The following is a 72,089-nucleotide window of genomic DNA, read 5'->3' as shown; positions in this document are numbered from 1 at the left end:
TATTCCAGCCACTTCTTTAAAACCCTAATTAACTCCTAGTTTAGTTTCTGCTGTGTCAAGACTAAACCTGTCTCCTGGCTTGCCCAACTCCGCTGGCTAAATCCACAACCCGTATCTGGACTTCCTAACCAATCTTTGTTTTAGAATATCACCGATTTGCTGACCATCCAGAAAGATCCGTCTGTCTTCCTAATGACAAAAATCCTCCAAGAGGAGGCAAGTGGTTTCAGAAAATCCATATAAAATCCCAATGAGACACATTTCCTATGAAGTGGAGAAGGTTGCCTATAATTTTAAAACCAGCCTATGTTATTCCCAAACAACCACCTCTTTACCTTCCACACAGACAAACGGGGATATTCCACAGACTCCAAACTGCCCAAAACAACGAATGAGAAAAAAGTCGGGAAATGAAGACATAGGGGCAGAAACCACCGGATCAGCCTCCGAGCTCCATCTGTGTGTTTACTTCACTATTTCCTCTCAAAAGTTTTAGGGGCTGCTATCCATAAGTTACAGTTGTCTACAGGTGTGTACAAAGTCCACATTTATCCATCCAGCGTGTTTGGAGAGAGAGAGAGGATGGATAAGGATACAGATATAATGTATGTAGTGTACCTTTCACTTCTCTTTTATGCCTCTGGGAATTAGAAATCATATTTCAAGTGACCTAATACTCATAAATCGACAGAGAAGGGTGAGAAACAAAGGCTTAGACAGGGTTTGCTAGACGACACAAGATCCGAAAAAGGATTCCTGTGCAACTGTCATCAATTTGAACAAGCTTCTACTTCTATTAGCCTTGTAACACTTGAAAAAGTTAAAAACATCTGCTGGTGTATAAGCTCTGTATGGTCTCGTATTTATTTCTGCCTGTTCTCTTGTGTCACCTGCTCTGAAGAGGCAAACTCAAATCCTCAGGACAAAACAAACAAACAAACAAATCCTCAAGACAGAGCAACCAGAAAAGGAAATACAGTTAACTTCCTGTTCCCTTTCCTATCTTGTGTGGATTTTTCTCCCAATATTAGGGCTACTGTAGAATAAGTTAGGTCCAGATCCTTTTCACAAAATGATTATAAGGAAACTTAAATATCACACACCCTAACATGGCCATTTGATGGAAGAGGAAATTGAGGCACAGAAGGTTCAGACCATATGAAAGGAGTCAGGCTTTAAAGTGAAGCTTTGAAAGAAAGGCATTTTCCATTCAACCTTCCAAAGTGACTTAGTGCTACAGGTACTAGAGAATGAAAACCCAATGACAGTGTGAGTAAAGAAACATGTGCACAGCGAAAATAGTTGTGAGAGTTACATCTCTCCCGACTGGTCAATGATCTTTTCTCATCACAGCTTTTAGAATTGAAGCCAGACAAATAGCAAGTGTCCTCAGAGCAACGATGGACAGATATGTGGCACAGGCGGTCTCAAGAAAATCCAGTGCATATGTTGGCTGTATTTCAGCTGTCATAAAATCTCCTTTGCTCATATTTCCAAATCACCCATATCTGAAATTCATACTTTATACAACTCAACACACATAGATAGATACATAGCTAGATATAAATTTGTATTTTTGAATCACCATGTAAGAGATTGTTCAGTCACTCTGGAAAGACATAGTTATGTTTTGTTCATTTCCTCTTTTATTTCTTCCATTTATCAACAAGCAGTTGGACTTTGGCTCCTGCTATAATAAAAATGAGACTTCTGCCAGGCCCTTTATGGAAAGAGCTCACTTCTCTAGTCTTAGGGCAATAGCTGTGAATATAGACACCTTAAGGGAGGAGTGGGCACTGTGGTCATAGAGGTAGTTACATAGAATCTCTTTTCAGGAGTAGCTGTCAAACAGAAGCCTCATGATTGTTAGACAGTGGAGATATCAATCGTATCCTTCCTGGGACTGATAACCTGAAATCTCTTCTTTAGATGGGAGATGCTAAGACCCCTAAGAACACATGACAGAAGATGAGTAGGTAGGGAAAGGGAGAAGAAAAAGGGATTCTCAACGTCTAAAGGGGAAACATATACAGAAACTAGACATAGCTAGAGAATTAACAATGGTCCACTTCCATGACTTCAAAATTTAACCTAGGCATGCCCGACACTTTATACAACAGTTTGTATGGAAAAGAGTGCCCATGTCCACCAAAAGAGCAGGATTCTTACTGTTTGCCTTCAGCAGTGGTACCTTCTGATGGTCTGAAAATCTCACTTAGTCTTGTCTTTTTAATTCACTTGTCACTCAAGATAAACCTGGTAATTAATACTTCTAGCATCTAAAACTGTAGACACCTTCACTGGCTTTCTTTTTTTATTTCTGTCCTAAAACCACACCTGGAAATCATGGATTTTGCCATCATTACAAGAAGGGGCACCACAAGACGATGTTTAATTCATGACTGAGGAGATGCAGGTCCCCTGAGCAGACAGTGTGTGTTTGTTAAATAACACCGTGAAACCCAGACATTTTCCTGTTTCGTCCTGCTTGGAAATTTTCAAAAATGATTTTTCCAGGCTTTGCCCATCCATTACTTTTAATAATGACTTTATTGGGATACCATTATTTTCTTTGGGCCAGAGGAGAAGTGTTAAGCCATATTTCTCCTGTAATTTAAGAATTCTTTTTATGGATTATAAGCATGTTATTCTATACATAAGGTGAAATCTGAAAAACTGCAGTGGAGAGTTGAGAATGCTGTTCTGCGAGAAGCAGAGAAGGTCTTCACCATTTGTTTCCTGCAAAGAAGGAGTCAAACAGAATGGTGGACTCTGCAATGTTGATTTCAACGTTGAGAGAGTTCCGTTTTGTAGTGCTTCCATGAAAATGGCAAGAGATGCTTTGGAGAAGACAAACATGTACTTAAGACCTGACGGGTGCTGAAAATAGGTCCTCTCACCTTTACAATTCCAGGTTGATCTTATCCCAGTAGGTTGGAGGATCGCTGTTCATTTCAGTCATCTCTGCTAGCCAATGCTTGCAGCCTCCTCCTTCCCACACCCACTGACTCAGACTATTTTAAATATACCCGAAAGAGTTTGGGAATCTCAAGGAATTTTTAGCTCAAAAGTGGCTACAGGAGAACTTTTGAATAGTTAGTGTTGATGTCTGCCTGGTAGTATGATGCTGGGGACCATGACAAGACTTGTGTCCACCCAGATCTGTCTCTACATCTATTCTCTGATGCCTGCTACTCCAGCAGGGGTTGTATAAGCCATTTATTTCATGTAAGCACCTGTTGAATTCACAGAAAATACCCATGGGGTATTTTATATAGAAGAATGTTTGCACTAGGATAAAAAGGATTGAAGCCTGCCCTTTTTAAAGATATTGTTTTGAGTTGAAAGAGGAAAGGTGAGACAAGGTGAGACAGAAGAGGGGAGAAAATATAAGAATTGGGGGAGGGAGAGAGGAGAAAATACAGTAAAGACCAGAGAGAAGGGAGACCGGAGAAAGAGGAGAGAAGCTGGAGGAGAAGAAAGGAAGAATGAGGAGACAGGAAGGACTGATGGAGAGGAGGAAGGCGGGTGGGACATCTCAATGCAGAGTGAAAATGTTCAGTACAGGCCAACCTCAGATGGTTAAAGAAAAGGTTTAGCTGGGGCATAACAGGCTGCCATGACCATCCATGTTTTAAACAACCAGTGAAATATGTTCATGGGGCCCAGAAGATCCGCTCTCTAGGAGGGAAAACATTAATGAGTAGCTTCACTGCATAGGTGGTTCCCAAGGCTGCTCTCTCATTGCATCTTCTAGGTGGGGGCTTCAAAGGGACTGTGTTGCGGGTCATATTAGTTTGCCAGAGCTGCTACAACAAAGTAACACAGTGGCTAGAACAACAGCATTGTAGTTTCTCACAGTTCTGGAGGCTGGAAGTCCAAGGTCAAGGTGCCAGCAGAGTTGGCTGGGCCATAAGGGAGGGATCTGTTCCAGGCTTCTCTGCTGGCTCACAGCCGGCCACCCTCTTGGTGTCACTTCCCCCTGGTGGTGCCTCTGTACACACCCACCCCAGTGCTCCTTCGTCTTATAAAGACACCAGTGCTACTGGGTGTGGGCCCACCCTAAAGGCCTCATTTTAACTTTAATCACCTCTTTCAAGAGCGTATCTCCAAAGATGGTTACATTCTGAGATAGTGGGGGTTGGGATTTTAACCCACGAATGTGGGGAGCACACAGTTAATGGAAGGAGACGGGGGATCAGAATCATCGAGAGAGAATGTCTGGCTACATTTGCTCAGTCTCAATTTTTCTCCCAGTTAGATCTCAGAAAGCAGTCCTGCAGGTCTCAGGCAAGACATATAATTTACCCCACGCCCCCAAAAGTCTTCAAAGAGAGCAGAGTACCAGCTGCAAAAGGGTAGATTTGGGTCTTGGATCCACTATTCTGTGTGCCCTTATATTATTTAACTTCTCAGTCTGAGCCTCGGCTTCTCCCTGGGTAAAATAAGGCTAGTAATTACCTGCTGCAAAACAGGGTCGGGCTAGGCTAAGTCTTAAATGAGAAAACATCCCTGATAAGATCTGAAAATGCCCTGGAAAGCCTTTATATACTGTCGGGCTTTGAACAAATGGAAGGGATTATTATAATCATCAGTGTATTTGATTTTAAGTGATTGCCCACTTAAAACACTTGGAGATTTAAGTAAAGTCAACTTTAAACTAGTCATCATTCATAACAGACTAAATTCTTTGTGCATATGTGTTTTTTCCATGGGGAGGCTCATTAACCTTTGGTTCAATATCCATTAGCACATACGTTTAGATTAACTTCTGTCAGTCACATGTCTTGCTAGGGCCATATAACTGACGATAATATCAGCCTTTAGCAAAATATTAAAGAATAAGACAGACTTAATAAGGACCTCAGTGTTGGTTTTTGTGTGTGTGCATGAGAGCCATATAGAAGCCGGAAGCAGGAAGAATTTGTCTCTATCTTCCTGTCCTTGTGTTTTTGGTGCCTTTAAACCCTAAATAACTGAAAATCATCACTAAGCCATCAGGGAATGACGCTAGTAATGAGACTCACAAAAGGCACCCCCACAGAAGGGAAATTATTGCGAAGAAGGCTACATCTTACGAGGAGACCAACCAGTTATTGAATTAGTAAGGCTGGAAGAGTGGATCCCAGGCACCAGGCTGGGGAGGTAGGGGAGTTAGAGCAGCAAGATTGGGAAGCCTTGTGGAAGCCTGTGGACGACCCCTACGAGGCTGACACCGTTTTCTTCAATGAGCGCCTTGAGAATAGTATCAAATTTTTAAGGCCTTTGTAATTAATATACTGCCTTAGAGGTGAAAGGTATTGTTAACGATTGCTCCTGATTTAAGACATGCATTTAAGGAAAAGCACTGACTCTTTTCAGAGGAGATTGAGATGTGAAACACGAAGCAAGTCAAGTGACTATTTAAAAATGGTAAATAACATAGTATTACATATAATAAGTGATAATGATATACATTATATATTATATGTAAGTATAGCTCTTATATAGTTTACCTTGTCAACAATTTTCCTATATTAATATTAATTGTATATATAAATATTTTAATGTATTTTATGTGCACCTTGCCTACAGGTGCTTACCTTTAAAATGACTTTGCATAAATCAACATGAATATAATTAAAGTATTATTTTAATGTAGTTATATATTAAGTAATATTGTATGTTTTTAAAATTTTACATATAATACATATAATGGATATTTGATATATTACATATAAACATATTATATGTACTATATTAGTACACGTTTTATTTATTATAATATATAATATATTCCCTTAGAAATAAATAATTAAAATATTGTATATGCCTTATGTGTAGATATTTTACTTTTAAAAAATGATGTGGATATGTGGATATCACATATAATACGTGGATATGTGGGTATCAATATAAATGTAATTAATATAGCCAACTGTAATCATAATATAGTAATACAGTACTTTATATAGACAGATTATACTCTTTTTATTCTTTAAATGATGTCGCATGTATTATATCCCAGAAATTTTCTTTTTTTTTTAATTATAAGACTCTAGATCTCATTTGTTTATTTTTTAACAATTTACTTTATTTTTTGTTGGGGGGAGGAGGTAATTAGGTGTATGTATGTATTTAAATGGAGGTGCTGGGGATTGAACCCAGGACCTCGTGCATGCTAAGCACACAGGTTACCTCTGAGTTGCATCCTCCCCCTCCCAGAAGCTCTCTGACTGAGAACTGCTCTGGTTGAGTGGCTGTCTGTGTGCCAGCACTCTTCTACTACTCCTCACAGGAAACACAGGAAGGGTAGGTGCTTGCCCAACATCTCATAAATAATAACCAACAGAGCTATTCGCATTTCATTCTCAGCAGCCTCCACTCCAGAAATAGCAGATCTAAAGTACCATCTGCAGGGCAGTGAGAGATTTTAGGCAAACGCCTGCTCCATTCTACTCGCTTGGCGAGGCTACCACCACTCAGCTTCTGAGACCCACTGATTATAACCTAGTCAATTTCTTCAGAGTTGGAGAGGAATGGTCTGGCGAGGACTGGGGAAGGGGCTGGGGCTAGGATGGATAGGAAAGGGAGGGGCGGGTTCTGATCAGCGGTACTGACAAGAAGACAAGACGGAACTCTCTGGGAACTGGATGACCCTCACGGGAGAGAGGCCCTAGGGCAGAATAATAAGCATGGAGGATTACTGTTTAAATCAATGAGAGCAATGGTTTTCAAACGTGGTCCCAAACCAACAGCACCCATGACCCAGTAACTTGCAGGAATGCAAATTTCCAAGCACCAGACCAGACACACTGCATCAGAAACTCTGGGCATGAGGTCCAGCACTCTGTGCTCGAACAAGCCTTCCAGGTGATCCTGATTCACTCTTACGTTTGAGAACCACTGAATTAGAGAAAGAAAGGAGACACAAGGTGGTGAGTCTTTGTATTGTTCTTTGTATTGTTCTGCCGGGTAGAGATAAGCTCTGTTTCCACCCGTGGCCCATTGCGTCAGAGCAGGGCTAACGGGCCAGATGTTGTGATGTCACCCGACTGACCAGTGGCCCTAAGACATTCCCGTGCTCCCTAAAAGCCCTTTCCAAGCATAGATCCCTTTCTTCTCCCCCATCAGACTGCCACCTTGTAAGGTGTGACGGTCAACAAGGGTAATATGTAATGTGGCCAGGAATCAGGCCCAAGGAGAAGTTAAAAACCATCTTTTCCCATAAAGTCATTACTCACTTGCCTCATTTCCTGCTGACTGACTTCCTCTAGGGAATCGGAACCAGGAACTCTCCGAGGCAGGTGCAGTTACAACAGATGTCCCCAAGCTTGAGACAGCGCACTGCTTCCCCTGTTTGTTGTTACTTGAATAATTCCTTAGCAGACATCACCTCGGTTCCTCCCCGAGAAACGTCTCTTTCCTACCGAGTAAGACAGAGTATTTCTCCGGGGAACTGTACTTTCTGCTGGTGTCCAGACCACCTCTTCGGTTGACCACGGGCTGTCAGGGAACCTTAATATTTGTTTTGCGTTTACTTCCACCTCTTAGAAACTGACCTTGACGAGGTCCTCTCTTACCTCACCCATGTAAAATTCAGTTGTCTGGAAACACAGTGTCTCTTGTAAAAACCATCCGCTAACCAGATGTTTTTCCTTTCGGCTCTGTAACATAAAGAAGAGGAAACATTTTCTGGAATGGAATTTTTTGGAAGGCATGATAAGAGCTGCTATGCAGAAGCAAAGAAGGCAGAATAGAGGTATTGTTCACATGGGTTCCGGAGCCAGCCTGACTCAGTTACCTAACGGCTGTGTAGCTTGGCCAAGTTACTTAACCTCTCTTTTTGCATTAGATGCGGGTTGTTGGAAAGATTAAATTGTTAAATTACAAAAAACTCTTACAAAAGTATCTGGGAAGTAAGTATTAAGCCTCCTGTAAGTGGCTGCTACCACATTCTTATTGTCATTTACTTAATACACACAAGAAACTATATCAAAAGAATAACCCTATTTCATGCATCATCTTGTGTTTACTAGGGCAGGAAAATAGGCTGGTCTAGAGAATGAGATGCTAAGCTTTAAACGATCTCCTTTGGGGGCAAGAAATAACCTCCCCCCGCTGCCTAATTAACGCTCCTGTTAATTACATTTTTATACACGCTTGCCTTAACTCCCCACCTGGATTCGCTGATCCTTCAGAGCAGGTGCTCTGCCTGGGTCCTCTTTTTACAAACCGGAACGCTAAGCTCAGCGACTTTCAGATCGCCGTAGATTTAATTTTCAGAAAGACATCTTCCAGTCGGCCAGAAAGGATAATTACCCCAAATCCTCCCTCATCCTGGCATACTGAGGGTTTGCTTTTGATTCCACTGCTTCTCAGGACACGCCCTTCCTTGGTGCTGAGAGTGGTCCTTGCTGTCTGAGTGCTTACTTAAGTCTTGAGATCGGCAGAGTGACTTCTAGGTCAAACGACCAGGTCATAAAATACTTAAGGGGGCACCGTGGGAAATTCTAAATGAGTCCACGACCCCGTGCCTACCTGCCTTCCCCCAAATGTTATTGGACTACCAGACTTAAACATGATGAAGACATTTTTGGAACAGTAAAGTAGACAGTCCAGTGGGGAGGGCTGTGGTCACTCGGAAATGCTGTCACAAAAGACTTCATGAAATATTTGGGAACTGAACTGGATTTTCTACGCTAAGAAGCCTGAAGTTCCCCTACTTGTCTGATGGGCATAATTTCACATCATATAACACAGCCGTCTCGTGTCCAGGCTGGTTTCAATGGACGCTCTAACAGAAAAAATGAATACAGAAAATATTTTGTGTGACAATGACTGATAGAAGTGTGCCCCATAGTGCTAAATGCTGTGACCAGTTCTTAATTAAACCCAGTACAAAGTAAGCACAAAGAGCTCTAATGTCGTCTTCTCAGCAAACCATGAGGCCTCAACAGTGCCTATAAAAGGGAATTCGCTATGAGCTCATCTACAAAGCAGAAACAGACCCACAGACTTAATAAACAATCTCACGGTTACCGGGGAAAGGGGATGGGAAGGCATAAATCTGAGAGCTTGAGATTTACAAATGTTAGCCACTATATATAAAAATGGACTAAAAAAAAGTTTCTTTTGTTTAGTACAGGGAACTATGCTCAATGTCTTGTGATGACCTTTAATGAAAAAAATATGAAAACAAATATATGTATGCATCTGCAGAACTGGGACATTGTGCTATACACCAGAGACTGACACATTGTAACTGACTGTACTTCAATTTGAAAAAGGCGGGGGTGGGGGGGGAGATTCTCCTTTATATTGAAGCTTTATATGGAGACTGCTAGGTTTAAAAATGTAGAGTTTTTTTCCTTTTTTTTTTTTTTTAAATATTATAAACTCTGAAACCAGATTTTCTTGTCTCTGACATTTTGCATTTAAAGCTCTATGCTAATCAGTTTATCACAGGGAACTGAAAGGCCTGTTGGAAAGTGTCAGGATTCTCTACTGTTAATTTAAGCACCTGGAGGGTTTCTTGACCACTTTCCACCAGCCCTGCCACACCAAGCACTTCATACACTTCATTCACTTCAAAGTGAATGAATTCATTTATATTCAGTTTAATGTACTCTTGTGTATTTGATTGAATTCTGTTTTTAAAAGCTAGTAGATCACATATAATATTGGGGGTTTTACTTATTCCTTGGGCTACCAACTACAAAAGGTAACATTCAGTAACAGCCATCTCTATTTGATAGTAAAACTCAAGGCTAGCCAGCCGGAACGGTAATGATGATCATGATTATTATTATAATTCTATCAGCTTGTAGCTCAGACTGTAACTTGAAAAATGCCAGAGCACTTTGTCTCCTGTACCAGGATCCCCAGCGGCAAGCTCAGATGCCCTTTGGCATCTTTAATTACTTCCGATACTATTTTTTCCTCCATTTGCAATATAAGTCTATTAGAAACACAGAACTGGGGACCATCATTGTGTCTCTGTTATAGTTGTGTATGGGTGCGGGTGCGGGTGTGTGTTCCATCTTGAAATGATAATCCAGTGGTTTCCAAACCTGACTTATCATGCTTAGAGTATGAAAATTACAGCTATTTGGGCCCCTATCCACCTACGACCGATTTAGAAACTTTAATGGTTAAAGCTGAAAGGGAAAAATACAAGACGCCCGGTTAAATTTGAATTTCAGATAAAAAAAAAGATTAATTTTTCAGTATAAATATATCCCAAATATGGCATGGGGCAAACTTGGACTACAAAATGATTCACTGCCTATCTGAAATTCAGAGTTAACTGGCGTCTCAGCTCCAGTTTTCTGTTTGTTTTGTTTTTGTGTTATTAGTAGTTCCCAAGCTAATTCTTTTAAAACTGGGCCTTACATTTTGTCCCCCAAGTTTTCTTCTTTGTTTATTCTTCTTTTTCAAATCCACATTCCAGACTTAAACCAAAGAGCTATTACATAAGGTGCATATATTTCAAAGTTGAAGAGTTGACTATTTATTTGAGTAACATTACCTTGTTTATTCATGATTCAGGAAGGGCATTTTAAATTTTTTTAATAAAATATCTATTTCAAGTGTCTTATTATTTAGGTGTCCCTTAACTTACGTATACCTGACATAGGTTGTATCCATCATTTTATTTATTTTTTTTTCAAAAACGCTTCTGCACTACATTTGTTGTTGTATGAGAGCCATGGCCATCCAGTTAGGTTTTTTGTTTTTTTTTTTTAACCTAATATTAAGCCTAAGCTAAGAAAACAGAATGAAAAAACAGGCAAAGCTGTCTTTTCCACCAAGATGAAGTTCTGCCTTTTCTCCAGGGGAAAGTAGCCGAATTCTGAAAGTTTTGTCGTGTGGATTTAGAACGACGAAAAGTGATAAACTCGTGCTCCTTTGAAAATTACCCTAAAGGGGGGCAAGAGCAGAGAACAAACGGCCTATTAAGGAGAGTGCAGTCAGGTCTCAGGGGAGGAATCCCTTAATCCCTGTAGCTTGTAGTAGGGAGTTAGGACCCAGAGTGTGAAAATGTCAGAGCAGCACCATGAAATCCTAGAAAGACTCAGTAGGTGGAGACAATCAAGGGTGCACACCAGCAGTTGCTGGGAACCCGGGGTCTGGGAAACACGGTGCATTCCAGCACAAATCCCCAAGCCCAGGTACCATGGGAACAGCTGATCCTCCACAAACATGTGTTGATACGTGGGGATGAGATGGGTCCTGACATGCTGTCTGGATATTAAGAGCAAGGTGAAGGGTAACCAAGGGGACCAGACCAACAGCGCGAAGCTGCATAAATCCCAGCTGTGAATTCAAAAGGGAGGCCCGGGCTTGAATATTCCTTTTGCCCCCAGCTAATGTGTGTGCTGACCTCTGCTAAGGAGCTTGGAAATATTTCTAAGTAATTTGGTTCCCATAAATAGCATGTCCTCTTCAGGTGTTATGTGAGGAGGAACTAAAAATAATTAGTGCAAATGATTCCTCAGACCTTGTACCACCTAAAAGGGCTGAGAGAGAGAGAGAGAGAGAGAGGTGAAAAGGACTAAACTTGGATTTTTTTTTCATTGAAGTGTAGTCAGTTTACAATGTTGTGTCAATTACTGGTGTACAGCATAAAAAAGGTGTTCTTTTCTGGGAGAAGCTGGTAGGAAGTTTTCCTGGAAAAGTTTCCAATAAATTGGACCATTCAGGCACATTCCTCATTGCTCATTAAAAAAATGTAAAACATAATTATTAAGCTCACTTAGTATGGTCTCCAAGAGGTCGCTTGAGGAAACGTATTACAATTTATTTTATACACCTGGGTCTGAATACGATGAAGCATCCATTTAAAAAAGATAGATACATTCTGTAACATTTAAAATGCATGCTTCCAAGCCTTTCTGGCTACAGAATTCAGTATCAAACTGAAATTCTACCTGGGGCAAATTTCATTGAAATTTGGCAAAAGCCAGCCTTGTTTCAGGCAAAAGGGAAAAAGTATAAACAAGTAATAAAATCAGACTTCCTGGAGTGTCGAGTTGTGAAACTTTTGATTTTGAAAAATAGTGGGTATTTACTGGGTGTTTCCCTAATGCTTTCTAAGTGCTCTGTGAAGCACAAACAGGTAAAGAAATGGGAATCTTATGGAGAAAGGAAAGTTAAAAAACAAAAGCAAAAACTGAAGTCTCCTTCGTTTTTCCCTCTTTCAGGAATAACCAGTAAGCTAGCGAGGGCTCCTGGCTAAGAGAAAGAAAACCCCACAAAACCAAAAAAACAAGTGTCACCGTGGATGTGAAAAACCTGAACCTTTGTACATTGTTGGCAGTTCTTCAAAAAAATCAAACCTACAACTACCGTTTATTCAGCAAATTCCACTTCTGGGTATATACACAAAAGAACTGACAGCAGGGACTCAAACTATTTGTACACCAATGTGCAGAGCGTTATTCAGTAAACCCCAAAGTGGAAATTACCCTGATGCCCATCAGTGAATGGATGGATGAACCAAATGTGCTACAATAATAAACAAATCTCTTCTGTAGAGTACAGGGAACTATATTCAATATCTTATAATGACCTCTAATGAAAAATATACGTATGTATATATGCAAAATGTGTTATATACATACAATGGAATCTTATTGAACCTTGAAAAGGAAGGAAATCCTGATACAATATGGATGAACCTTATAGGCATTATGCTGAGTAAAATAAGCCAGACACAAAAGGACAAAAATGTCCTATGATTCCACTTACATGAGGTACCTAAAGTATTCAAACTCATAGAGACAGAAGGTATAATAGAGGCTACCAGGGGCTGGAGGGAGAGGGGGTGAAGAGTTATTGGATGGTGGGCACAGAGGCTCAGACTGGGAAGATGCAAGATTCTGAAGGTGGATGGCGAGGATCATTGTACAACAGTGTGAAGGTACTTAACGTCCCTGAATTGTACACTCAAACATGGTTAAAATGATCAATTTTATGTTATGTATATTTTACTACAATTTAAAAAATCCTATAAAACAGTGGGTAGATTATAGATTATCTTCTGACATAGGAGCCACAGTAATGCAGGTAGACAGCAGACACACACTCATCTAATTGTGATGGTAGAAAATTGAACCAAAAAAAAAAAAAAAAAAAAACCTTTGCACATAAGGAAGCAATGAAAGAATGCAAGAATTGTGGGACCTGGGGAGGAACTGGGAGGAAACTGGGAAAGAATGCCCAGGATGGGGGGAGGGTATAGCTCAAGACGTAGAGCACATGCTTAGCATGCATGAGGTCCTGGGGTCATTCCCCAGTGTCTCCTCTAAGAATAAATAAATAAATAAATCTAATTACCTCCCCCCACCAAAAAAAAGAAAAAAAAAAAAAAAAAGAAAAAGAAAAAGGAAAAAGAAAGCCCAGGGGGAAATAAAGTTAGAAAATAACTTTACTTGGCTTTGGGGCCAGCTTCTGAGAAGCCTTGAATGCCACTCTAAGAATTTTGGGCTTTATCCTTCAGGCAATAAAATGCTGCCTGGTCCTTTAGCAGAAGAATGGTTTGACCAGAAAAATAACAGGAATAAAACTTTTATGAAAACATGTAGCATGGAGCTAAGCTGAATGCAGGAAACCAATTATGCAGTGAGGGAAAGGGAAGTATAAATTTATGAGTGAGCAATTAAATGTATTTATGGAAATTGATTTTCTCAAAATAACTCTAGTGAGTTAAATCTTTCCTCTCTGATATATATATATCAGATATATATAGATATATATGTATATATATATATTTTTTAAAACATGAAGAAACTACCCACAAGTCTGAGGTTTAGACTTTCAGCATAATCTCCATTCATTATAGTCACTCACAAGGGCATGGCTATTCCTAGCTTAAAATATGACCAATAAAGCTGTGATTTCACTCCAGTACAGCCCACCTGGATCTGAAGAGATCAAGAAAGAAAACAAAGCTATCTGCTCTTACCCTAAATGAAAGGCAGGCTTATAATAATCTTTGATTTCATGCCAACAAATCATAAAAAGAAAAAAATGAAAATATACAAACATGTATACACATATAACATTCAAAATATGTCCCTGAATCCTTTTGCAAAACACAATCTCGAATCTGTGATAATTAGATTAAAGGGGAAACGAGATGCTCAAGAAAAGATCAGGTTTAAGGCTCCTGAAATATTCTTGCTGATCCTTTTTATTTTTACTTCTTGAGATCACAGGTTAAGTTTCTCAGCTGTTGCTTATCCTGGATTTTCCCTGCTCAATCTGGAGAGACTTGATTTTCTTGATATGATGTCCTGACACAATATAACAGGACGCTTTAGGGGTTAGAGCGTTGTGTGAAGACATTGGTTGGTCTATGATGTCAGAAGTAACCTCTAGCTGCCAAGGGCAGCCCTTGGATTACATGATGCTGGTTGACAGCCATCCACTTCTGCGGCCCTTCCCTGCCACACGCCGTCTCTTAGCAGGGAGGAGCGGCTCCTAGCCATCCTTCACAGCCCAGAGTAGGAGCTTGGCAACGTCCATCACCTTCCCTAAGATCTGAGCCAGTCCTGGCTGGGGACAAATGACAGCTTATCTGGTTTGGGAAGGGCGCGTGCTACTGCTGTGCTCAAGAGGAAACCAGACCATCGTCAGACCCTGAGTTCTTCTAGACTCAATGCGGTCACATCATCAGATCACAGTTTTGCCACGTGGATCCTTTCTCCCTCAGTCATTTTCCATGTCTTCTTTATATGTACTAAGTGGAGTTACCTAGAAAGGGATACGAATAATACTAATGAGATGTTACAAAATGAAAAACTGTTCTGATACGTAAGCATTCTGATATTACGGGAGCGCTGTAGGAATTCAAAGTAAGAGCAACAACAGAACGTTAAAAACAAATGTGATTTATTAGCAAATATGTACAACATCTTGTGGTAGCTCACAGTGAAAAAGAATGTGAAAATGAATATATATATATGTTCATATATAACTGAAAAATTGTGCTCTACACTGGAAATTGACACAACATTGTAAACTGACTATAACTCAATTGGAAAAAAAAAAAAAAAGCAGACACAGAGCAGGAGGTAGAAGGAGGGACAAGGAGAGGGGCGGGGAGGAGGTGTGAGTTCCTCTGGGAGGGCAGACTCCAAAGCAGGAGCCCCACCCCTGGGAGAGTTGGGAGCACCTCTATCTAAAACTCATGGTATTGTCTGGATCTCAAAAACCCTTTGTTGGATGAAAGAAACCTCATTTATATGACATTCTTGAATGAATCTCTGATGAAAAAAAATCAGAAGAATGATTGCTCTTAGAGAACTTCCCCGCTTGTTTTACCGTCTCTATCCTGACGGAGGTTTGGGTTACATGGTGGCTTGTATTTTTCAAAATTAAGCAACAAAATAGACTTATGATTGCATTGCATTGCATTGCATTGCGTGTAAATTTGATCTAGAAACAAATATTGAAGTCTAGCTAATGATAGGCTTGCTAAAGTGTTTAGGGGAAATTATCCTGATATCTGCATGAAACCATTTCCTTTGAAGTGCACAAACAAATAATATGGATTGATTGAAGAATCGAGAAAGAAAGAAATGTACAGATACATGAGAAAGCAACATAACAAAATGACATTGGTAAAATCTAGGTGGTAGGTATACAGGTGTTGGCTATAAAATTTATTCAACTTAGCATATACCTGGAAATATATAAATGTTGGAGAAAAAGCTATTGTCATTCATTTTGCTGCTTAACAAACAGATCCATCTGTGTTAATAACCATCCTCTTCTTGGGATGCTAGTGCTCCTGGGAAAGTTAAGGGCATCAAAATCATTGATACATTTATATTGATTTCTTCTATGTGTTTTCTCCTAATAAGTAGTTTTGAATAGAACAGGAGAGTTTAATTGCTATTGTTGGTGTCAGTGGTGGTGGTGGGAAAGATGGTGGCAGTGATGACAGGTGGTGGACCACTGTGTTCAGATGACATGGATCTTAGGGAAAGGTCAAAAAAGGGTAAGTCAGCACTAGAAATCAGGGGGTGCATAAAGCAAGATGGAAAGATACCAAAAATCAATTTCACCCCTTTTAAAATTTGCCTTAGGTTCGTCCTCATCATGGAAATAGGGAAGAAAGAAAGAGAGTGAGGAGACTCAGTTAAGGTTGCAAATGAAAGAAGGAAAGAATTATGGCACTGACTGTAAGTTTCGAGGGAAAAAAATTAGTAGAAATTCAATAAATATTTTATATCGTCCAAGAATCAATAGAGGACTGGATGATGGATGGATCCAAGACAGTGAAAACAGGTGATACCTATTCAAACTCTGGATTTTCAGAATAAAACCATCAATCAAAATCAACCCTATTCTGTTCTCACAAAACAGAATCTCTCATTGGTCAAGTTAAACTCGCCACGCATGCCCTTAAGAGGGGCAAACCTTAATGCCTCCACGAAGCCTTTTGGTTAAGTTGTGTGAGCTGCAGACCTGTTGAAAACGAGAGCTGACATATATACACAGAACAAAAGCACTGATGGTGATGGTCCAGGACCCTCGCTATTTCCCCCTCGGTGGAGAACATGTGCTTCACAACTTCCCCCTCATGTCCTCGAGTGCTCACTCTTCATGTGTTGACCCTTTCCAAGAAATCTATCCTCATCTAGGTTATCTTCAGGCAAGAATTAAAAAAAAAAAAAAAAAAAACTCAATTCTTTGCCCTGTAAGCGTCTGAAAAAAAGTAGCTCACATTTTATGCTCCTACAGCCTCACCATCCACTCTCTCCTAACTACTCAGAAGCGGACTTCTAGTCCCACGTCTCCACCTCCACTTTCTCACCGTTGGCTGAATCAGAGCCATCCATCCAATCCAACAGCTGGAAACCAAAGGGAGCTATGAGCACTTCACACGTGGTTCATTCCAACTGAGATGCGCGGTGAGTACAGAATACAGGCTGGATTTCAAAGACTTAGTACAAAATCGAGAATGTAAAATGTAAGTTTGTGCATTGATTCTATGCTAAAGGATAATATATTTAATATATTGGGTTAATTAAAATACATTTTTTAACTTAACTTTACCTGCTTCTTTTTTGATGTGACTACTCAGAAATTTTAAATCATGCGTGGGGTCCACGTATTGGAAAGGTCTTTTCTCGGCCATTTTCTCTTTTGGCCTCCATGCAGCCTTTGAGATTGTCAGTGGCCCACCACCGCCCTCCCACCTCTTTTTTGAAATCCTCTCCCTGATTTCTGGTTTGCTACAAAGGCCTACTTCTGCCTCCTTTCTCACCTTCTCATCTTCTCTTGAACTAAAGCAGCTGGAAAGTGGCCGTAGGAATCCTGCAGCAGGAAGTGTCTCTCCAGAGCTGTAACACTTCAATGTCAGGCAGTATTTCTAGTCATGCTGAAATTAACCCTTGCCGAAGGAGGGGGAGAGAAACTGTCCAAGGAAACCGCGGCGGGTAGGTGATCTAAATTGCATGAAGACAGGTAAGTAACGGTGAGATGAAGGAGAAAACATTGAAAGGGGGTCCTGTATCACACGTCCTGCCCCCACCCCGCCCCCTGCACTGACAGCTCGCTTTGGTGAATAGCTCTCATCCCATTTCCACCTGCCAAGCTGTCCACGATGCCATATTTTCTACCAAAGCCTTTCCTCTTTCCTCCGCAGCCCAGCCTGGAGGTGCCTGCTCTAACTCCCAACTACTCCTGGGAAACTCTTCCAGCCCTGAACGCTTTTAAAGCCATTAGTATGTGTGTGCGCGTGTGTGACTTCACTTAAGAACCTGTAAATTCTTGGAGAGCGAGAGCCAAATCCGATCGCCAGCCCCCAGGAAATGAGTAATCAGGAGGGCTAGTCAGAAGGATGTTCACGTGCAGAAAGACAGAAGAAAACAGCAAATTAGTATTTTTCACATTATTCTCCCTCTGCATATTCATTTATTCATTCTCTCTCTTTCTACCTCTAAACACACACACACATACAAACATATAATATATCTGTCAATTGGATCAATACAAAGACGACAGACAGATAAAGATGGATAGATATCTCAGGACCAGGGCTAGGAGATATGGGTGAGGTGTCCTCGGGACATACAGAGGAATCCAGTCCCAGCCCTGCCTCTATACACCTGTACCTGTACCTCTATACATACCACCAGTGACCTGACATGTGCATCCGTAGGCAAATCTCTAGTCCTCATGGAAAGAATAATCGCACGTGACTCACAGTGTTGCTGTAAGGATTAAATGAATTATTGCACACGAGAAAAGGTACCAGAAACCTTGCTTAACAGTATTCTCAATACATATCACCATTATTAATAACATTTATTACAATAATAATGCATTTGATTTACTTAAGCTGGCAAAGTTGTAAGTTGAAGCACCTGGAATGAAGTGGTCCAAAATGGTGCGAGTTTAGAAACAGAGTTTTCACGTGAGTGGGTTTTTACCACTCTGTGCCTGCAGCAGTGAATACTGGAGTACACACTCTTTGAATACAGAAAAAATAAACATAGCTCAGAAATAAAGTTCTATTTTGCAAATGGTAAAATCAAACCGGAAAATTCTAATGAGCCCCATCTGCACGTACGCCAGCTATTCTTTGTAATATTTGCTATAGATTTTTTTTTAAATGGTGATCAAATATTACAGGACCTCACAAGAGCTTAAGTGCTGAACTTTAATTTTAAGTCTGGTGTTTTTTTCATGAGTGTGGGAAGCACTGGGCAGAGAAATGCACTTTGAGCTGTGTGGAGGGCAGTGGGGTGCACTGATTTCATTTTCACTCTTAAAACCTGTATAAAAATAACATTATTATGACACAGTGGAACCCCGTACAATATGTCAAAATGACTAAGAAAAGAAAATAAAAGGAGGAAAACTTTAAGTGGGTTTGATTTTGAAAGCCAAATATTTTTAGAAAAATCTAATGAAACCTGCTTATGACTTTCTTACTTTCAATATTTCCCTACATCAAATGTTTACCTTTCAAAGGCCTGGTTAGAACATAAACACACACACACACACACACACACATACGGTATTTCTTTTCAACATTTCCCTTTCCCTGTCCCTGAGAAGATATTATAAGGGATACGCTCTAATATTAAAACAAATACATAAATAAACTACCAGTGGGGAAAAACAGTGCATCATTTCTTAAAGGTCTTAACCTCACCAAGGCTGGGCTTCCCTGGGGTCTGCTTTGCCCTGTTGGACAGGAAGCAGCACAAAGTTAACTTCAAAGTGTTGCAGCACTAGCAACGGACGGCTGTTGTTGGGCCCTAAAGAGAAACTGTTGAGGAAATGCAGTTCCCCATAGCCCCCTGCAGCCAGACTCCAAGAACATTCTCCATAAACCATCAGAGGTGCCGTGGGGCCAAGGTGCCACGCCTTGTCCTTGGCTCTGCCCTGGCTCTGCTTCTTGGTTCTCCAAGTGCTGAGCTCCCTCCGATCATGGATGAGCACCTACAGGCCGAGGTTTCTATCTGAGGCTGAAAAATACGTCAGAACACACATTAGTGAGACGCAAGGCACTCAAAGAGAGGTGTGCATCCTTCAGTAACAAAAACATCCACCAGTTAATAGCGGCTCATCTCAGATAACGTGCTGAAAGAACGTCTGCTGCTTGGGAGTAGGATGTTGTAGCAACGGTGGTTAGAAAGCCAGGAAATATATAATTAACATCTTCCACTTTCCCAAGTACTCAACTCACCCTGTTTCCATGTGAGCTATGTCCCGGGAAATCAGCAGATGGCGCTGTTCCCTGAGGCTCAGAGCTTGTCAGAGTAGCCGGAGTCTGAATACGGGATTGTACTTCACAAGGCATACAGGTAGGATGTCAGAGGCGATAAATCCACCTTCTCGAAATGCTGGGTAAGCCGAGATTTATTTGCCATTAAGAACTGATCAGGCAGTTTTATTAACGGAAAGAGAGGTCCTGATGAGTCTATGCTACGGAAAGCTTATCACTCATCTGTGTTGAAACTGACTTTCTCTTTTGACCTATGCTTTTAATACAGTTTCCAAATACAGATTTTGCTTTTCAACCATTCTGTTCGTCCGTATAGCTTGGTGCTACTACCAGTGAGAGAGGAAAACCAAACCCAATCTCCAGGGGAGGTCTGAGGTGAACAGTGTACCACACACGTGGAGGATGACTTGCCTCAGCGCTAGCACTCCTTGCTGATGGGAGGAGGGAGCCTGGGGAGTTTCTAACCACCTAGTCCAGAAAAGGAGGCAGCGTGTGATCCAATTTCCCATCAGAAACACTTGGGAGACTATTTTAAAGTGACAGATTTCCAAACTTACCTCAAACCTGCTGCATCCAAAACCCTGGGGGTATGATTCTGGAACCTGTTTTTTTGTTTGTTTGTTTTGTTTTTAATCTCCTCAAGTTAATTCTGATGCAGCTGGGGCATTATTTGACAACTAGGACTTCTAAACAATATAACAAGTTCCAACAACATAATGAAGAATCCTATGATATTTAAAAAAATAGAAAATAAAAAAAAAATAAACTTGCAGGAAGCATGAGTAACTCAGCACCTCAGAGACTCAAAGGACCTTATCATTCCTTGGACTACCTCTTAAAAACTTGCTTTTATGAGTATGAACGTTCATGATAAAAAAAAAAAAAAAAGCCACTTACCTAAATAAACTCGAGGAAATTGTTCCCTTTCATGGGAGAAATCTGTGAGTAAAAAGCTATAAAGTTGAATTATTCTTTCCTATGAAGCTGCTGCATTTCCCGTCCAATATTAGTGGGTCATCTGCTATACAATTAGCATGAGACCAAGTCCCCATCCTCACGGAGCGTAGCCAGCGCGCGTTGTGCCGGGAAAGGCGAACAGCAGTGTAAACCAGAAACTGTGCTCTAGGCCAGGTGGAATGGAACATAAAGGAGAAACACAACAAGGGAACTGGGAGAAATTTAAAATAATGATGCATTCTGACATGGGGCAATTTCCGTTTTTGTCCTTAGAAGACGTGACATACTTTTAAAAGGAATTATGATTGGGATGCCGTTTGCTTAAAAAAAAAAATAGCCAGTTATTTTGAATGGCCGCCTTTCCTGGGAAGATCCATGAAAAACAGTTCCTGGACCACTAGGCACTTTACATAAGCCCCCTCCGTGGTGTGGCCATCTTCCCCATGCTCTCCGGTCCTCCAGCCCCTAACCTCCTGCCATACCTGTAAAACTTTCCTAACAAGATGTAGGTCAAAAGCTTGGACCCCCAGGCTTGTTGGATGCTTCTGGTTTTACAAAGACCTAAATGCTGCTCGGTGGTCCTCTTTCAGATTAGGAGGAACTACTAATTAATTAATTTCACATTAAAGTGAGAGGCCACACTAAATCCATGAGTGATTTCACAGCATGTGTCTTGGACATCTACAGTCAGTTGTTGACACTGCAGTAAGTTAGAAAATAGGCCATTTTTTTCCAGAGTCTTGGCTACCTCTGATGCTTTTTGTAACCTTTATGCTTCTGTGAATTGCATCTTATTTTTTTTCCCCTTTTCAAAAATAAGCCCGGTATGTCACAGCTTAGAGTTTCTTGGAGGACTTGTCCTTCTGGGTTATGAAATACCTGAGAGTGGATTTTATTTTGGGTTGCTGTTCCAACTCCATCAGTGGAACAGAGTTATATATGAGAATATCAAACACTAGTTGGTAAAGCTGTTTCTTATGGGGGTGTGGGTTAAAATCTGCAAAACCACATACACGTATACAGGAATCGAACACGTTGGTATATCCGTGGAAGATGGTGGGAACCAGGTTTGTCACTGTTCGAGTGGCAGTTTACACACATGCCAGGCTGAGCAGAGGCTAGAATGAGCCATCTGGTTCTAGCATTCAAGTTGGAGACATCTCTATCTTTTCTCTCTCTCTCTTTTTTTTTTTTTTTCAGTTTTCACCTCATTGTTTTATTCAGTTTTCTCCAAAGGCAAAAATCAAAGGCAATAGAGATAACAAACATTATTTGAATTGGCTCACAAATCTGATAAGTAAAACCTGAAAGACAGAAAATGTTACACAAGTTGCAAAGAAAGCACTGCTGGAGTTTCAATGACTTGATAGCAAAGGGAAATAATATAAACGCTACAGGTGTTAACGTTTAGAACAGTACTTGCAACCTGCTCATTTCTAGGCAATTCTGGGACCCTGATGCAATGAAGGGTTCCTTCAGTATTTTGATAGATGGAGGGTTTCTTCATCTATCATTGCTGAATTCCTTTGACATGTATGAAATCATGTTTAGCTTACTATAGATACAAATGGTCGTGCATTTAAATGTTTATATATGTATGTGTGTGTATAGAGGGGTTAATACACACACATTTATTTTCTTGCTTTCAACTGAAAGAACCTAGAAACAGTCACATCTCAGAAGCAACAAGCACATCCAACACCCAGATGTTAGCTTCTAATGCCATTCCCCAATAAGAGGAACTGGGGGCTCCTTGGAGGAATGGCTGATTATATGACACTGGCAAGGAATGTACGAGATGAGCCTGGAGCATCCTGCAGTGCCAGAAAGTAAGGAAGTGCTAAACAATCAAACAAACAACAACAAAAAACGAAGATGGAAAATGCCAAAAGGGCACATGCAGCATCTTGAGAGAGCTCACAATGGCCAACCCTGGAAAAATTTAAGCAATTTAAGTATATAACTAAAAATATCAAAGTATTAAATTATAATCCAAAATATAAAATAAATGTCCACGAGCCCATACCATTCTAAATAAATAGAGAGAATAGACAAATCTTTGTATAAAGGGATTCCAAATAATGATGCAGATAATCAGTCATGAAGGATTTACTTATGCCAATAATAATGTTGTTCCATGTATAAATAAAAGGCATCAAATCAATTATATAAGCATAATGATCACATGGTGCATGACTGTAGGTTTAAACATCTTGACATCATGGATACCGTGTGCGTGGAGAGATATATATATATGTAAAATAGATGTATATTATATATATTTTAAGATTGTGTTCATTTTTGCATAAATTGTATTATAGTGTAGTATATAGTAATCCTATATAGTTAACATATAGTATAATATAAATGCTATAATCATACGTATATTCTATCTTTGTGTATATTAACCCACATGTATACACGTGGTTATATATAGCATTTTATATATATATATATGTATATATATATGTATATATATATATATATATGTATGTATCTTTTTTATTGAAGCACAGTCAATTACAATATGTCAAATTCTGGTGCACAGCACAATGTCCCAATCTTGCATATACATACATATATTCATTTTCATAGTTTACAGTTGTATTTCATATACACATATATATCTAGTAGTATAGTTACTGTATCCTTACATTCCTAAGTTTCAAAATACTGAGAACAGTGGACCCCATACATGTCTATTGAGTGGAACTGAGCATCTATGGGAAAAAAAAATTAGTTCTAGGAATATAACAACTAAGGAAGAGTAAAGAACAGTCTTAACATCTACTGGAAATTAAGAAATGTTAGCAATAAACTCTAAAACAAAGCAGGTACCTACAAGTCTAGGAAGCTGAGAAAAGGGAATTTAAGATTGAAAAATAAAAGTACAATATATAGCAAGAGTTAAAAATAGTGCCAAAGGAGACTAGCAACTGATAAATAGATAAATAAAAGTTCCTACAGTGGAAAATTGTTTTGCAATAAAAAGGAATGAAGTGCTCACACATGCTGCAAGATGGGTGAACCCTAAAAATATTATGCTAAGTGAAAGAAGATCAAATATAAATGATTTTATCCATATGAAGTGTCCACAATAGGAAAATCCTTTGAGATAGGAGGTAGAAAGCTATATACATCTTCTATGGGTGGGGGTGGGGTGAGGGACATTGGCAGCGGGTAACTGCTAAAGGCTATGGCTTTTCTTTTTGAGAATGATGAACATGTTATAAAGTTGATCGTGGTGTAGGTTACAGCTCTGTGAACACACTACAAACCATTGAACTGTACACTCTGAGTGAATTACATGCTCTATGAATTACATATTATATAATTTACAAATTACAATGAAGGAGATTTGAAAGAGAATGTGGAGGCTTATTTAAAATAAATCATTAATGACTTCTCACTTAAGATGTAAGTAGGATCAACAAGATTTGGCAACTGAATGTGGCCGAAAATGGAGCCAGGGGAGTCAGAGAGCTAAGGCTTCATACTTGCATGACTTGGGAGATGGTGCAGTTAACTTGAGGAACTTGGGATAGGAGCAGGCTTGCGAGAGAAAATGGTGAGTCTGGCTGAGTTTGAGGTTAGAAAGACGTCTGGGAGAAGACGGGAGTAGGAATCATAAGATCAAGATCTAGACGACGCTAGAGACAAAGACGGAGAGTCATCTGCATGGGCACCACCATTGAAATCATGGAAGCAGTGGGTGTTGATGGGCATTATTCAGTATCTTTTCCTGAATCTGATGCCAGCTGTACAGATATATTCCCTGGGCTTTGTTGATAAGTTTCCAGGTGTTAAATATGGCTCTTGGCAACTGGATTTCTACGGTGGATTTCAACTTAACCCTGAGACTCACAGTCTCCTTTCTGTAAGCACCACCGTTGTCTTGGCTGAGGTCTTACCACTGCTCAGCTGGATTAACATGACGGGTGTTTAACCGGCTACGCCCTCTCTGTTAGCTTCCCCTCCTAATTCACTTTATCCTCTGTTGTGAATTTAATCTTGAGAAAAGGTTTAATTGTTTATACACCTAAACACAACTCCAAATTACCTTATGTTCCATATAAAATAAAATCTAAACTAGCAGCTTAGCATTCAGTAACATCCGTTGGCCTCAATGACATTTATCAAATGATCTCCTAACCCTTCTCCAGTTTATATACCCATTTTTGTCTACTTGCTGTTTGCTCTGTCAAGCCCTGATTTTCTTGTCATGATAATTTTTTATATGGCTGTTACCTCTGCTTGGGATGTCTTCCCTCTAGTGAATGTTTCTATGCCAAAACCTTACCCATTTTCAATTCTATTGTTATAAAGCATGGAAGTTGAGCCAAATGACCCCTCTCCTTTCCCCCAAATCTCCTAGCTCTTAATCTCTTTTTAAAAATATTTTGGTATGTCTTAGGTCCCCTCCTGAATTTTACTATTCTCAAGGGTATGGTTGGTTCTTACCCAATTCCGAAAAATCTGAAGTCCTGTTCCAGCATGTCCAGCAAGACAAGCCACTGATATTTCTGAACAAGTGAGTACTTTACAGACTCAAACATCAAAATCTGTAGGCGCCACACAGCATGCCCAAGGTCACACAGCTGTGAGAGGAAGGCCCCGTTTCCAAGTCCCCTGACTTCTCCCTCGTGGCTTTTGCCTTACGCCAGCTGCCTCCAGTTGACCCACAGCGCTCCACACATCCCAGGGGTCTTTTTTTTGCTTTTCAACCAATCAATAAATGTGCTTTCCCCCAGACATTGGTGGGAAACACAAATGCATGTCCTTTTTCTGTTTCACATAATGATGTTTTCTCAGTTCCACTGAACACAACACTACTGCTATGTTTTCCTTGGATGCCAACACGAAGCTCAGCTGAACTCCTCCTAACCCCTTGAATCTTGGACCTTAGGCTGCAAGTCACTTGGGTTTCCCAGTTGCCTCACAAGTGCTTTCTGGTTTCAACCCGGTTGGAAATATTGAGACAAGAGTCTCTCTCAGAGTGTGGTGTTTGATCACTTTTACTTTTTTGAGTTGGAGGGAAGCAAAGCCTCTAAAAACAAATAAACAACAGTTAATCAAGCTTTTGATCCTCCTCAAAAGTTTGAACTCCGTTCCAGTTTGAGGCAGAAATTTAGGTCAGCTCTGATTTTATTTATTTGTTTCGAATTTTTCAAGGGGGCCCTTCACCTAGGACGCCCCAGGGCACAAACACAGTAACACTCACAAGCATACATACACACATTCAATTACCATGTTATTTTAAAAATTCATTCACCTCCCCATAGAAGCACTGCAATTTCCAAACAGCTAAAAATAACAATAACAATAATCACAAAGCAATTCCAAAACCAACATTTTATCAGATCATCTTTCAGTGGGACTTGCCCGAATTATCTTTTGTGGTTGGCGTGATGATGCTCAAAGTTCCCCCCTGCTCCCAAATATCCTCCAAATCAACCTACCATCTGATTTGAAAACCCCACCCCTAGCGATGTAGCCCTTTGAATGGCAGCATTAATCTAGAAAAAAGTCCTTTCATCTCCTAGGCTGTATGTCATTGAGCCATTGACACCTCATTGCAAATTAATTTATAGGAGATTAAATGAGTGAGTCATTCTTAAGACCTGGAAGAACTCCCCACCGATTTAGACACTTGCTCACTGTCCCCAAACCCTTCTTTCTACAACTGTGCCTGTTCCACATTTACTCACTGCCGTGCTTATTGGGAATGCCAACCCATGCAACTACCTGGAATTTGTCTAACAATGTAAGGCTTAGCTCCAAGTTCACGTCTTCCATAATGTTTTCCATGTGCCAAGTGCTTTACGTTACCCTGCTTGTTTACCTTTCTGGTGACTGTACCAGGATGAGTGCCAGATAACTGTGTATCACATATCCTATTGGCCCAATTAATGAAGAGTTCTGTGAGCTCCTCAAGGAGTAAGGGCTGTGCCATGTGCATCTTTACAGACATAATTAATGCCCAGTAAGTGTTGCTTGAGGAAGGACCCTTATTTCTTATGACTACTCCAGTTGAGACCACAATCGAAGCAGAATGGGGTGACATTTTGGAGCTATCTTTTGAGGTGCCTGTCGAACAACCAAGTGGAAGTAGTTAGTAAGAGGCTGAAGGTCAAGACGTAGATTTATCCCGAGCCATGTTTGGATATAAATGTATAAAATAAATCAAAGGCTCTGAAGAGGAAGGCAGGTAGATAATTGAGACCACAGCAGGAGTGCTAAACAATACGGAGCAAAAAGTAACATCTCTTCCACGAGTACAACACAGAGGACAAATGTATCCAGAAGCAGATATGTGAGTGGGTGGGTAAGGTCAGAAGTTAATGGTGGACTACATCACATTTCTCATAAAAAAAAAAAAAACTGCTAGGTTATGTGCCTAGAATGCAGTATAAGGTATGCCCAGGGGCCAAGAGAAGAAAAGTAAAATTCTTTGGAATAGCTTCCAAAGGCATGGGAAAGGAAGTTGTCCATGAAGAAACAAATTACTCGCATGCAATGGGGAGGGTTCAACTTGGCTGGACACATACACATTTATAGCAAGACCACAGAGCTGTGCTAAAAGGGTAACAAGTAACATTTGCTATGGTAATGAATTTGCCCTGGTCCAACCCTACTTTGTGTGTGTGAGAGGTAAGGGAATACGGAGATCCTGCCTTTTTTTTTTTTTTTTAATCAGAATGACAACTCTTCTAAGTAAATCGTCATCTCTTGATATACATTTTATATTTAGGAGATCTTAAGGGACCTACAGATCTCCTATCCACTCTCTCAGTAGTAAGGCAGGAGGAAACATGTTGCCACATAAAGAAAGAACTTGAACTTAGAAGGTTTGTACTAGGGCATCTGAGAATGAAGACCCACTTAGCAAGTGGTTGGCAACACAGATTGCCAAAGGGGAGTCGGGTGGGGACTGGGACACACAGAATGGATGGCCACAGAGTTGAAGGACTAAAAGAGACTTTATAGGTCCTCAAGCCAGTAAGGCTCAACCAAAGCTGCACATCAGGATCTCAGAGTTAGCTTTTAGATAAAAATGCCATGCCACAGCCTCAGCCTCCAGAGATTTTGATGTGACTAATCTGTAGTGGGAATAACACTTTTTAAAAGATTCCCAGGTGATTCTATTATGCAGTCAGGGTTGGAAAACTATCCCAGTTCCTTCCTGATCTGAGAGAGAAAGCACAAATCCAGTGGTATCAGTGATTTGGCCCTTAGGGCCCAGCTAGTGTCCGGGGAGAAAGGAAAGCCCTCTCTTTAGCACGGAGAATTGAACAGACCACTGGACAAGCCGTGTACCTCCTGAAATGTGACTGCTCTCCACCTCACAAGTTTGTTTGATGAGCTGCCACTATATACCTACCAGAATGGCCAAAATTCAAAGCATTAACGCTGCCAAATGCTGGCAAGGATGTAGAGAAACAGGAACTCCCAGTCATTGCTGGTGAAAATGTTAAGATGGCACAGCCACTTTGGAAGACACTTTAGCAGTTCCTTCCAAAATTAAACATATTCTTACATAGATCTAGCAATGGTGCTCCTTGGTGTATACCCAAATGAGTATATTCACTTACATTCACACAAAAATCCTGTTTTTAGCAGCTTTATTCATGACCATCAAAACTTGGAAGCAGCCAGGATGTCCTTCAGTAGTTTAATGGATAAACTGTGGCACATTCAGGCTACGCAATATTATTTATATAATATTATATAAAAAGAAATAAACTATTAAGCCATAAAAAGACATGGAGGAAACTCAAATGGATACTACTAATTGAAAGGTGACAATCTGAAAAGGCTATCTACTACACAAGTGCAGCTATATGACATTCTGGAAAAGGCAAAACTATGAAGACAATAAAAATATTAATGGTTTTCAAGAGTTGGGGGTAGAAAGGGATGGCTAGGTAAAGCCCAGAGGATTTGGGGGAGACTGAAACCACCACGGTTAATATGATAAGAGACGAGACACGTTATTGCACATTTGTCAAAACCCAAAGTGTGTACAGCGTGAAGAGTGAAATCTAACGTAAACTACAAACTTTGGGTGGTAATGATGTGTCTGGGTAGGTTTATCAACAGTAGCAAATGTGCCAGGATGCTGGAGGATGTTGATAGTGAGGGAGGCTGTGCCTGTGTGGGGACAAGGGGAACACGGGAGATCTCTGAGCCTTGCACTCAATAGTGCTGTGAAACAAAAAGTGCTCCAAAAATTTACTCTATTAAAAATAATATGGTAATGAACGCTCCTAGTCCTAGAGGGGATAACTTATTGGGGCTCTGAAAGATGTGCAAGGCTGGGTACAGCTGCCTTTTCACTACCGTCTTCCTACCACCCAGAGTTGCCCACTGCTCCCATGTGAATGAGACTCTTTTTCCCACAAGTTAAGTGTGGGATGGTCCACCAGTGGTTAAGAAACAGACCAAGACAAGCTTTTCCTCCAAACATCAAGAGAAGAAGTGGCTGTGGGAGGGTAAAGTGATACTCTAAAGCCATTCTTTCATCTGATTTTGTGTTTTTAAATCTTTTCAGAGAAAGAGCTTTTCTTCATTTCATTTTTCATTGTATAATATTTAAGATGTTCAAAAACATGTCAAATGTATATTATGGAACATAATAAAAGAAGGATTTGTTTGTTTTCAGCAGTGGCATGTGCAAGTTATAAAATTACATGTGGGATCTAAACACGTGCTTTTTGATCTTGTCTCTGCCTCCCTAATTTCTTTTTTTTTTTTTTTTTTTGGAAATGCAGTTAGTGGAAGTTTCAGTTTTTTGTAGTGTAAGTCTCAGTTTTTCCTTCAATAGAATCCTCAGCCCTCCCCGCTTGATAGGAGATGTTTTGATGGTCAAGTGAGGTGAAAAATACAAAAGCACAGCGTAAGCTATTGTTGGCAGGATGGAGTTTTCTTTTAACTCGTGTGTCATTTCTTCTTTAACCCTACTGGAAAAGAGTCCTTTAGCAAAATATATATTCTACTCCAAGAGGCAGTCATGTTAGCAGGAGTATATTGGGGGAGGGGGAGGCAATGGATGATCCAGTCCTCAGATTCTGAAAGATGTATGTTTATTTTCTTGGAGGATTGTAAAGACACAATACTGGCCCCATAAGGCAGATTTAGGAAAAATGATGCCTGTGGCCATGACCTCACAGTATTCCACCAGATGGAGCCAGAGATTGAAGCGATGGCTGTGAAAGGGCATGAAAAGAAGACCACTACTCGTCTAAGGATGGTTCTACGCAGACTCAAAATCAAGTTGAAGTTTAGAGTGCGTTTATGTTAACCAAATAGACTGTATGCTTTCTGGTTAAGGAGGATATTTGCACAGCCTTCCAGATATTGTAGGGCAGAAATGATGGTGATGCATTATAAAGATAATAATTTGGGAAAGCATTTTATAAACTGTAAAATACTCTACAAATGTAAGTTACTATTACTCTCTGTAATATTTTGAGGGATTTACCTCGTAGCCTTGCATCTGAACAACAAACCTAGAAATCAGTCCAACTTCACTAACTGAGCATGAATCCACAAGACATGAAGATTCAGAGAGGAAATTTATAACTCTTATTTTCACAAAGCTCATGCTCCATGTGGCCTTATGAAACATGCCTATGTAACCCAAATAGTCAGGGTATGCCAAATGGCTCAGCGTCACCTTGGGGTCTCATTTGTAAGACACAGGATACTAATCGAATGGAACTTTAAAGGGCTTGTTCCCAATAAAATTATTAAAAAGTGCACATTTTACCCTCTATAGGAGTGCTACTGGAAAAAAAAAATCCAGCTCATCTTTTTCTATAATTCTTGTATCTCTCAGGAAATCTAGTGCCTCTTTTCCAAAACATTTCTCAACTCTGTCTTTGAATTTCCTCCTTGACACCCTTGCTGAGCTGGGATATGTGTGCTGCTCACGCTGGGACTCTCGAGGAGAGCCGGAACTTTAGCAGTAATATGAATCTATTATTTAATGCCTTTAGAAGGAAGTCTACAATGTCCTTCGAAAAGCCTAGTTCTCTCTCTGTCTACTCCCTCCACTCCCAACCCCCGACAGACATCCAGTAGATAATGTTTAGTGAATAAAACTCTCATCTTATTAAATTTCTAGACAGGTTGGGTTCACATAAGAAAGAATCCTCATAAAAACTGCTTCAATCATTAAATCTACATTCATTACTTTTATTCCTTTATTCTCATTTCAGTATCAGAACCAGAAATGCTAATATTCTTTTAGGTATGTGTGAGATATTTATTATAGACAGAAGCCAGGTGAGAATTCTGACATGAGAAATGAAACTTTGAGAAAAAATTACTAAAGCAGAAGGCTACCAACAGAGTCTATATCTAGACCTTCCCAGTAGATAAAACTTAGTGATCCTGGAGACTTCTAGAGTGGTTCTGTCTCCCCCAGACATCAAACAGAAAACAAAGTCACTGTATGGTTCTTTTTTGACATCCACTCTGGAGCAGATAATTTCTAGTTTTCTCATCAAAGCTCGTTTTCCATGTCCAATAAATAGACAAGTCCTTCAAATGATTAAACAATTGCCCTGCAGTCTAGGTGTAGCTTAACTCAGTAAAATTTAGAATGTCCAGAACTTAAAGGACTTCCCTCCTCTTGTAACCATCAATGTAGCAAAAACTGAGATATTTCAAAAGCAGAAACTTGTATTGGAATAATTATAAAGCACATCTTCTTTTGAGTCCCATAAGAAATACTTTGGCATAAATTAAAACAGGATGGAAATTGGCTTATGATCCAAATTTATTTTTGTCCTCTTTTTCAAATATCTGTATCTAAATCCCTCTTATCCTATACATATATAATCTATATCTACATCCTTGTATATATGTATGTATGTGTATATGTGATATACACATAAACAAAAACAAAACTTGTTTTGTGAGGATTTTAGACAAAAATGTATGTATGTATATATGTATTTTTTAAGAAAAAATGGAATTTATTAATTTATTCTTTGTTTATTTATTAAAGAAAAGTCATCTACAATTATTCTACTTAAATTAGGATGTTTGATGCTAACACTTTGGATTGAAATATACTTTCTTCAAATAACAAGTAGATTCTACTCTTAAGTCAATTTAGTTGAAGAGCCCAAAGTCATTCTGGAGGGAGGCCCTCCCTTCCCAGTTCAACAATCACTTGTTTGTAAACACTGTCAGATGCTAGAAATACGGCCCTTATACACTGCCATCCGTCCATCCATCTACACACACACACACACACACATTTCATTCTAAAATCCTCACAAAAACAAGTTTTCTTCTTTCCAGAAGTTTTCTTTGGATTTGCTCATGGTTTTCCAATCCAGAATTATGTAAATAAATTATATCATACAAGGCAATATGTTCAAGGAGTTATTACATTAAGTAAGCAAATGTCATAAAAGGAAACCCACAAAAACACAGTCCCTCATTCAGGTTCCTTTGAAACATGTTTATTCTTGGGAACTCATTCACTCTTCAAACCCTTTTACCTTTAAACTGCTTCCAAGCTCAGAGAGCCCCGGAAGGAATTCATATGCCTGGAGCCATACCACCCTGAGAGGATCTCCTTAAATCTTACAATCGTCAGGGGCGCTGGGGGTGGTGTGGGGTGGGGGCAGGGCTGGGTGTGAGCGGAAGGAGCCTGCAGCACACCTGCAGTGGGGAGGAGTTAGGGAGCGGTGCCAGTGACTCAGGCCGGGATCAGGCTTTTAAACTCAGGATCTGAAGGCTGTTGCTCATTTTTAAAAAATAGTAATAATGATGAAATAAAACAAAAAAGCCTTTGGCATAGTGTCATCGAGAGACGGGATGTTAATCCTCTTGTCTGGCCTCAACTGATTTTTGGAAGCTTGTCATCTGCCTGCCTCAATTTCACCTCTAGTTTGAGCTTCCCGTCCTAGGCTGTGGTTCCTCCTGGACCCATTAGGCAGCGGCTGTGCTCCATCTGAGAAGCAAATAAAGGGCTCACCCACTATTGCTCCCTCGCTGCCTTGCAAATGGGAGTGTGAGCCATGGTTGGCTTCCTGGGTCATTTTCACGAATATGGGTAGACATGTGTGGAAAGGGTAAGCTATTTCCCTGAGAATCTTAAGTGTTTGGATTTTCATGAAAACCTGGTCATCCTAATTTTAATGCATTGGCTGTGCACTTACATGACGTGATTCACTTTGCAGGACAAAATCCACTGTTTATTTCATTGAAGGGAAGTATTATAAAGACCACTTTCCATGGAAACCAATAGTTTTCTGGTGACATCGGGTATTATCTGCAACATTAGGCATTATCTGTTACAGAAACATGGCACCAGGAGTCTCCCAATCTCTTTTTAGAAGATAACAAATGACCGCTTGTCACTTTCAGAAAAAATAAGAGCAAACCCTCAAGATTCTCTCCCCCTACCCCCTCATCTCCCTACAAGCAAGTGACCCAATTTCCCTTCCTGGGAAACATGTCTGTGACAGTCAGGCATTAGGGTTGTATTGAGTATGCATCTATAATCAGAGACTTTGATGTGCAAGAAATGTTATTTAAAAATAATTAAATCTTACTCTGAAACTTCACCTGCTTCATCTGGTCCAGCTCATGGACAATATATCTCAGCCATTAAAGGGGATCTCTTCCTCTGACCTAATATTACCCAAGAATCGAGGAGGCTTGTGTGCTATCTGGAAGGTGGAAGCCAGGATCTGTCTCTGTTAGTCCATTGTAATTGACAATGAAACCCTCCTTACTATGTTTGCCAGATAAAATGCAGGGCACCCAGCTTATCTTGAAGTTCAGATAGACAGTGAATAATTGTTAGCATAAATGTGTCAGAAATATTACATGAGTATACTTATACTAGAAAACAATTCAACATTTACCTGAAGTGCAACTTTAATTGAAAGTCCTGTATTCTTATTGGCTAAATCTTCAATGCTACTTCTTGTCCAAGCCTGCAAATCCTTTGATAATCTTTGGCTCCAAATTTTGAAAACTGTACTGCCCAAACTCAGGTTTTGCAGGTTCTGAGAGATACAACCCATGCTTGAGTTCTGGCCTCTTGGGTACAACACAGAGCAAAACTGTCTTTGGTCTCAGCCTCTTTACTGGTCACCTCGTGTCCACAACACTTGTCTGGGAGTCCTCAAGGCTTCTGGAAAACACAAGCTTAGAACCAAGGCAGTCTAAAGACAAGTTCTACTTTTAACCCTCTCATGTAACTTCCCTGGAGACCAAGGAGTGTTTAAGAATTAGAAGAGAGGGAAGGAAAATTAAAAGGGATCATAATTCAAATTAATATCTCAATAAAGTTTTCTGATAAATAGTAATTAAAAAGAGATTCCTCAGCTAATAAATGTGGATATCTTCCCTTTTTACTTTTTTTCTATAGATTTATAAAGTACATGTCATAATTTGGTAAAAATTACTACATAATGAACTACAGAGTCATTATACGTCTCAGCTTCGCAGGTCTGTTCTAAGAACTTGGAGGTGCATTGGACGATGCACCTAAGGGTGATGGGACAATTAGCCCTGCCTTGTATTGAGTCAATAAATCTTTCTATGTGTGTAGCCTACTTTTCTCTCAATTGACCTAGAAGGAGGTGAATCAAAGTCTATCAGATTTAAAGAATTAAATGAGAACCATGCAACAAACTCATGAGTGGTGGACTGTGTTAGTTGGGAAGAACATTTGGAATGGAAGTTGGGAAGTCTGGGTTGGACAAGTTGGTCAACCTCCAACATAGAATCTCATCATCGAAATCTAAGTAAATTCATCAATCTTATAGAGATATAATGAGGTTAAATAAAATGGGATCAGGCTAATTACTAAACACTAATTATTCACCATGCCCTGTTGAGTGGGAAGACTGTCTTTCCCTATAGAAAAAGCATGAATGACCTTCACAAGTGTGAGAAATAATACTCCACAATTTTAAGACTTCAGAGGACTTTCATGGTCTATCTGTATTAGTAGCAATCCATTCATGGTTTGCTCTGTGAGCTCATTTCAATTCTTGAAGAAGAAAGCGGGAAGAAAATACAGTCTTATTGTTTATTGTCCTAGTTTCTGCCAAAATACTTGGCCCAAAAAATCTTCCTTCCTCACGGAAGGCCTGATATGCAGCTGTTTCTAAAACAAGAAACTGGTCCACTTTCTTCTGATGAATGGGAAAAATACAAGGTCACAGCGAAGGACTGAGGATGGGTGAGATATTTCTAGCACCTTGAAAACTGCTAGTTAGAAATCTCAAATTAGGAAAATGCTGCTTTTTTCTCCCACTCCCCCACCTCCTACATCATCATCATCATCATCATCATCATCATCATCATCATCATTATTATTATCATTATTAAAAAATATCTACTCTGCATTTCATCAGAGAAACAGGATATTCTAGTACCAGCAGAAATACATACAAGGCTCATACAGGGATTTTAAAATGCTGGAATCTAAGGAAACTATGTGTTTTTTTAATTAGAACAGATTCAGATGCTTGACAAGTCTTGAAAGAATAACATATGAGGCACTCCAGGTTTACCCTGCAGTCAAGCTCAGTGTTTCCAGCCTTTGAAGTTGCTGATTTACACACATCTGTGGTGGTCTCAGCTGGACCCACCACTTGCAGACAACTTTAGAGCCCAGGCCCCAGGTCCACTGCATTTAGAGGGTCTGATAGAGTACTGTTCATCCCTGTCTGCACATTAGAATCACTCGGGGAGTTTTCCAGAAATCCCAGTGCCTAGGCTGTACCCTAAACTAGTTAAATCAGAATCTCTGGGGGTGGTACCCAGATACCAAAACACATTTTTTTGTTGTTGTTTAGTTTAGTTTTGTTTTTTTATTGACATACAGTCAGTTTACAATGTTGTGTCAATTTCTGGTGTACAACATAATGCTTCAGTCATACATATACATACATAGATTCCTTTTCATATTCCTTTTTATTATAGGGTACTACAAGATATTGACTAGAGTTCCCTGTGCTGTGCAGGAGAGCAGACACATTGTTTATTTAAGGCAACCCAGATGTGAAGTTAAGAATGGGATTAAATGAATTTTAAAGCATCCATGAATTAAGATTCATAATAGGCAGATCTCTAAATGCATTCTGAATAGTTCACTACCATAAGGTCCTCAGGGTCAAAAGGAGTGACTCAGATGAGGAGGGAAGACCCCAACCTCAGGGATCCAGGAACAAATAAGAGTCCCCAAGGGAGGCTGCCATTTAAGCTCTGAAGGAAGGAAAGACACTTTCTACTCAAGATGGAGGGTGCATAGGACAAAAGGTGCCTGAAATCCTCAACTGCAATTCCCAGTCTGCCACTGGCTGGACCATGCAATCCCATGGGTTTCTATTTCCTCATTTGACTAATAAGAGGGTGAGTTTTTATCAGTGACTCACAACCACGGCTGTGCATTAAAGTTATGTAGGGTGTTTTTTGTAAAGTCCGCATGCTTGGGCGGCACCCTGGACCAATTCAACCAGAATATCTGGGGGCGGGAACTCAGGTATTCATTTTTTTTTTTTTTAATATTCTTCTTGTAGGGTGGCCAGATAAAGTGGAGGATGCTGAGATAACTGAATTTCAGATAAGCAAGGAATAGGTTTTTCACAATAAATATGTCCCAAGTATTTGCACAGGGCATACTTATACTAAAAAATCATTTGTTGCTCCTCTGAAATTCAGATTTAACTGGGTGTCCTATGCTGTTCTGTGCTGAATCTAGTAGCCCTAAACATGGTAACCCTACAGTGCCCAGCCAGGACTGCTGATCCCCTTTGCTTCTCATAGTGTGGTCTCCGGAAAAGTAGCATTTGCTTCATCTAGGAGCTTGTTAGAAATGCACCCCACATCTACTGAATCGGAAACTTGATTTTAGCAAAATCCTCAAGCATTTGTGCAAGTTAAAGTTTGAAAAGCACTGGTCTGGATGATCTACCACAGAGTTTCCAAGAATCATCCAACTAGCTCAGCCCAAACCAGCAAACCCAGAGGCTGCTGCACCATCAAAATGCATCCCCAAGTTCTTGGAAGCGTCGGGAGTGGTTTGGTTACATTCTGGCAAGGAAACTGATTGCCTCTCTTCTTCACCTTAGCTCCAAGCTAAATTGCCCTTAACTCCTTTATGGAGAGCCACGGGCTTGAGCTCCCATTAGACCTCGGCTCACTCCTTGGCCTGCCCATGCTTGTTTCCTCTCCACATGGGCCGAACCTGGATGTGACCCAGATCTTTCTCTAGTCAGGAGAACACAGAGCTGGGCTGACTTCATCAGCCTGCCAACAACCCCAAAATGGTGACTCAGACCTGACCTGTCTTTGCAAATAAACTCCCGCCTTCAGGGCAGGGCCTCCTTACCTTAGCTGTTCACTGGGTCTTTGCTGACACTGAGGACCTCTTGTCCTTCAAACAGATATATCTCTCTCTATCTCTCTCCCTTTCTATCTATCTTTCTATCTATCCATCTACTGTCATTGCTACTATTAAAATTAATTGCTCTTAACTCTTCCAAATTTGAGTACAGCATTTCAGAATGTCTATAAGATGCCTTAAGCCTAAGCATTATTTATGCTCTAAGCCATAACGTATCACACAGTTAGTTACCTCCTCTGATCACAAGGCAAATCCAATTATAAAAATAAACACCAAGCATTTTGCAGTGTTCACACTATGCATCACAAATGCATCTGTCTGGAAACATGTGACTCCAACATTAATTTTGGTTTTCTCGAATATACCCACTTTCTCATTCCAATTCCAAAGGTTTTGATAAAAGTCTAAGTATACACTGACTCCTCCTCCTATATACAAGTAAATCTTTCTGCTTCCAAATCACTTACGTTGAACTCACGGAAGTTTTGTTCTGCTGTATAAGATAGTACTTTCCTTCTTCCCATAAATGTGTTAGATTAGGGGTAATTGAAGCTCCAATCTAAAAAGCAGCTATTTAATTTGAAAGTGAACACCTTATAGATTCAAAAGCATTTTAAATAAATGAAAATGGTTTTCAGGACTCAGAATCTTCTATGTGGAAATCTCCTTGAAGGTTCTTCATTTTACAGTTTAAAAAAATTAAGAGTGTGAGACTCTGGATCCTCGGGCTCTGAGAAGCATCCATCCAAGCGTTCAATGGCTAAATGCAATTTTTGCTTCACTGCATTGCTCCGAATCAGAACAATATGCATACAATTCTTTCCAGAGTTAACTAACATTAGCATAAAAACACTAAAGTAGCTTCACAATTAAAAGATAAATTGCTAGTGATATTTCACAGCGAGCAATTTTCTCCTTATGATTGGGACCAAGTTGATGACCGAACTTACATTATTTTTCCCTTTCAGTTTAGCGTAGTTGACGGTGAACTCAGTTCTTCCCTCCAGATCATGCCTTTGGCCGTGGAGTTCCTGACGGATGTTAGCTGGCTCCAACTTGCCCTCCTTGCTTGCTGAGGTGACAGGACCTCTTTGCCTCATGGGGATAGAGCCGTTCAAGCCAACACCCACACAGGGCGGGACTGATTCTCCCTGGACATAAATCTGCCAGATTTTCATCAGCTAGATCATCCCCCTACAAGGGCAGAGCAGTCGAAGCAAGCTGAATCATAGATTACTTCACAGCTTATAGCTAGTAAAATCACAGACTCAAAGGTTAATGCGATTCTCTTCCTGAGCTCAAGACCATACACCAAGACAATCGGTTAGCAAGTAAAAAAGAAATATATATATATAGAAATAACGTCTTACATATTCAATAATTGTGTAAAGGTATTCCAAGTTATTTGCCAAGAAAATGGGGATTAAGTTCCTGTATGAATAATACTCTAAATAAAACATATTTTAAAAAGTCAATTGTACATTTAGAAAAACCCAGAGAAGTACTTATTAAGTGTAGATATTTGTTATGGAAAATGTGCTAGGTAATATAAAAATGGTCAACGGCAGTTCTTTTTGATATTTCCTGAAAATGAAAACCAAGACATTCTCAAGCATCATCCAAATTCTTCATCTTTCCTTCTTGGACTCTCACTTCCATCCTTTCCTTAATTTTTTTTTTTTTCCAGAGACCAATGACACCAGTTCAGATAAAAGAAAGAGAGCTATGAGTGGAGGTCAGAGTGTATTAATCAGCACAGATAAGGAGTACTGTCGGGTAAGGAAACTCAATGTTTTCTCCATGAGAAGGCCAGCGAGAGTAGAGGAGAGGAATTGAAACAGGAAATACAGCTGGCATGCCTCTGTACCTTTGATGGTGAGGAAGATGCTTGGAGAAACGTATACAAGATCCCACACTTTTCTCCTAAAACACACCACTATGTTGAACTTTCTCTGTACAATCTTATCCCTTGAGTTGTGTGAGCTTCATTCTGATGAGCTTTGATTAGAAGTCATCCCTCAAAATGTTGAGGACTGTTCTAGCTACTATTGCTGAATAACAAATTACCCCCTCAAATGTTGTAACTTAAAACTCAGGATTTTGTAGTTCAGATATTTAGGAAGGGCTCTGCTAGGCAGATCTAGCTTAGGGTCTCACACATGGTTGCAGTAAATGTCACCTGGGGCTGCAGTTCAGCTAGGTGAACTGTTCCAGAAGTCACGCTCACCTGGCTTGCAGTTGGTTATAACTGTTGGCTGAGATTCAACAGGGCTGTTAACCAGAGAGCCTCCCACCTCTGGCCCCTCCAGCATTGCAATCTCGGGGTAGTCAGGGTTCTTATGCGATCTTCCAAAGCAAGTATCCCAGCTGTAACACCTTTTATGAGCCAGCCCGAAAAGCCACAGTGTTACTTTTGCCATATTCTATTGGTTAGCAGGAAGTCAAAGATTCAAGGAGAGGGGAACTAGACTTCTTCTCCTGAAGGAAGAAAGGCAAGGTTCTAGAAAAACATATGGCACAGGAGATATTGTTGCAAACATCTTTGGAAAATTCAATCTGCTGTGGATGCTGATGGGGTTAAATTAAAATAGAATGGACTCAAATGGCGACAGATAGATAGATAGATAGACAGATAGATAGATAGATAGATAGATAGGATGATAGACAGATAGATAGACAGATGGGTGGGTGGGTGGATGGGAGGATGGATGGATGGATGGATAGATGGATGGATGGATGGATGGATAGATAGATAGATAGGATTCAGTTTAATCGTATGCATGACAGCAGTTAAAGATCTGCCCGTGGTGACTGCTCTGGGTTGAGCTTGCTTTCAAGAAGTGTCACCTCCTGACATCCATTCAGCAGGAGGAGCTGATATAATTAAGCAGGTAGAGATTGTTCTCTTCACAGCGTCAATTGTATCCATTAGCACCCCCCCCCCAAAAAAAAACTTAGGAAAGGAAGGAGAGATAGAAAGCATGAGTGGCAGGGAAAGAGGAAGGGCAGGGGAGGGAGAGGAGTGTTGGGGAGCAGAGAGGAGGAGCGATAACTCTCAGGAACTCTCTCTTTCTGCCGGTGTCTGGCCTCCCTGAGGTGTCCTTCAGTCTCGTCTGCATTACCAGAACAACCTCAGGACACAGCTTAACTGAGCAAGGACTCATGTCTCTCTTTCTGTTTTTTTACAACCCATAGACAGACTATTTGTAAGTGTAATCACAATTCGCATCTCTATTTGTTCCTTTTTTTTCCATTAGTGTGTAACTGAGTCTGCTTTTCTTTCCCCCTTCACCTAGGTTTACCTGCTGAGACTCAACACAAAATGAAGAGCTATAAATACAGAAGGGGATTGATTAATGTATTTTTATCCACTGTCTCCAATGCCATAACTTGATCTCTTTCCACATTAGAAGTCAGGTAGTCTCACTGTTACGATGACTTTCTAAAATGACTTTTAGGAGTTAACTTATTTTTCTGTGGGTTTTTTTTTTTCATTAAATAGTAGAATTATTTCTGCCTGGGAAGTTTGAAATAATTTACCAGTAAAATTCTCCTGGCCTGGGCTTTTCTGGAGGATACACTTGCTAGATTTCTTATTTGCTAATATATTCATTTATTTAAATTTTTATTTTAACCATAGACCAACTATTTCTTTAAAAGTTTAATATTCCTTCTAAGTCTTTATGATGAGATTGAAGATAATTAGGGGCCTTTTAATGCCAAGACTCATCTCTTTTCAGATTTTCTAATACTCCTCACAGCAGCATTTTAAAACATACATATTTGTCTAGCATTTTTTTTAATGGGAAGAAAACTATGAAGTTTATTTTTAACTAGCTGATTCAATGCAAAAATAGACTTTGCCCTTGGATTGTCCTTGTTTGTAGTGTGCATATCAGGAAAATGAGGCAGGCTAAGCCAGGGTGGGTCTGCTGATCATGGCTTTGGCAGGAGAGAACCTGGGACATAGAGCCCCCTTGATAGGACTGGTGAGCAGACTGACTTTGTTGTAAATATTTAGACAGAAACGGGCTTTAGAGCAGCCACATCTGAAGACCCACAAGTCTGAGTATTATACAAGGTGCGTGTTCTGTTTGGGGCTTTGATTAATGTCTAAAAGAGAGAAACCCGATGGACTCCTGTCGTGTTCGTGTTAATTAATTGCTTGCGGTGTCTGCTCATCAGGTGTGAGTGTGGATCCCTGTTAGTCCACTTACCACAGGGGCTGGGCTTTGCAGATGGGAAAATGTTATTTTGGCATGTTTTTAATGACAGCACAATTTATTTTTCTCTCACTCTCTTTGGTGTGCATGAAAGGAGACTGCCACCTGTGCTTGGTGGATGAGTGTCAATGATCCGGACAGATTAATTTACAACCTAGTAGAGAACCACAGAAGATTGCTGGGGCAGAACCCACCTCTTGGTCCAGTACTGACGTGAACTACAATTTTACTTCATTTTCCAAGCCCTGGAAGACGGCATTTGGCATAATTTTATGCCAAGTAGAATATCAGCTGTACTTTCTCTTAATCATGGAAAGTAGACCTAAAGATATAAATTTGTTTCCATATATCTGTATACACATGTGTGCTGTATAAATCTGACCCACCTTGGTTATGACATCTGTAACTGCCTTTTCAAATGCTAGAAGCACAGAAGACATTGTGAATGATGTAAAAATCACATTCAGAGTTTTAGCCATAATACTTTGACTGTAGGACATCATTTTAAAAATTAAGAAGCAGACCGATATTAGCGTTCTGATACATACATGCTTCTTGCTACTGAAGACTTGGCGTAGAATACCAATTATGAAAATGGTACGGTGCAAGGTTTCTTCCTGAATTATTCCACACGTATTATACTTTGCAGGGAGCAGGTTTGCCTTAAATGTAAATGACCAGGGCTTCTTGTTTTCTCTTTCAAAGGACTGTTTGTTGTATTACCCAGTGCTTTTCTGGTCTCTCACATTTGAAATAATTAAGATCATTTGCAGGGCCTGGTTTGTTCATTTTGCCCAGTTACTTTGCTGCGATGGTCCGTTAAGTCTACGGGGGAGCACCATTATTTCATCTGAACATCTGGAATCCACTGTGTGTAGCAAAAGACAAGGTGTATCCTCAGTTTTCAGCCACCTTCATGATAAAACTGATGGATAGAACCAATGTGTATAGGTGAGGAAGATAACAACTGAGAAATGTATTTTGTGATTAGGGGACCACAAGGGGACTTTTGTTTTATTTCATTTTTAAAAATTTTTTTTCTGTTTTACTGTGTTTTATTTTATGGCAGAGCAATCAGAGTCTGACTGAAGGCAAACACTTCCTATCTGGGCCAGAGTCAATGCACTCGAAATGGAGAAAGAACCTCCATTTCTCAACTCTCTCTACTCAAAGGCTTCCCTTTGCTTTAATTCCTTGCCTGAGTTCAGCATGGCTACTTTCCTGAAGATTCCCTGATGCTCCCGGGACTAGGCGCAAGGAATACCTTCCAGGTATAATGGACACATGTTTCCCAAATCCACTTCTTCTCCCCTGTCTCTGCAACAAAGTGATGTCTTGTTGGAGTCCAAGGTTCACTTTGGTTTATTTTTATCACAAATGTGTATGAAATCCAAAGCACACACTCATTTTTTTTTAATAATGTAAATCACCCCCATGTTTATACATGTTCTCTGGTCCTTAACCATTTTTTTCTTTTTCTTTTTTTTTCTTTTAATTTTAAGAACATCTGTCCTTACTGCAACTCCACTCTCATCAGGAAATCCGATTACCAAGACAGAAAAAAGTCCAGCAGGTGAAGCAAAATACAGCAGCTCCACTCCTTAATACGGGAGACTCAAATGACTCCCAGATGAACAGCCGGGTCCCTCTATAGCTGAAAGCGTAGATCACCTGGTAGAGAGAAAGGAGCAGTTGAGAGATCAAAGTGGTAGAGATAACAGAGCATGAGTGATGGGGATATGGAACACATCAGAGACTATGAAAATGCAGTTTGGCCAAGAGTTATTTCTAGTTATGCATTGATGAGGAGACATGGGGGAGAAAATGTCAAATTAAAAAAAAAAAAAAAGTCCTTTTGGCAGGTTTAAACTTTTGCCTCTACCCTTTCTTAATCTGCTACCCAGATATGCACTTAAAATAGGAATGCGGGCCTACTGGGGCATGAAATATTTGAGAACTATTCAACAATGAGGAGAATGAGAGAAATCTCTCTAGAAGGACCTTTTGGAATTTAAACCAGTTGAGCCTGAATAACTGCAGATAATTTAACCTGACCCCTCAACCAGTAGGAGGATTTTTATTATGAGGGCTTTACTCTGTATTAAAGGTGTCATCCTTCTTAGAAATTGGTAACTGTAAAAGTTACCAATATATAGAATATAGAATAGATTAATAGAATATATAAAAAAAGAATGACTGTTCTTCTCATTTGTAAGAGATTAGAGTGGGTGTGAGGGGTTGAGCCTACATCTTTCCAGAAGATTGTCAACACATGATAACGCCAAGCCCCCCAACCCTTTCTGCTTTTTCCTGCCACACACTACCTGTAAAGCACCGACTTCTGCAAACGCACTTTCTGTTTTGACTTCATTCGTCCTGAGATGCTGACCGGCCAAGACCTTACCTTACAGGTGCAGTAACTCTGTTAGCTGCCCTTCTAAGGCGCTAACAGAGCTGGGTTCTGCTTCATTCGATGGATCTGATTGCCAACGTCTTGACCAAACTGCAGAACTTTAAATTTTAATCCAGCATATTTAGCACGATACTGAATTGCCTAGTGAGTCTCCCACTTTTTTTTTTTTAACACTTTTTAAATTGAGTTATAGTCCGTTTACAATGTTGTGTCAATTTCCAGTGTAGAGCAGAATTTTTCAGTTATACATGAACCTACATATATTCATTGTCTCATTCTTTTTCACCATGAGCTACCACAAGATCTTGTATATATTTCCCTGTGCCATACAGTATAATCTTGTTTATCTATTCTACGTACGCCTGTCAGTATCTACAAACTTCATAAGTCTCCCACTTGATCCACTCTGTAAGTCATACAACTGTTTGTCTTGATTTGACAAATACAGTTAGACACGCAGGTGAGGGACGAACGCCCGGAATGTGATGGTGTAAGTCCGGAAATGGCAGACCAGAAATCAAGGAAGAGAAGTGAACAGCACATGTCAGTTCCCCTGAAGTTTCCAAGTAGAAAGCAGAGCTTTAGGAATGTGAAATGTTGTTTTATTTTTTTCCTTTTCTTAATCTGAGTGTGTTTTTTACATACTGCCTTTTCTGGTAACTTCATTAAGCCTGTGTAATTACAGTTTGCTTCAACCCTCAGCTGCATCAGTATCTATTATTATCTATTTGGTGCATTGTAGTAGCATAAATATAACTAAATTACTAGGGTCAAACCATAATGGGAGCTGTTGTGATGGTAATTAGAATAGAAGTGTAGCCTTTTTGGTGAAACTTGCAGAAATGTAACAGGGGGTGTGTGCTTATAGGGTGCACTTAAACTCAGGTTGTGGGTTCAAGGTGGTAAGATGACAGATGATGAAGGTACACCATTAATCACAGTTCTAGAAGATGCTCTGTGCCAACCCTCTTCTTTCCTCAGAGCAAGGTATCTCTGAGGTTGACCATAAGACAGAAACCAACAGAGGACTTAGAGTTAAGGTGCAAATTTCTATGCCTTCACTAATTGTCACTGAACAACTAAAACTTAATTGAGGCTATTTAAAAGAAAACAAAGAAACTAGTAGAAAACATAGCTCTCACCCAGTATCTCAGTGTGGGTCCTGAGATCCTGACCTTTTAATTCAGGAAAGCCATTATTTGATTTTGTGTCTTTCCCCAGATGAGACCTCTGTCACAAAGCATCTTTAGAATGAGCTTTATCTTAGAAAGGAATTACCCCCATTGTCTACACACATATCCCCCCATGGCTTGGAAAGTAGAAGCAGAAGTCCATTGTAAGTATCTTCAGTTTCTAGCCTTTCTAAATGTGATGATTCTAGACTCAAATTGAAGTGTGTAGAAATGCTTAGCACAAGACCTCAAAATCAATACAATTGATTAATTTTCAATGAGGATTACCTCTTTTCACTAGAAGCAAGAGTTGGAAGAATTCTAAGTCAATGAAATACTTCATTGAAAACTCAAATGAGAGGATTAACAGTGTACTCAAGCTGTTAAGATATGCCTGTTCTGTGTTTTGTTATGCAGCATTATCGAGAAAACAGCAGACTGATACAACTAACCATGAACTATTTTACTGTTAGGCACTTCTATATGTAGGTACTGTAACATAGGACATTTCACTTAATCTTTACCACAATCCCATAAATCAGACACTGCTCATATCCCTTTTTTACATATTTGAAAGCTGAGACCCAGAGTAGTAAGGATACCTTCTTCTTTTTTCTTTTTTGGAGGTGGGGTAGGTAATTAGCTTTGTTTGTTTATTTATTTAATGAAGGTACTGGGGATTGAACCCAGGACCTCCTGCATGCTAGGCGTACACTCTATCAGTGAGCTGTACCCTCCCCACCCTAGGATCCCTTTGAAACAAGATATGATTCCAGTCTGTATGTCTCTAAAGCCCATGTTTTACATTGTTTCATTCTTCTAGATGCTGCTAAGTGTGACTACCTATTCTCTGGTATCTAGTAAATTCTCAGTAAATGCCAATTCACTGAATTTCCCTTCTTCTTTCTTTAATCTCAGTTATCAAGTTAAGTGCAATGCCTGATTGGAACAGGATAACTGAGGCCTCATACAGTCTAGGACAAGGTATCAGGATTGGCCTCTCCTGACAGGGTGCTCATAATACGGTAGTGAAAGCAAAGTAAGACATTGCCTAACCACATATTTAACTAAGATTGACACCTGATTGAAACACTGTCATAAGCCAGACATAATTAATTGAGAGACTTGAGTTTTTTCAGTTAATAACCACCTTAGGGGATAAGATAAAGGAGATATTACATGCTGTACTGATCAAAGTAAGCTTAATCCGTTAATGTTATCCCACCTTCCTTAAATTGGAGATTAAGAGTTGCTTATAAGTATTTTACCATTAGTACACTTACACTTTAACAATGCTACAGGAATAAAGAGTCTCCATCTCTGAACGCATACTTTAGGTTCAATGATTAATTTTCAGAGGATGATCCATCTTGAAAAGGCATTTGCATTGGCTATGACCCTGTCTGAAATACCCTCCCCTCCTGTGTATGCTTGGTAAATTCTTTAACTAGTGCTTAAGCACCACCTCTTCCTTAAAGCTTTTCCTGATCTTCCTAGATAGGTGGTCTTTTTCTCCTGTTAGTTTCTGTAACAAACAATGATAAAAAAATTTTATGGCTTTTATACATTGATGTATCCACCCTCTCTCCCTGTCTTCCTCCACTGATTTCTTTGAGGACAGGTGTTCTGGCTTCCCTTGTTAGCAAGCTCAGTGCTTGGCATGCAGTAGGTATTGCCAAAATGTTGAATGAATGAATGAGCACAGTTAAATCTTAACAAAGGAAGAGAGAGAAACAGAAATGTAATCATTTATAAAGAAGGCTAAAGGAACTAATTTCTGATGCCAAGAGGACCTGTCTCTGTTATGCTATGGAATAGGGGCCAGTTAATTGAGAAGAAGAAAGATATTCAATGGAAAGATAAGGGAGAAAAATGATAGACAATCTCCTTTCATCATTCACTTGACTATTTCTACTTTCCCTTGCATCCTTTAAGTATTCTGTCAACTGGAATTAAATGTTTATCACATAGGATTTTTATGTGCATAAACAGGCTACACATGGGTAATTACTGAAATGGTGACATTACATAAACAGATCATTCAAATAAAATGTGTTAGCTTAAAAAAATGTCATCACAAAGTGTTTCCCCATCCCATTTACCTCAAAGCTGTTTTATTTCCCCTGGTCCCACTGCCTCCCTGCTTTGGGAAAGAGGCTAGAGATGAGAGGTCATTACAAGCCTAGACCTCAACAAGACAAATATAATTCTGACATTAACTTCAGCTTTACTATTGGAACTGAATTCTGGACAAAACCCTCCTTCTTCTCCCTCCGTTACACCACATATACATGGAAATACATAATATAAAACATTCCAAAGTCAAGTTTCAATGTTTTGAGTATCAGAATCACTGACATGTTGTATTACACAAGATGCAGATTCCATATGCACAACCTGTGTTTGGAATGAGAGTTACACAAAGACAACAGCTCCCACAAAGGCTTAGTTAACCTGCTTGTCCTCCCGCAGTGTTGTTTAGAACAGGGTGAGAGAAGTAGATATTTAGCTCTTAGTTGCTGTATGTAAATGTCTTCATGCCTTCATGCAAATGTCTTCATCCCTTCATGCAAATGTCTACAAATGGAGCTAAATGAAGCCATCCTAGACCGGGCTAATGAAATTTACCTTTTAAAAATGGGACACTAAATGAGAAAATGTGGTATTGAAAGTAACAGAAGGACTCAACAAATGTCAGTCCCTCTCATCTGTTTATCTTTCTATCTATCTGTATATCATTCATCTGTGCATCCATTGTAGATTGTAGGTTGGGAACCAATGTTAACGTCCTTGACTAAGTACTGGCCTTCAGTGTGCCTTTATCGGAGGAATTATAGTAAGTATGGACTCTGGAGTTGGACATTCCAGGTTTGAATATGGTGTGACGTGGACTAATTGTATTTAATCTCACTGCTTTGTTGTTGTTGTTGTTGTTGTTGTTGTTGTTGTTGTTTCATCTGTGAGATGAGAATAGTAATATATATTACCTTGTGGAGTTATTGTGAGGTATAAATAAGCCAGTATTTAGAACCATAATTGACATATTGCAAAGAGTCAATACATATTAGTTATCATTGTTTCCACAGTCTTCTAGAAGATTATTCAGTTCTGACTTATTTTCCAATAAAAAGAGGAAGAAGAAAGCCTCTGTGTGTGAGTATAAATGTGTGTGTAAGCAGAACTTGAGTCACTTAAAGAAACATCTTAAAACATGCCCCAAATGATGAAAAGTTTCTAAATTCTAAAATTTAAAATGAAGTCTAAGTAGTTCCTTAATTTCATCACAACTTTGCAGTCCTTGGTTTTTCAGGTAAGACAACCAAAGAACTGGCCACAGTACATAGTGCTTCCAGAAGGCATTTATTTATCTGTCTATTGACAATAACGTTGAGAGCGTGGATTTGCTTTACATTATTTTCACATGATATTACTCGTCAGTGACCTGAGCTGAATTTGAACTGGCATTCTTGAAGAGAAACCCTCCCTTTACAAATCCCTTAAGCTCTAATGCAGTCATTTTAATTCACCACAGGCTAGAACCTTGTATAATTGTTCTCAGCTCAATACAATCTTTAACAGCTTTTGATTTACATATTGGACAGCTGTTTTGAATAAGAAGTTGTCCATCATGGGTCTTTTTTGTCATCTGTCCAAGGAATGTGTTTATAAATGGTTCCAATTAGAGTAATGAAGGATTCATGTGAGAACAATGATCAATCGCCAACCTTAGGGACAATATACGTCAAAGACAGATGTAAACTGTGACGGGCATAAGGGTGTCAAGTTATCTACGGGGAATGTGCACAATTGCTCCTGGAAAACAAATGGGAATTTTCAAGTCTTTGCCTATTGGACTGAGTTTGATTCCATGACACAGAAGCATTCAGATCCTGTGTTAAATAAATCATTGACCCACACATGACTGAGACCATGCAGATTAATGTGAACAACAGTGTCTGGGGAAGAGGCAGTTCAAAGAGGCCAGCCAGCTCAGGTCTTCCTTGTGATTATGGACTGGACCCCCCATTAGCCTTCAGGAACAGATGTCAGATGCTATAAGAGTGAGCCACGTTGATAGTGAAGTTTCTGTGCAAACACATCTCAGACTATGTCAGACACATCTGGTCAAGGGCTTTGTAACAGCTTTATTTATTTCTTGACTGAGCTGGAAAGTCAGAAGCATGCACTCCCTGTTAAGCCAAGAGTTTCCTTTGTTCCACACGGAGGCCACAGCTGGAACTTTTCGCTGGTTGACATGGCCAGATCTTCTGTGGAGACCATTACATTCTTTGGCGTATTTCAGTGAGTTTGCATCTTTTAATCCACCTCAGCAAGCAGTGAGGAATTTGTAAGGGCCATGAGCAGAACATGCTACTAAAACTACACTGGGACACCAGCTGGAAATGCGAAATTGATAGCACTGAGGTGGCCTGCTACCAAGTTGGCCTCGGTGAGGTGATCTCTTAGCCACAGCCCTATTCACTTAGATCATTTAGGGAAAAAAAGCATCGAAACAGAAGTAGCTTGTCATTTGTATGTGTTTGCTGTTCATAGATTACAACCTCTAGCCAAAAAGAAAAGAGCAAAAGAAATGTTGGTGTAGACTATAAGATCTGTGTATGATGCACAGTTTCATGAGAGTGACTAGAAAAACATCTGGCCTACAAAAGCTGAAGAAGGGGAGACCTATTAAAACTAGATTTTGCTTAGATTTCTAATATAATTAAGTCTGTTTTTCCTCTTCAGCCACATCAATTGAAAGCCCATTTTTAACGCTGAGTGCCGTAAGGAGTCATAAGTCAAAGGGAGGTGAGGTGGGAGAGGCTGAAAAACATAAGTAGATATTTACAAATGTGCACCTAGATTCATCTTTAAATACGCACCAAAGTGATTGTATCTGGCCTGGTTCACATAAGTTCACTGCCAACTTCTAGTTTTCAGCATCACACTGTCTTAAACACGGGAATCGTCTCTTCCAGCTCTGGAGCACCTACCCTCACTTCATTTTTGTCTTGTCCTCCCAACTGACTGATGCTGAATTCAGGAGGGAAGCTTTTCTAATTGGCACACCATGGGTTCCTCTTCTCAGTCACCCACCTGATTGATGGTTAATCTCCAATTTCTTGCCCTAGTGTTTGTGTAGATTATACTTCAAACTGAAACTGAACTTCAGGACACTCTCCTGTAATCTTTTCTGCCAAAAGAGTCTGTTGGGGGAAAAAAATCTCCTGCAGGGTCTCCCCAATCCCATGAGAGTTGTTGAATGATCGAGAAAGCTCCCCCATATAATTTCCATTGATGACGCTAGAGCATCCTTCTGTGAAGCAGATGCATAAAGAACTATATGTCATTATGGACATGTGTGTGTGTTTAACACTTCGCTCAACATATGGGAAACTATGAAATTCCATTCTAGGAAAGGGAGTAACATAAAAAGCTCCACATAGGATGGTGTTCAGTAATTCATAACAAGAAACACTACAGAGGAAACCTAGACGCAAGGGATCAGCATGGATAAGTATGTACCAAAGATTAGAATATACATAATGAGCAAAGATCTCTGAAATTTTAACACAAACAGGCAAATCTGACCTCATAATAAGCAGCATGTGGAGAGAACACAAATTCTAAAAATATGAAATCTAGATTTCATCCCAATTCAGCTACACAGTTGAATACATTTGAAGAGTAAACATAAGTTTCTTCAAGTGTCAAATTGGAATAAGCATCTAGTATACCTGCTTCTGGTGTTGTGTCTTTTATTTTATTGTTTAGAAGCAATTTACTAAAGGGAAGGGGATACTAGGGGACAGGGACCAGTCAGGGCCATCTTAAAGGCTGCCCATTACAGTGGCCTAGTGGAAATGTCACAGGTCTTGGAGTCAGCTGTTGACCTGACTTTTACTTCCTGGTCCATTACTTCCTAGCTACTTGACCTTGAGTAAACTGAATAATCTCACTGTGTTCCGGTCTCCTCGTTTGTAAATTGGGGTAATGTAACTTCTTTGCAACAAATCCTACCAAATCAACCTCATTTTTTTTCTAGTATAATATTACTGCATTAAAAATATATATAGTATTAGTAAGAACATTGGTGTATATATATGGAATTTTTATTTCAAGAAGTATTTGACCAGGAATTCCTTGATAACTTTGAAGATAAGAAAAACTTAAGATTTGGGATTGTCCAATAGAACAAAGTCCATTTGGAAAAATAACTTCTAATGTCATTATAAAAAGGTATATTCCTGTCTCTTTCCCATTCAACAAGTTTATAAACCTCTTGAGTAAAGGTATTAAGTGATGAGATTATTTAGTTTATGCGTGGCACAAAACTAGAAAAATAGCTAATTGTGTGGATGACATATTCAAGACTCAAAATTATTTTCACAAATAAGAGTGATATGTTCAGCTTAGTAAAATACTATTTCACAAAGAAAAAAGTTAAACTCCCCATTTAAGGTCAGTTAGCGTTGAGAATTGAGCAGGCCTTCTATTACGGCTCCTCTTTGTAAGATGGTTTGGTATTTTCACCATTAATTTTTACCTTTATTAGCTTATGATTGACTATACTAGGATCTCAGTTTAGAGCTTTCTAAACCAAAGTTCGTGGTCTTTTTTTTTTTTTTACCACAGTCACTACCCTCTGCTTGCTTCTGAGACTTTCAAAGATGTTACCTCATATCTCAAAGAATTATGATATGAATTACAGTAGTGAATAGCAACAGATGGCTATTCCAGCACAAATCAAATTAATTCAAGTTAAATTAAATGAAAACTTTAGTTCTTCAGACACACGAGCCAGGTTTCAAGTAACCGATAGCAACAGGAGGCTAATGACTACCGTATTGGGTAGTGCAGATAACACTGTATCATTGTAGAAAGTTCTACTGAACACCATTGATACAGGGAAGTACACATCAGTGGGTCCAGTCCCACCATAAAGGGGGCATTTTGGGAAATGTCTTAGGGCATTTTCAGTTTTCACAATGGTTGCACAGGACAACCTTGCACAATAGAGAATTGCTATTATTTTTTTTCCTATTTTTTCACTATCCTGTATAATATTTAAATAGATTAAAAAACCTATTTGTAACTATCTGTGTCTAGATCTGAATTTTGTAAAATATATAACAAAAGTAGTTTAACACATACTCTATTCTCTGGAATGCACTGGCCATGTGAATTCAAGTATTTTGTAAATTCACTTAATTTGATGTTCAGAAAATCACGTCATGAACAGAAACACAGCTCATGGTGTCTGAGTAGCCAATAAAAGGGCACCCAGTCTCTTTCACTGAATGCAACTGAAATCCTAGGAAAAATATAGAGATCAGATATTTGGGGATTCTGGTCGATAAGTAATAGCAGGCATATTAGAAAGAAGATGATAATTTAAAGTGCTACCAAACTGGGAGATGAATTTATGTTTTGTTTTTTTTTTTCCCTTCCACTCTTTCCATTGTTTAGTCTTAGAAGAGCAACTCAAACTCAAAGAAAGAAGGAAATAATAATTTAAAAAGTACTAAAATTAGTGAAATTAGAAATGAAACAAACAAATGAAAAAGCAGGAAAAAAATCAAAGAAATTAAAAGCTAGTCCTTGGGAAAAACAAAAAGTTAGGTGAACTTCTATCAAAGATGAGAGACAGAGAGAGGAGAGAGACTGAACATAAATTACCAATGGATTAGTAATGAAATAGGAGGCAGCACTACAAATACCCACAGACTTTAAAAAGATAAAATACTTTGAACAACTCTATACATATAAATTTGAAAACTCAGGTGAAACGAACCAATTCCTCAAAACCCACAAATATTCCAAACTCACTAAAGATGAAATAATACAAGTAGTTTTACTACTATTAAAGATATTTACATATACATTATCTCCAACCAAGGCCCAGTTGATGTTACTGGTGAGTTCCTTTAAAATTTTGGAGATAATAACAATTTTAGACATTCTCTTCTAGAAAAGAGATGAGGCAACACTTCTCAACTAATTTTATGAGGCCAGCATTACCCTAGCACCAAAATCAGAGAAAGACAATTCAAGAAAAGTAGACATCAAAATATTTCTTAGAGACAGACACAAAAACCCTCAACAAAATATTAGCAAATCAAATGTGGTAATACATGAGAATAGTAATATATGAATAATGCACCACAACCCATTGGGTTTATTCCAGAAATGCAATGCTTATTCTATATTCAAAATCTAGTAATGTAACCCACCATATAGCAATCTAAAGGAGAAGACTTTTCTCCCTTTATGCCTTTGCACATGCTCATTTCTATGTTTGAAGCATCTTCACAACTTGGCTCATTCTTAAAAATTAAATTCAGAATTATCGCCTCTTCACTCTTCCAGCTTCCTCCCCCCAACTTTTCTTCTCCAGCTCTTTCCAATGACTGTTTAAATCCCTATCACCTCACATTTCCTATTAAACTGCAATTGTCTTTTTAATTGGCTATGTCCTTCTCTAGACAAAAGACATTTTTGGGACACTTATTTCCCAGTTGGAGGCGAGAGATTGATAATCAGGGAGAGTGAAATGATAGCAAAGGTATTCTGCTCCAGAGAATGAGGAAAGTGATTGGAAGTAATTGTTCTAAAGAAAGAGCTAGCTCTGTCAAAATTAGTATCAGCCTACGTTTTTCTTTAGGATTTGGGTTACAGGACAGGTTGATTCAGCATGAAGTTCACATCTGCTTATAAATGACCTGGAATCTGAAACTGGGAGGCTAAGTTAATATTTCACTTTTAATTAGTGGAAGATAATCCTTAATTCCAGGAGAAATTATATCACTCAGGATAAGGAGTGCCTGCCTAGGCATAAGGAAAAAGGAAAGGACCCAAGAGTCAGATTGGACCTCAAGTTCCATAAACAGCCTGGCAATGAGACCACTGATACGTTAACTTGATCCTAGATTGTGTAAAGAAGAGTATGTCAGCAAGACTGGAAGTAAACTTTCAACTTCTTAACTATAGTCATCAGCTTCTTATCAGCATATTAAGACTAATTTTCCTTCTTGCACTTTGAAAGGATTTGGGGGGAAAATGATATATTAGGCAAATGTATATAAATGATCAAATTTTCTCAGGCAGATATTTCTGAGAAATAAACTAGTTAAAAATTGGTGTAGCCAATCAAGACCGGAATTTTTTTTTTTTTTTTTTTGAGTCAGTGGAGGATTATAGACCTGCTTTTCTCTAGCTTAGCAGAGAAAAGGATGATCTTAAAGGAAACAAATACTGACAGTTTGATGTTAGGGAAAAACTGACAATGAGCACTCTGAGGAAGGCAGAGGACATGAGTTTTCTCATAATGGGTATTTAATTAGGAGTGAAATGAATGGTTTTGAAATTTTCCTCTAGATCTAGATTTCTAATGGGAGATGGAAATTAAAACTTGTTTTGATCTCTGCATCTGAAAATGTTCACAATTCTTTATTATTGTTTATTGCTTAATTAAGTCCTTATGTACCACCACTTCTGTCAGGCATTCCAGTATCCCCTGCCTGTCTTCCACTCCCTCCTGTGGTAGAATCAGTACTAGTGGTTCCAGTTTCTCATCACTCCCTCTAGTCTCTTCCTCCAAACTTGACCATGTGTCTTGTGACTTCTCAGTTCTTCTCCTTGAAGAGGTGGCATCTATTTCCCCCACACCTTGGTTCTCAGTGTAGCAGAATGTGATTTGTTTCGTCCAATAGGATGTCAGCAGACGTGATGTTTGCAGAGGATTGCAAAACAGCATGTGTGTTTCTGCTTCTTTTCTTGCCCTTACACCAATGTCATGAGAACATGCCTGAGCTAGCCTGCTAGAGGAGGAGAGGTGTGGAGCAGGACTGCATCATCCATCACACTCCAGCCAAGTCTGTACGATAACCAGCCAACACCCAGGCATATGAGCCAACACAGCCAAGATCAACAGTGCCATCTAACCAATGTGCAAGTGGCTAAGCATCTTTGGAAGGAAACCTTGTTAATTTGGTTTTATTTCCCTCTCCCTTGGTGAGAGATCTTATTTACTGGATGGTTTGTGCTGTATCAGTGTAGAACATTTATCTGGTCAGTTGAAGTCTTCCTAGATCATCTGACAATGAGTTTGACTCCTGGGAAGAAGGTGTTTAAGCAATATTATAAAAAGCCCTGTGTCAGTTTTCACCATCAGAAGAAAATCTAGGTAGAACTCCTGAATTTGGCGATATTCATGGTTGACAAACACCTCAGCCAAAGTGACATGTGAAATGAACTACAGTGTAGGTGAAATGGACTCCATTACAAGAAAATTTAAACATGGGAAAGTTTTCAATCAATCCCTGAGACACAGCTAGTCAAAACTCCACTTAGGACCCCCCATCCAGAGACTACTGGAAAGTTGAGGTAACACAACCATCAACATCCAGCATTTAAACTCAGGATGGAGGGAAAGTCAAAACCAGTGCCCTGGTAAGGTACACAGGTAGCCAAGGAGTTCCAGCGATGCTTTGTTTGTGAAAATTAAAGGTCCAAAGAGAAATGTCCATATCAAACATGATTGATTAGCCAGAGATCTGACAGAAAAGAGATTGTTTCAGTCCCTGTAGCTAGCTGGTACACAGCTGGTCATGCATACAATTTAAGATATTAATTAACCCTGCCTTTGTCCTATACTCATTCTATGCCTTGCTTGTCCTATGCTAGTACCTTGGCTGATTGGGGTATTTTACTAGAGTGGTGACCCTGTGAGATCTGAATCTTGGGTTACCATAATTTTCCATTGATTAAGGTTATTTGTAAAGAAAATATTAAAAGGTACTACTAGAAAAACCTCTGGGTCCCGAAAATAGTCCTTCTTGCACACATTGTGTAATTATCAACCCCAATCCTACCTTGTAATAAAATTCAACCACTCTACCCAGAACAGTATTTCCCTTTTCTGATTTTTGGCTCAGTGACACAAAAGTCCAAAATGTTGGTGCAGAGTGGGGACTGCAGGCTGGCAGAACCATGGCCGGATGCCTGGAAGAAGCCTTCCCATGATGGGCACTGGGACCTCAAGAGCCCTTAAGCCCAAAGTTGATGGGAACACAAAGCAAAAATTCTTTACATAAGTTTTATGTACAGTAGTGAAAGAAGTCACTTCTGCCTCACATACTTGATTTTTAGATTTTTGCACTCTGGCTATAAAAAGAAGGCATCATATGATTTGATGACCACTACTGTTTTGGGGGGCTATTCCTGAGTAGAATTGAAAACAACAGCTTTCTCCTTCTGGTTGATATCAGCATGCCATATACACTTATCCACAAGCCAAGCCTGCGCTTTTTCCTCATCTGCTAACTGACCATAATGAGCTTACCTTGAGTTCATATTCATGGAATGAGAGAGAGGCATTGCAGAAAAAGGAGACAAGTGGAAATATCTACTCGTGCCATTTTACTTATACCTTTGCTGCTGCTCAGTCAGGGCATTGCAAATATGATTCCTCTTTTATGATGGAATGCAGCTGCACATATCTAATTTTATGGTTCAGTGGATCAGATAATGCTCAGTGCTCAATGCTCAGGGTAATTCAGACTGCACAATCACTTGATGTTCCATTATACCTCAATCTATCAGGGCCCAGTAGCAAGCCAGAAGTTGCTTTCTTTTTTGTTATTGTTGTGTATATATATATATATATATATATATATATATATATATATATATTCAGTTTACAATGTTGTGTCAATTTCTGGTGTACAGTATAATGCTTCAGTCGTATAGGAACATACATATATTCATTTTATATTCTTTTTCACCATAAGTTTCTACAAGATATTGAATATAGTTCCTTATACTATACAGTATAAACTTATTGTTTATCTACTTCATATATAAGAAGTTGCTTTCAAATAGAGACTATCCAGGTGTGGGGCAAGGGGATGGGAAGGGATAAACTGGGAGTCTGAGATTTGCTGATACTAACTACTATACAAACCTTCAACAGCCAGGCCTTTTACAACTCTGCCTTAGCCTTCACTTCCTGCTTACACAGAGCCTCAAGGTTAGTCAGAGGTTACAGTTTCTCAGTTCTTTTCTGAGCATGCTCACAGTCTTGAGCATGTGCAAAGTCCTACTTATGTCTGAGATTCTCAGGAACATATCTGAGCTTTTCAATATCCCATTTTCCTCACTTTTTTCCTGTTAAGCTTTCTGGTTTGCCTGTTGTTTGTAATAATCACTGTCCACCACCACAGACAATTGTGATGTTATACAATTGCCTCTGTTTCAACAAACACTTCTAGGGAAACGATGGTTTATATTAGGCAAACTCTCAGGTCGAGAAAGCCTTGAAACAAGTGTCAGCCCACTAGGTAGGTCAAATGATGATATTTCTCTACTAAAGGGATTTTAAAGGAACTCCAAATCCATTTTGCTACTACCAGTGGTTGCCAGGCTGCTAGTTTTCATAAAACTGCAGGCTATTGGTTTTTAAGCTCACTTTGGAGATGAAGGTGGATATAAGGCAAGTTCAAATGTCATAAAGCTCACCATTCTTACCAAGATTCAGCCATTTTTCTTGAATAAATGTTCCAGGAATTGCTGCAAGCCTTTGGTTAATTTCCACAGTTTCGAAAAATGTAATTCTGACAATTTTTGCCAATATTCTCATTGCTTTTATGGAGGAGAGGATTTTCAAAGGAACTTACTCTGCTCTTTTCGCTAATGCCACTTTAGATTAGAAACCTCAGCAAGAATAACTGGGAATCTCAGGAGTTAATGAATGCAATCTATCACTCAATTAGCACTAGTAAGTGCCTTTCATCCTCCATAAAAACCAATAGTCCATGAAATTCATAAACCCATTCACAGTTGACACCTTGAAAAACTGACCTTCAGTTACACATTAGTGTAGTTGGTTTCAGTTTTCATTGTTAAGTTAATCATTGACCACTGAGATGAGATAGATTTGCCAAACCAGTTTCACTTTTGACTCATCATTAAGTGTATTTTGCCCCATTACTCCTTTGGCTTCTATTAATACAAGGCCACAAGCTGAAACACTGCTTCCAAGTCAATTGCTCAATTTAAAAGAGAGAATTATTTTAGTAAGACATGGTGAGGATGATGAAATGCTTCATGTATCATTCCTCTTCATAGACACTGTGGTTCTGACAAGTTTCACTCCTCATTTGGTATTGAAACATTGCCATCTTATTAAATTTGTCAGGTATATCTGCCGAGCACCAATTTGCTGTACGTTTCCTTTCTACAAATTGTTTGTGGAATCAGGCATTTGTAGCTGAGATGGAAGTTTGATATGCAGGTTGAATCAGATCTCATTTAACTGCAATCATTAGCATTTCTAGTGAGGCAGGATAGTCTCTGGAAACTAATGGCAATTTTGCATGTTTGCTTCTTGAGTCTTTTTAATTTACTTTTTTCTGAAATGTAATACTACAATGTAAAAGTGAGTAAACACAGTGTAGAAGTATGCATCCACCCCCGGGGCACTCCTGAACCCATGTTCCCCATTTATTCCTTCTCCATTCATTACACATGCTCATCTCCCTCCCTCTAAGTAACTACTACTCTGCTTTTTGTGATAATCACCTTCATACATTTTTTAAAAATATTTTAATCAATTTAGTATATAACACTAAAATATTAATTTTTTTCTTTTTAAATGTTAATTGGAATAGTACTGTAGGTGATACTTTGAGATTTGATTTTATTCACTCATAATTATGTCTGTAAAATGTATTCACATTGTGCATTGGGTCTGATTTCAAAGTCCTTAAAATACTTACTAGCACCCAATTGATATGTAATAGACGCTAATTTTCTTATTTTCAAGGTTTGCAAATCCTTAAACAAAATCAAATCCTTTTTTTTTTTTTTGCCTTTTCAGATGTATCTAGTTTTAATGCACTCATTTGTGTGTGTGTGTTTGTGTGTTTGGTTCCATCCAACAGCATCACATGTAGACTACTACTACTACTACTATCACAATCAAGATACAGAACTATTCCATCACCACAAGGCTCTCTCATGCTACTATTTTATACCTACAGTCACCTCCCTCCCTAATCTCTGGCAACAACTAATTTGCTCTTCGTCTCTATAATTTTGTTATTTCAAGAATGTTATATAAATGTAATCAGACAGTACATACATTTTTGAGATTAGTTTATTTCCCCCCTCAGCACAAATCCCTAGAGTTGCCCGGGTTCTTTTTTTTTTAAAGATCACTTCATTTTTTAATTTTAGTGTAGCTGACATACAATATTATAATAGTTTCAACTGTACAACATAGTGATTCAACATTTATATACATTACAAATTGATCACCACAATGCCTAGCAAATGTCTGACATCATACAAAATTATGGAAATAATATTGACTATGTTCCCCATGCTGTTCAGTATATCCCCATGACTTAATTATTTTACAACTAGAAATATTTACTTCTTAATCCCCTTCACTTATTTCACCCACCCCCACCCTTCTTCCCTCTGGCAACTACCAGTTTGGTCTTTGTATCTATGAGTCTATTTCTGTTTTACTTTGATTATTTGCTTTGTTTCTTATATTCCACATATAAGTGAAATTACATTCCACATATAAGTATGAAATCATACCATGTCTGATTTATTTCACCCTCCAGGTATATCCATGTTATTGCAAATGGCAAAATTTCATTCTTTTTTATGGCTGAGTAATATTCCATTGCATATATATCACATCTTCTTTATCCATCACCATTCATTTATCAATTGACACAGGTTGCTTCCATATCTTGGCTATTGTAAATAATGCTGCAATGAACATAGGTTTGCATATATCTTTTCAAACTAATGTTTTAATTTTCTTCAGGTAACTACCCAGAAGTGGAATTGTTGGATTGTATGGCATTTTTAAATTTTTGAGGAAACTCCATACTGTTTTCCAGTGACTGCACCAATTTACATTCCCACCAACAGTGCAGGAGGGTTCTCTTTTCTCTACATCCTTGCCAACACTTGTTTGTCTTTTTGATAATAGCCATTCTGATGGGTGTGAGGTAATGATTGTGGTTTGATATGGACAAGCTGCTCTAATAATATAAAATAAATTTTGCTTGTCATTGAATTCTTGGTTATTGATAATCATACATTGAGAAATGTATTGTTCTGTTAGACTTATTTTCAAAATTTTGCCAAGTATCACCACAGAGGAAAATTTAGGAGATAAAATTTCCTGATATGTGGCGTCATTTCACTTAATTTCATATTATGCAAATAAATGCAGCAATAGGGGCAATACATTTTAAAATTACACACATAAAAAATTTAAAGCTAATTTATTCAACTTGTTAGGCAACCAATTAAAATTTTTTAACATTATTAAGTTACCAAATAAAAAAATTAGACCAGATAATGCAGTTTAATTGGTTATCTTCTAAAGAACAAATTGATTTACTGTTTCAAATAATCTCTTTGATAGAATCCCACAAACCTGGTGATTTTATCAGAATTCCTCTGAATATATTAGCATATGCAAAAGCCTCATGGTTAAAAGCTATTGAATGCTTATTATTTAAAAGAAAAAGTTAAGCGGTTACTCAATACTGGTCTTCATCTATATGATGGGCTATTTCCAGGCTGCCATTGGTCCATTTCTTTGATCTACACAAGGATACAAGACACATCGAAGGGAGAATAAAATTAAGATATAGGTAAAATTTCTTGATGTAGAGAATAATTAAATAGTGATCTAAACAGATATGCACATATTGTACAGGAAGAACATAAAAATATGAAACAAATCAATCTGTTTAACAAATTCAGCATATACTTAATTTTTTCAACTCCCTCAAATCTGCTATTAAGCTTTCTTCCACCCCTTCAAATCTCGAAGTCTAACAAATCCTGTGGTACAATACTGAATTTTTAAAATACCCTAAAAATGCTAGTTTATGTCCAGGAATATTTCACTGTCACTCTGACTGCCATAGAAATCAATCAAAAATCAGGACTTTACTGGCTTCAAGTGTAAGTTCATTTCCTCAATTTCTAGTTCTGTTCTAAATCCAGAACCCCAGAGTATGAGCCAGATACATTTCTTCAGTTCGATCTGCCACAAGGATCTCCAAAGATGTGGCCACTTTGCAATTAAAGGGCACTTTTCTACTCACTATTATTTGGTGGGAAAAATGCAGGAAGATCAATTAAGAGGTTCTTCTGCTCTGAGAACCCAGGGGACAGCAAAACAGGGCATCCTTTTCATGAACTGCTAACTGTAGACAGGCTTTTAGGAGAGCAATTTAAAATTAATGGGAGCAAGTCTTTGATGCAGTTAAGACTTCAAAGACATGCCAGGTTTTTATTTGTAATGAGAAAAAAAAAAAAAAGAGGATTTACAGTAAGAGGAGGGATCACATTAAAGCTTACAAAATCTCCCTAAAGGGCTTGGACCGACACAGAGGTGTGTTCAGGGGGTTCTCCATTTCTCTCTCTCTTTCTCTCTCTCCCTTTCTCTTTCTCTCCTTTCTTTCTTCTCCTTCATTTCTCCCCCTCTCCCTCCCTCCTCTTTCCTTCTTCCCTTCCTTCTTTTTGTTTTTCTCTCTTGGTGTATCTGGCTTAGTTAACAGTGACTGACAAACCAAGAGTGCCAACACCCCAGTGTGACCAGTTTCAAAAACTAAAAATACTCCTCACTTAGGAAAAATTAAATTATCTGGGATAATTTTTTTCCTTTTAATCTTTAATTTTCATGAAGGAGAAATCACTCCTTGATCTGGGAAATTTGGTTGGTAAGACTGGAAAGCCACATACGCTCTTGGAACTCATGAAGAACAGTAAATCACTCCCAAACAGAGGAAAGGAGGAGAGAAGAAATGCAAATTAGGTGCAAGAAGCTTCAGCTAATGAAGAGAGCTCGCTTGCATTTCTGTCTGTGCCTCAGGCGAGAAACTATGGGCAGCTGCTACGTACATGTAGGAATAACCAGGGCTGACCAATCACAGTCATAAGAGAGTTACCAAGCACCTTAGCAAGTTACAGCTTTAAAAAACAGTGGGTATAATATCCCTCCAAACAATTCCTTCTTCATTTCTGATTCTGGTCATGGAAACCAATACTTGAGCAACTGAAACAATCACTGCAGGGTAAACAGTTTCCAAAGACATTGATTATTCTGCTCTGCGAATTGAAGGCAATGCACTTGACTGTGTATGTTATATACATGTGCCTCTGCCAGCAAGAGCAGCAGTCTTCCTGTCCTATCTTTTCTCCCAGCCCATCTCCTAAACTGCAGCTAATTCTCCTTAAAAATAAACTTTCCATTTGCAAACATTAACCACTATATATAAAAATAGATTAAAAAACAGATTTCTTCTATATAGCACAGGGAACTATATTCATTACTTTGTAATAACCTTTAATGAAAAAGAATATGAAAACAAATATATGTATATATGTGCATGACTGGGGCATGATGCAACTATGCATGGATTTGTGAACCAAAACAGGTTCACTCTTGGTCTTCGTGGGGATTATAGTCTCCCAAGGAACACGGATATGAAGCCAAATACCCCATAAATGAAAGTATGATGATTGCAAACTGAAGAATTCTATGAGCAATAAAAACAAGGAAGGAAGGAAGGAAGGAAGGAAGGGACTTAACTTCAATTATGGGCCCAGAAAGTGCCACACTCAAGGAATTGAAATTTAAGTTGAGATAAGAAGAGAAAGTCAGTATTAACTCAGCAAAGAAAGGGAGAAAAAGATTTTCAGGCACAGGGAAAGGCAATGAGCAGTAGCAAACAGGACTACTTTAAAGAACCCAAAGAAAGCTAACGCGTCTGGAATCTATAGAGTGGAGGATGGCGATCACACCAAAATGCTTGGTGGTGAAATGGGCTGCTGTTTAAGCTGGAAGAAAAATCTTCTAGTTTGCTGCTGGTGGGATTCTGGCAATACTGAATTCACCAGTGAAGCACTAAGCAGTTCCCATGACCACAAGTGGGCGCTTGGTTCTAAGATGGTTCCACTCAGGACCCCCGGGCAAAAAATCCATAAAGAGCTCTTCCCAGTGGCAGTAGTGGTACTTGTATAAAATGCTGGTTCTCAAACTGCAGATGGCATCATAATCACCTGAAGGATTTGTTCAAGGAGATTGCCAAACCCTACTCACTGGCATTTCTGCCTTAGCATGCTTCTGTCGCTAACAAGCTCTCAAGTGATGCTGAAGCTTCTGGCCCACCGATCACTTCTTAAGAACTGCAGATCTAGAAAAACCAAACTAGATATCCAGGTGTTTTGGAGCTAAGGAGACAGATCACTAGGAAGCAACAGGACAATGGAGCCAACATCTAGAAGAACAGAAACCCTGTGAAAGAGAAGAACCCAAAGAGCAAAGGTCTTTCATTCCAGGCTTTATCTATTAATATCAGAAATGTCCTTTTTCCTTTGCAATATTTAAGTATCAGGCAATTGTTCTATAGACCTTATTCCTCGTTTCTTCATTGATGTGTTATCATCAGAGTTAGACTCTGATATGCAATGACTTTGACATTTTAAGGAGATGTCTTTCCTTTAGCTTGGTTATTTTATCAGGGATTGATCTCTCAAGTTGTGGCAAATAGGAAAGGACAAATTACAGAGGCGTTCTAAAGAAGAAATAAAAATGAACAGCAAAAGACCCTTTTACAGGTAAAGTAAGATAGCTAGTAAGTATTAAGCCAGGCATCTTCTCAGGCACTTCATACACATGATCTCATTTACTTGGTTGGGCCACGTGATTGGGTGATTATTCTTGCCATTTCACAGGAAGAACAGGGAGGCTCCAGTTGGTAAGTACTGGCTGAATTTGTAAGTGTCTGAACCATGACGTTTATACAGAGATGATTCTGTGAAAGCTGTCATCACTTTTGCATCACCATGTCATAATACACACACACACACTTGGCATCACCACAAGCATATATGGTCCCAGCGTAGTGACCAAAGGCTGGGCCTTTGAAGTCAGACTTCTTGTGTTCAACCTCATCTCCACCCTTCATTATGTATACCTCACAGGCTGCTCAAAGGTTAAGCAAGCTAATGTTTTCCAAGCACATTGAACAGTGCCTGGGACTCAAAAATCTTTTTCAAGAAGTAGACATGAAAGGGGAAATTTTACCATGGAACATAACAAGTTTGCATTTTCTAAAACAATCATGGCAGGAAAAGAGCAACAGCATCCCTGGGTCTTTGCAGATTGTAAATGTGCTACCTTGATTGCCCTGAACTTCTTCCCAGTGGAACTGACCTCAATTGCAGCAGAGTAGGAAGTTCCAGCCTGAGGAAGCTCTCAAGCCCAGTGGAAGTCATGTAACTGGGGGGAGATGAATAGACTCACTGGAGTTATAGGTTAAACTGTGGGCTGGCTAATTTTCCAGAGAGAACTAGGGAAAGAGACAGCTGGAAGGAATCCTGCTGAGAGAAGAACAAATTTCCACCACTAACCTATGGAACTATCCCTTCTAAAACAACACAGAATTTGATTGGACAAGTTCCTGGATCAATTGAGGCCCCAGGCATAACTGAAAACAAGTGAGCAATCAGCAGGCAGTTAGTGAACCTTGACAACTGGGTGTGGTCAGAGAAAGAACCAATCAAAGAGCCAGGGCAAAGCCTTGTCATTCTAGGGTGACCTTGGGCACACACAAGACGGCATCCCCTGAGGAGTAACGACACAGGCTTTATGCTGGGCAGGGTGCGGGGAGTAGGGGGAAGATACTACAATAATCCAGCCAGTTACTAATCAAATAGTCAAGCAAATAGGAGTAACAAGCCTGAAGTGGGAAATTAGCACCCAAAGTTTCTACAATATATTATCTAAAATTTCCAGTTTCCCACCAAAAAAAATTACGAGATGTGCAAAGAAATAGGAAAGTATGATCCGTACTGTAAAAAAGCAGGAAACTAAAAGTACTCGTGAGAGCAAACAGATGTCAGATGTAACAAAGATTTCAAAGTAGTCATTATAAATACGTTCAAAGGAATCATCAGTATAGAAGTAAAGGAAGGTACAAGGTACGATGAGGATGTTGTATGTTGTATCAAATGGAGAATAACAGTAAAGAAATAGAAAATTAGTTTAAAAGAGCCAAGTGGAAATTTGGGAGTTGAAAAATATAATGAAAATTAAAAATTCACCATAGGGAGTTAATAGTCGATTTGAACTGGCAGAAGAATTAGTAAACCTGTAATGGTCTTACTTTCTCTCTCACTTTTGAGGGATAGTTTTGCTGGATATAGGATTCTTGATTAACTTTTGTAAATTTTTTTTTTTTTTTTTTTTTAGCATTTTGAATATATGGGCCTACTGCAGACAGCCGTATGGCCTGGTACTTAGAGAATACACACAGTAAAGGGATAAAAATGCAGGAGTCTGGGGGCACCAGCAAGATAAGTGAGATTATATACTTCAGGGATTAGTGAAAGGCTGGATGGAAGAGAATCCATTAAACAACATTTACTTTTTTGGCCTATGATCTGGATGAAAAGCAAAAGAAAAAGAAAAACAAAATACCTGAGAATTGTTTACTTCAATTTTGCTCTTTGAGGGATTTGAATTTGCAATTAGCACACAGTGAAGAAACAAAATTGACTTAAAAATACTCATCTGCACACAAGCTGATTTATTTACTCCAAGCCAAGCAATGAGCATAAAGGTATTTTCACGACAATGACACTTAGCGTACCTGGTGAAAGCAAATGCCAGTCCTCCCTGGAAAGACACCTCTTCTAAACAGACTGCCTATCAGTCCCTACTTAAAATAAACTCAAAGTTAAAATATAATTACAAAATACCTGAAGAGTCAATCTCCGTGAGTCCCAGTGAAAGAAAATCAGGAAGAAAATGTTAAAATATGTATGCTAAAATTATTAAGACTATTAAATGATGAATAACAATTGGCAAGCAAAGAAAAAGCCCGACTGAAAAATTAAGGTGTTGCGGGGAGGGTGTAGCTCAAGTGGTAGAGCACATGCTTAGCATCCATGAGGTCCTGGATTCAATCCTCAGTACCTCCTCTAAGAATAAACAAATAAGTAAACCTAATTACCTCCCCCCACCAATAAAAATAAATAAATAAATATTTTAAAAGTAACAGTGTTAAAAATAGAAAAGATTAAAACAACCCCATGAAGTCTAGAAGGATACCTGTATGCCTGCAGGTAATTAAAATACAGCATAACAATTGCTACAATAAACTGAGAAATAGTCCACGGGAATATATGAGACAGAATATCTAGGGAGCATCAAAAAGGCTTCCTTTATTCATGAAACAGTTAAGATGAAACTTTAGCTTAAGATGAAACCTTTAAGATGAAATGTGAAGAACGGAGACTTTCTACCAGGACATTGGCGGCAGGGGCATCAGTGTGAAGGTGGGTGTGCACACAAGGCAGAGGGGGGGTGACATTATTAAGGGCAACAAGCTAAAGAAAGGAAGACTTATCTGAAGAATTTCACAGAGCTCAGGGCAGCATGGTGTCTTGTGCAATATGGAGAATAAATGGCAGGGCTTACATCTGGTGGTAGCCAGGTTAGGCAAAAGCTCCCTTGACCTTCAAAGGAGCCAGATTCTCAACTGAAGACTAATTAGATCCACTGCCAGATTTTGAGAAGGGGAGAAACAGGGGGATATTCACAGGTTAGAGAGGGTGCACTGGCAAGGATGGGAGCTGCCCCCAGAAGAGAGGTTTAACGGTGAGAAGAGAATCTATTGCACTAGCTCAGCAGACTCTGAGACCTGGGATTTGGAGAAGAGGATGTATTTGCCTGACCTGGTTATTAGGACCCTAGAGAAAATGGTACCATGTAACTTCACATGTTACCATGTAACTTCACAAAGCGCATGGCTTTAATTCATAGAACAGAGCAACATCAACCAATGGTATCTTCTCTTAGGAAATCAAATAATCCTTAAAAGAAAATGCAGCCATCCTCTTAGGCCTATTTACAGGTTTGGAGTTACTTTTCTTAATATCAATGAGCAAGAACTTATTGTACATATCAAATTCATATTTTAACTATTAGATAAAACATATGAAGAATCCAGCCAAATCTAACCACCTCCACTGTCACCAAAATGTTCCCAATTATTATACCTCACCTGGATTATTGCAATTACCTCTTACCTGGCCTGATGGCTTCAACTCTCCAGTTCCTTATTACAACGTGTCTTGATTTGCATCCTGTTTAAGTCATATCGTGGCACTGTTTACAAAACTCTCCAAAGGCTGCCTATAGCACTCAGCATAATTCAGAGACTTTATTGTGATCTTTAAGGCCCCACCTAACCTCTCCAACCTCACTGTCCCTTCAATGCTGCAGACATGCTCCTTCCTTAATATTACGAACTTATGTTTCACAATAGCAAAGAATTTTTTTGGTTACTCAGTACTGTATCCCAAGTGACTAGCCACATATTGCTTGATAAGATAGCCACTAACCACATCTGGCTCCTGAGCACTTGAAACATGGCTAGTTTGAATTAAGATGTGTCATAAGTATGAAACACACACTGGATTTCAAAGACTTAGTAAGAGAGATTTTTTTTAAAAAGGATGTAAAATAAGACTCCTTGACATTACATCAATTTGGATATACTGAGTTAAATAAAATGTCTTTATTAGAATTAATTTGCCGTGTTCCTCATTTACTGTTTCTCTTTGATGGAGCTGCTCTGAAATGAAGGTTTGGTCCCTCGTAGGCGATCAGTCAATATTTGATAAAAGAAAGAATACTAAGACCAGCTAGGCGAGGAGAGTCGGCCAGTTTGGAGCTATTGATAAATCATTTACCTGGTGCCTCAGGTTACTTATGTGTAAAATGGGACAAAGAAGAAGAATTTCCCAAAAGTGGTAAGACCATTAAAGTGAGGCATGCGTAGAAAGGGCTTAGTGTGGTCACTGGTACATGGTTCATACTCAATCCTCTTAACTATTATTGTTATGATTATTATTTTATAGAGGACAAAATAAACCTCCTCCCCTACTTTCTTGTTCTGATATGTAATACTTTAATTTGGGGTTTTGGTCCATTAATCAGTACTTTTGCAGAATTATGGCTTTAAGAAATCTTGAAGCTCAAAAATTATGTTACAGATGTTCTTTGTGGTCCTTCATCTTTTTACAGCCTCCCCACATTCTGAGCCGTCCTCCATTGGGTTCTCCTAGTGGTGAAATGCTTTCCTACCTAAAGAGATAAGCTCATGGTATGAGACAAAGGATGTGAAACTTTGGACTCTAAAGGTAGGTGTTAAAGTCCCACTTCAACAATTTTGGTTTCCCTGCATCGGGAATTCACCTGAACTTTTCTCATTTTTGGATTCTTTCTGTACTAAAAGTAGGGGTGGGAGGACTAGGGTAACAAAACGTATCCTAAAGTTGATCGGTGAGATTGGATAACAGTCATCACTCCCAGGATGGGAGTGTAGAGAGGGGAAGATGAATGAGGAAGGTGATGGGAGGGCTTCAAGTGTATTTCAGTTATTAAGCTGAGTGCTGGGTATGTGAATGGGTCTTTACGACACCGTGATTTATCCATTTCTATATGTTTGAAACGTTTCAATGAATGAAGATTGATTCAAGTGAATATGTATGTTGTATATGTCATGATACAACTGCACATTAATTGCTACATTATTAAATCCTTTTTAAGGGTCCAAGGGATACCAGACTCCATGTAGCAAATAAGAAAAGAGATGGGGGTCAGTGAAATCCTGTTTCCGCAGCCTGAACTGTATGTGCAGATTATCAAGATGCTCAGAGTCTGTGTTTAGATTTTTAACTCGACTTGAAGGGGAACCATTTGCCCCTTGGAAAAACTCTTATTCCAGTGTTGAGTTCTGAGGCCCCAGGCTTTTGTCTGCCTCCATATTTGGCCACACCGTGCCCCACTCATGGTGACCACCCACACAATTCTCCAACAAAGCACTTATTCCTAGAACAAATTAAATTATTATGGAACATGTTTCAAAACCCAGAGCAAGGCATTACTTCTGAAGAAGCAGGGATTTCTCAGAAACAGGGACTTTAATTTGAGTGGAGCTTGTCAAAAAACAAGGTGCCCAGCAGTGCCTTTCGCACAATGCAACCCCCGGCTTCCACTTTTCCTGCCCCAGCAGAATCCCACAATTTCAGGAACAGGAAACAAAACGCTGCCACTCTCAATCTATGGCAGCACATCAACAAGAAAAAAAGAAAAGGAAAAAAAAAAGCTTGGTTTTTGAAAAGCAGCTTTTATTCATTCACAGAATCTGCAATGCCCCCGGCCGCGATCACTACCATCTTTGATGTGGCTTCTGCACATTGTTTCTGCGCATCACCATGCCTTCCCAAAGACCCAGGTGCCTAAATGAAAGCAGTATGGTAAGGCTTGAAAGAAATGCTTCACTACTGAATGCAGTGCCTTAACACAGAAGCTCTGTGGATTTCCCCTGTTGATCCAGAACGAGAGTTCTCAAGACCTCACAGAAGCATCTTCTCAGATTCACAGCACAGGTCCCTCAGGGAAACACATCCCTGCTGCTCCTTCTGGCACATCTTGGCTGAGCTCCATCTAACAACTCAGGGAAACTCAACTCATGCCATGGCTTAACAAATGCATTCAAGTTCAGAGAGAATCTTTCCCAACATTACTGTTGATCGCTTGGCTTACAGCAGAGAAGACAGGAGTCACTAACTGCACTTGATGGTTAAAAGTCCTTTGTTTGTGGACTGCTCAGAAAATCTGTTCTCTGTTCCCCTCCAGTCTCCATATTCCTAGAGCTTTGGTTTGCATGGAAGGAGGGAAAGGTAACTTAATCTCTCTCTTTTTCTCTTTCCATCTTTTTTTCCTTTCTCCCTCTTTCAAACACATAAACATGCAACACATGCACACATATACTTGCAAGAAGATGTATATTGAAAAGAAAAACCCTCAAAGCACTTTCAAAAATATCAGAGAGGTCAAAATAGTGGACTTTTTTAAAAAATTAGAATCTAAAACGCTAGTGATCTTCCCGTCAACCCATGCACACCAGAGCACACAGTCACAATTTTTATTAATTGTGTAGCACAAACTTATTAAGACAATACATTTCAACAGACATGGATTTTACCCTTCATGCCTCCATTCTCATTTCCTTTCATTTCTCATCTCTGCAACTTAGACTTTTTTTTTTTTGATACTTCCTATTATAAAATCTTTCCCACCACCTCCACTGGAGGCAAGACCTAAGCAATCCGCTGGGTTTCTCTTCTGTCTTTCTGCCCTTCTTCCGCTGCGCTACAGAAACTCAGTGGCCTCAAATCCCTGTAGTCTGACACCACACTCTTCCCTAATTCTACTAGAAGTGAAATTACTTGTCCTTTCAGTCTGAACACAACATCTTCCTTCACCCCCTGCACTTAAATTAATCACAGTTACATGTTAGGAGAAAAACAATTTAATTTTCATCTTCCCTGTGCGGGATATAGCTCAGTGGTAGAGCAGATGCACTAAGTTCCTATCCCCAGTACCTCCATTAAAAATAGTAATAATAAAAATAAAAGAAAAAGTACAATAAAAAATAAAGTTTACAAAGTGATGATTTAACTTTTCCCACTAAGACATAAAACGAAAACGTGCTTCCTTGATTCTTTAAAGATTATCGGCACTTACAAAAGATGAAGGTATAAACACTTGAGGATGAAATATTGTAGGTACTGTCATTCAGTCCTCTGTGTCTTTTAGTCAATTTTTTATTAGTCAAAGTAATACCAGCTACTGTGACAACAATAATAAATAGAAAATGTATATTGGCTGATACCCAGAGGTAAAGATTTATTTCTACTTCCAAAATGGTTCATCCTAATTGGTAGATCGCTCTACTCCAAGTGACAGTTCAGGGATTCAAGTTCCTTTCATATTGTTCTTCTAACTCAAGCCAATGAAAAAAGAAAGAACATTAGAAAGCCAAATGCAGAAGATTTTTACAAGCTAGTTCTCTAAGCAGTGAAGATCATATTCCATCAGCTTGAGGTCTGAGGACCACACTTTACTAACCACTGTCTAGGCTATTTACACCCACAGGCTGGGTCTGCAAGCCCCTCACACATTTCAGAGATCAGCTTATAACACCTGCTGTTGGCTTTGAGGTCTTCTGATTTTTCTTTCACCTTCTTGAATTTCATTGCTCTGCCTGCAATAAATATATCCTAATAACAAATTCTAGGCCATGCCACTTCAAAGAAAATTATGGCGGTGGAGCAGAAAACTGACTGCCTGGATGAAACCAACATTGGATGTTCTGTTTGAAAATTGTTCCATCTTTGATACGTCCGTATACAAATCCAACATCAAAGTGAACTCCCAGGTTCTGTCAGATTTCTTCTTTCTAGTAAGAGATGAAACGTTTGTCTGCTGTCATTCTCTTAATGTGATAATTAGACAGTGATAATACAGTTTTCCTGGTGTTTATAATCCTTGATCATATATTGTAATCATAAATAGAGGCCACAGACTCAATGACTTAATTATAACCTTGATGGTAGACTGATAGAGGGAAACCTCACACTATCCTCAGGGAAGAGAAGGAGTCTTTTGAACATATTTTAGAATCAGTCTATGGTAAACATTTCAAAATGTATTGAAGTGCTGATAACTCAGTCTCACAGGGTGGTTTGAACACCCCTTGGCTTACACAGCTTCCCATCTTTACACGTGCTCAGTTCACACGTTCTCTCAGCTCATCTGCATCACACCAAACCTCTCAACTTTTTCAAAGCCCAGATCATGTTTGCTTAATCCATTGATGTATCACTCCTCTTGCTACCCATTCATTTATCAAACACATCCTGTACGTGAGACTCCATGCTAGATGCTAAAGATACCAGGTGAATGAAACACAAGAGAATACCGTGGTGAGGGAGATAAACTCTTAAACATTTAAAGGCAATAAAGTATTAGAAGGGCTATCATAGAAGTATTATGGCCACACTTTGACTCAAAGAAAAACAATCAACTTTGTTTGGTTTTTTTTTCTAGTTTTCCCTAAAACATCAGGTAGTGGATTCTACCTTCCTCTGACAATGCAATAGCTTCATGTAGTCTCAAGAAATTGTCTCTCAGCAAATGTTGAAACAGTCATTGATTGATACATTGAACATTACAGGTGTCCTATGTGAAGCCTAAATATTTAGAAAATCCTTCTCATTGTAGTGAGAGCATAAAAGGAAA

This window comes from Camelus dromedarius, chromosome 18, assembly GCF_036321535.1.
Source record: "Camelus dromedarius isolate mCamDro1 chromosome 18, mCamDro1.pat, whole genome shotgun sequence".
NCBI lineage: Eukaryota > Metazoa > Chordata > Mammalia > Artiodactyla > Camelidae > Camelus > Camelus dromedarius.
Note: the sequence above shows the minus strand (reverse complement) of the source record.